Here is a 72,089-nt window from a genome sequence, read left to right as displayed (position 1 = left end):
GGAGTTGTGTCCCAGGTTGCAGCCTAGGAAAAATAAAAGGCCCCCACCTTGACCCTAAAATTCCTAACTAAACCTTTATAATCTCTCAGCTGAGTAAAAAAGCTCCTTCAGCAGTTCTCTAAGATGCCCCAAGAGGTTTTCTGACAATCAATGTGAAATGAATGGAGAAGACTTGAACTCTAAGTTTCTCTTACTGGACTGTGAATTCTGAAGTGACTTTATCCTCTCAATAAACTGGATATCTGAAGGAGAAGGTATGGTGGGAGGGGAGATTATATAATAATTTCCTTGGAATTTAGAAGGGCTTTAAGATTAAGATTTGAATCTAAAAGAGGAGTCATCTAGACTAGAAGTGTCAAATACTCTGAAATACTCCAAGCAAAGATCCAAACGTAAGAATTATTTAACAAAATACCTAAGAATTAAATAAAACATAGATAATGATAATATGTGGTTTTCTAAACCAATATGCTACCCAGAGGGACCCTTAGGTATGGCTTAGGGGTCCCTGCTTCTTTTTGAATTTGGTACCACTGATCTAGACTTCATTTTACAAATAAGAAAACAGACTTAGGCTGCTTAATTTCCCAGAAGTATTCAATAGTAGAGATGAGATTCAAACATGGGTCCTCTTATTTCAACTCCAACTTTCTTATTATCGTATCATGGTTTTACTATTTGATTCTCACTTGCTATTTTCACTTTTTATTAATAATAATTATTTTCCCATTGGAATTGTGGGGTTTTCATAGTCTATGAATAGAGTATTGCACAGTGAGTCTTGCAGAGATGTAGATCATGACTTAATTTATTACTCCAAACTATACAACCTGGATGCTCCTCTCAAACCACTCCCTCTTCTCTCATATGAAATACTCAAAAGTGCTTTCATATTGCCATGGTCCACACTCACAATAACTTGCTCCCAAGCTAGTTTCTTAATCTCCAAGATACACACCTGAGGCTACTTCCACATGTTCTTTTTTTTTTTGGTGGAGAAATGAGTTAAGGGATTTGCCCAATGTCACACAGCTAATAAGTATCAAGTATTTGAGGTCAAATTTGAGCTCCAGGGGCCCATATTCTATCCATTGTACTGCTCCTCCAGATGTTCTTAAACATCCCCACCACCCCAACAGAATTGCAATCACTAGCTTCCCCTTTTCAGCCATCCTTGCAATTAAAGAAAAGGAAAATCTGGGACAGCATCTCCTCTCTCAGCCCAAGATGTCTTAAGCTCCTGACATGGGGAATGGATGTGAAGGGAACAAAAGGTGCACACTCATAGCTACTTTTAATCTAATGTTGTAGTTTTTATGGGTTAATTATGGCCATTAGTCCTAAGGCTTTTTTTTCACACCAACTAGAAAGTCCTCTTCTTTTCAACCCATCAACTAAGCAGCTACCCCCCTCTAGAATAACCTAAAGATCTGGTGCAGGGAGCAACTAGATGGTGTAGTGAACAGAGTACTAGCCTTTGAGTCTGAAAGACCTGAGTTCAAATGTGACCTCAAACACTTAATAATTGCTTAACTGTGAGACCTTGGACAAGTCACTTAACCCCTTTGTCTTAAATAATAACCCCATTGCATTTAAAAAAAAAGACCTGGTGCAGCAAATAGGGACACAAAGTCAAGAATTTCTTCCTCCTGATTTTACCATAATATCTTGATTATAATAGTTTATTGACTGACTGATCACTCTAATTATGTGATCATTGAAGCCATCTAATTCCTTTCCACCTAAATATGTATTTGCAGTATAAGGCAGCTAAAGGGCTCAATGGAAAGAGTGCCAGGCCTGAAGTCAGAAACACTCCCCTCCTGAACAACAAAGATGTATTTTCACTTAAATATATATCCTCCATAGTATCTAACAAATGCCCTTTTCTGCAGTTTATCATTTCCCCTGCATAGGTTGCTATGTGAATTTTCCTGTGGTTCCTTTTCTACAATTTGGTGATTTGCTAGTCCTATTACTTTAAGACAATATCTCTGAGGTTCAGTTGCCTCATCTGAAAAATGGGTACTATCCAACCCACCTCATGTTCTTGCTGTTGTTATTCAACATTTTCCAACTTTCATGTGCCCATTTACTTACTAGATGTGTGACTCTGGGCAAGTTGCTTCACTTCAGTTTCTTATCTAACAAAATGAAGTTTAGGAAATGGCAACCCACTCTAGTATCTTTGCCAAGAAAACCCCAAATGGGATCATAAAGAGTCAGACTCAACTAAATAACAACTTCTGCATTCAAATTCAGTGTTCTTTCCTTTATACTACATGCTTCCTGAGTTTTTTTTCATTGAAACAAAAGTCTATGGCATAGCTGAAGTCTGAATTTCGCCTACTGTGAAAGTGAAAGTGGAGTATAATCTATAATGAAATAATTTCATAGAGATGGAAGGGTTTGAAAAGGCTACCCAAAAAGTAAATTCTGAGAATGCATTTACAATTGAGTAATTGTACTAAACAGATACTAACTGGGCTATCAATGCTGCAAGGCTAAATTCTGAGGAGGTAGTTATTCTTAAAATGTATAGTACCATGGAATGGAAGCAGATAGATGGCACAGTGGATATGCCCTCCAGCCCTGGAGTCTGGAGGACCTGAGGTCAAATCTTATCTCAGACACTTAATAATTACCTAAATGTGTGACTTTGAGCAAGTCACTTAACCCCATCATCCTGACAAAACAATATTAAAAAAAATGTATAATCCCTTCTTTCCACAGAATTTCCTCTTAGTTTTTTTTGGTAAGTATATCTCCCCAATGTCTTTTTTTTAGAGGTGCATAATAAAGATTTAATTGAATTAACTGGAAGCAAAAGTTTGAAAAGCTAGGCTCTCTCCCCCAAGTAGGAGAGGGCTTGGGGGGGCTTTTTCACCCTCACTTCCCCTCACTAGGAGTGAACTGTTCTCCCTGTTGCCTCATAGATTTATTTGAATCAGGAAGACACTGAGGACCACTCACAAAGTGAGGCCTCCCCATGGCAAAGAGTAGCCCTGAGCTTCGCCACAGCCCCATCGCCCAAGTGCTGACCCCTTTAATACAGAAACATGACTGAGCCCAACAAGCCCTAAGGCCACTCTCACAGAGGGCAGCTGCTCTAGTAAACACCAGACTTGAGGAAGGATGGCTTCCCTTCCTCTAAGGCTTTCTGATCCTCTGTAAGGCTATGCTACACAGGTGAGTTCTGTTCATGTTGGGAACAGGAGAAAAAACTGCCATGATTCTGTACTCAAAGGGAAGCAGCACTGGGGGCAAGGGGCCAAAGATGTCTGGAATGCAGAGTGTAAGGGTGACCTATCCCAGGGAAAAACCTGAGGAGGGGAAGGTGTCATGGTACCCAGTCCCTGTTCTACATCCTATTCTGCACCACAAAAACCAACCCCTTTGTTCCTTTGTTTAATACCACTCTCCTCAACCTTCCTTCCTTCCTTCCACACCCACTAGGCACCTACTAGGCGGTGGATGGAAGTAGCAAGGTTGGCCAGAAAACGGACCCCCTACTACTTCACCCATCCCTAAAGTTGTTTTGTTTTTTTCCAGGGCTGGGGAAGGGAGAGAGCTAGTGGAGGAAGCCAGCTTCCACAGGCTCAGTACAGTTGAGCCTACGGTAGCCAGCCCCTTCAATATCATCCAAGCTCCCCCGGCGTAGACTCCGCAGTCCTTTTGTAGCTGTTCTAGGACTCTGCGGGTATCAGTGGTGCTGAAGGGCCGGGCCAAGGTCTGAGACACCAGCAACCGGGTGGGGAGTGGCCGAGACTGGGCCTGTGGCTTTGAGGGCGAGTGTGGAGAGGCTCCCTCGGCAGGAAGCTCGATCACTAGGTTGATCTTGGATAGTCTGAAAGGCGAAGCTCATCTGCCAAGGCCTTGCCCTTGAACAGCAGGCGCTGCCGGCCCACGGGCACGGTGCGCTTCTCCGCTAGCAGGCGCTTCTGGGAGCCCACGCTCGGCCTCCGGCACCCGCGGGCTGCATTCCCGGCCCCGGAGCGCCTTCAGGTCAGCGGCTCTAAGAGCTGCCAGCGGACCGGCCGCACCCCCCGCGGCCGCCGCCGCAACTTCTGGCCCGGCCAGAACCCAGAGCCAAGCCGGGGCTGGGCGGGCCCTGGCGGGCCGGGCCGCATGTGAGGCCCCCAACGGCTTTCTTTTGCCCGATTCATATTTAGTATTCAGTGAAAAAGCTTTCTACTCACTTACTTTAGTTATTAACCTCTACCATTCCTGCTCCATTGCTGCCTCTAGACTATTTGAAAACAAAAGCAAAATTCACATTCCAGCACCAACCCCCATCCTGATAAGGACTTTGAGTCAAAGCCAAATCCTCAGGGATACACTTCTAAGATAAACTGCTCCATTGTTTTAGAGTGTTTTCTAGAGTAAGGATATACTTGAAAGATAACCCGAAGGAATCATCTGCTATGTTTATTTAAAGATGGATGTGGAGCTGTTTTTCTTAGACCTATTTTGTGAGGGTCTTGGCTTTGACTTAATATAGTTTTTGGCAACTAACTTCTATGTGCTGGTACATCATCATTTATTTCCAGATTTCTCTGGGGTCCCAGAATCTGATCAATCCCAGAGCTCTGAAATCTGCCCAATATAGTGCTGGTTAGTTAAATATATAGATAAAAATAATCAAAGGGCAGCCAGGTGGCTGGGTGGATAGAGTGCCAGATCTGGAATCAGGAAAACTCCTCTTCCTGAATTCATCTGGCCTTAGATACTTTACTAGCTGAGTAACTCTGAACAAAAGTCTGTTTCCTCATCTATAAAATGATCTGGAGAAGGAAATGGGAAGATAACCCCATATAGAATCACACAGAGTTGAACACAACTGAAATCACTGAACAAAATATAGTCAATAAGCAATTCAATACCAAAAGCATTTCTTACTCTATGCATATTTATATATTCTATACAAGGCAAAATTCCTTAGTGAAATATTTCAAAATCAAAAGATAAGCTTTTGGGATAATTGAAGAAGCTGTTAGTCTCTATAATATTTGGTCTTTATAACTGCATAGCTTTCTTTATAAAATACATGAGTGCTATTTCCTTTCTTAACCACTCTATCAAAGTGCTATTTTTCCCAAGTGCCATTTTTTCTAAATATGTCTCTAAGTATCATACCATTAAAATGGCTTTATTTTGTTTATAACTGTGATTTCTTCAGTGTTGAAATAACTTCCATCAGTGAAGATTACCAATTCATCTGTACTTTATAATTGAATGACTCAGCTATAAGTGAGAGGCAGAACTAGAAAGCAGATCTTGATGGCAAGGCCAGGCCTTCATCCCACTTGCCATGATAACTCCTGAGAAAAACATAATTACTTTAAAATAATTTTATCTTTTTTATATATCACCAAAGTTTTCCCCACTGTCATTCTTCATCCTCCCTCCCAGAGTCATTCCATATAATATTTTTGTTCTGAGTGCTGAGTAATCAATACTGAGTAAAAAAAAAAAGAAATCTGAAAATATTTGCAATGCACCACAGAGTGGTATCTTCCATCTCTGCAAAAGAGCTGTGTGACAAATATACTTAGGAAAACAGTAATTGGTTCAGTATTTCTCCATGACTATCCCAGAGATACTGGCGTCTTATTCATGAGGATCTAGTATAACTCTTATTGGAAAATATGCCCTTGGTGGATTCCATAAAATCAAATATATCAATATTGATTTTTCTTACTAGGAAGTGTTGGTTAGCATGTCTTGAAATTCTGGAGACAAGGGGCGGCTAGGTGGCGCAGTGGATAAAGCACCAGCCTTGGAGTCAGTAGTACCTGGGTTCAAATCTGGTCTCAGACACTTAATTATGTAGCTGTGTGGCATTGGGCAAACCACTTAACCCCATTTGCCTTAAAACCTAAAAAAAAAAATTCTGGAGATATTGCCCCCCCCCCATTACCTCATTTTCCAAAATTGTTAAATCCTGATGACCATCTTGGAACCTTTTCAAGCTCATTCCCCAGATTGTTTCTGTCACTGATTTTCACCCTCTTTTTCTTTGCCATATCAGTGAATACACTGTCTGTATTACCACCCTGTATATAATGATCATCCAGCTGAAGTTGGGAGTAGATGAAGTTTACATATTTTTGTTATGTGTCAAAATGTCTGCATCTTTGTTTCTGTGCTCAGAAAATCACAAATGTATTGTGTTCCAAAGTTCATTTGCAAGTCAATTGCTTGCAACTAGGAACACATCTTCCCACAGAAATAATTTTTTAAGTTATGTTTAAATATCAAGGTTATTTAAAGTCACAAAATATCAGAACTGGAAAGGACATTACTAATTATCTAGTCCAGGCTTTGTCATTTTAAGATAAAAATACTGAGACCCAAAGAGGAACAGTAATTTGCTTAAAAGTTATGCAGCTCTTAAGTGACAAAACTGTGATTTGAAACTCTGGTATTGACTCAAATTCCACTTTCTGGCTATGTATGTTGCACTGCAACTTCACAAAAGTCTATTTAATTAATAGTTGAAATAGTAAAGATTTTCAATAAAGAAATCATAATTTTCAACATTATTAATTAGAACAGAAAAACAACAGATTGAATAAGAAATACGTTTTTTAATTGATCTTGAATCAATTGAAGAAATTCTTTTTTCTTGTACTTGTTTCTTGTTCTTGTTTCTGGTTATTGAAGAAATGCTGATGTAATTCAAAGGATAGAGATAGCCTACTATAGGGATTCTGGAAGTAATTTCTTTTTTTTTTTTTACTTGATATTTTATCTATTTTCCATTTATATGTTTTGAAAGTTTTTGAACACTCATCCACTTGCATAACTATGTTACATAATTTTTTTCCACCCTCCCTTCCCATCCTCCCTCAGTAACAAAGTTTAGTGAACATTGCACATGTATCTACATTTGTGTTTAACATGTTTATATTAGTCATTTTGTGTATGAGGAATTAGGACTGAGGGAAAAGAAAGAAAACCATGGGATAGGAAGGAAAAGCATGAGAAAAATTTTTAAAGTGAACAAAGTGTTTATTGAGATTCTATGGGTTTTTTTTTGGTTTAACAGTTTTTTCATCTGGATGTGGATGGCATTGGCTATAACAGGTCTCTCAGGATTGTTCCAGCTCTCTGAACTGCTGGGAGGAGTTTCTTCCATCAAGGATGATCATCTTATAATGTTGTTGTTAATATATACAATGTTCTCTTGGTTCTGCTCCCTTCACTCAGCATCAGTTTGTGTAATTCTCTGAAAATTTCTAAGCATTTTCAAAGGTTTTACAGATTAATAGCACTAGTATTTCATTATGCCTATGTCTATGAATATATATATATATATGTACATATATATATATATATATAGCAATAAAACTCAGGACAATTTAATGAACAACCTTAAATTTTTAATTACTAACTTGAAAGTATACATTCTTTCTGTTACTGTTTGTTGTTCTGAATGAGAGCCAAAGACATCTGGAAGGTGAGGTCTTAATTTGCAAGTAAAGTGGATTTAAGTAAGGCATATATGCACAACAAAGTCATCAAGTCATCAGCCTTACTCTCTCCTCCAGAGTCAATGGAGTCCAGTGGCAAGATACAGGTCAAGTCCACATCATTTCTGTTAACAAATGGTAAACCATAAACATGGAAATAAACTTATTATCAGTCATAATCTCTTTATTAGTTGCTATTTACTAACTTTATTTTTTGTTTCTGGGGAAGATTTAGGAAGTGGTGGGTGCACCAAAACACAATATATATCAATAGAAAAAAAGTTATTAATTGGGATAGAAATCTAGGATCAGAGGAAGGATACCTTAAACCCTCATTCCTCTCACCCACTGAATCACAAAAGTCAGCAAGAAGGAAGTAATGGCTCAGTCTGACCTTGAGCTGCTGCCTTAATGGTTCTAGACTGAACATTAATGCTATGACTCAGTTGGGAAGAAGGTTCCCTTCTTCACCAGAGAAAAGAGTGAGTGTATGTGCTTATTACTAGGTTCCTTTCCCTGTTACCAGTCAAGGATTATGATTCTATAGACCACATATTGACTCAATATTTTGCTCAACATTTCCCAATTGCAGTTTTTACCAGCTTCAGTATTGTAGCCTCCTAAATGTTTGACACTTCTGGTCTTAGACAACCTCTGAGATCTTTTCTAGCTCTAAATTTATGATCCTATTATCTCCTACCTGCAAATTTTATTTATTTTTTTATTTAGGAATTTTGCAAGTCAAATGGGGTTAAGTGGCTTGCCCAAGGCCAAACAGCTAGGTAATTATTAAGTGTCTGAGACAGGATTTGAACCCAGGTACTACTGACTCCAGGGCCGGTGCTTTATCCACTACGCCACCTAGCCGCCCCTAAAATTTATTTTTTAATTTTTTATTTTATTTTTTTTTATTCAAGATTTTATTTGGGTTTTACAATTTTTCCTCCAATCTTACTTCCCTCCCCCCACCCCCATGGAAAGCAATCTGTCAGTCTTTACTTTGTTTCCATGTTGTACATTGATCCAAATTGAGTGTGATGAGAGAGAAATCATATCCTTAAGGAGGAAACAAAAAGTCTTAGAGATATCAAGATCAGACAATAAGATAGCTGGTGTTTTTTTTTCCCTAAATTAAAGGCAATAGTCCTTGAAATTTGTTCAAACTCCATGGCTCTTTCTCTGGATACAGATGGTATTCTCCATTGCAGACAGCCCCAAATTGTCCCTGATTGTTGCACTGATGAAATGAGCGAGTCCATCAAAGCTGAACATCACCCCCCATGTTGCTGTTAGGGTGTACAGTGTTTTTCTGGTTCTGCTCATCTCACTCAGCATCAGTTCATGTAAATCCCTCCAGGCTTCCCTGAAATCCCATCCCTCCTGGTTTCTAATAGAACAATAGTGTTCCATGACATATGTATACCACAGTTTGCTAAGCCATTCCCCAATTCCTTTGACATTTACTTGATTTCCAATTCTTTGCCACCACAAACAGGGCTGCTATGAATATTTTTGTACAAGTGATTTTTTTTTACCCTTTTTCATCGTCTCTTCATGGTATAGACCCAGTAGTGGTATAGCTGGGCCAAAGGGTATGTTCATTTTTGTTGCCCTTTGGGCAAAGTTCCAAATTTCTCTGCAGAAAGGTTGGATGACTTCACAGCTCCACCAACAATGTATTAGTGTCCCAGATTTCCCACAACCCTTCCAACAATGATCGTTATCCTTTCTGGTCATATTGGCCAGTCTGAGAGGTGTGAGGTGGTACCTCAGAGAAGCTTTAATTTGCATTTCTCTAATAATTAATGATTTAGAGCAAGTTTTCATATGGCTATAGATTACTTTGATCTCCTCATCTGTAAATTGCCTTTGCATATCCTTTGATCATTTGTCAATTGGGGAATGGCTTTTTGTTTTACAAGTATGACTCAGTTCTCTATATATTTTAGAAATGAGTCTTTTGTCAGAATCATTAGCTGTAAAGATTGTTTCCCAATTTACTACATTTCTTTTGATATTCTACCTGCAAAATTTAAGTAGACTTTCCCCATACCCTAATCCCCCCAACCCCACAAGCCTATATTACACTCCCTTCTCAAATGTTTTTCAGATCCCTTATTTTCCTCCAAATCTCACTTGCAGAGCAATTTTTTTAATATAGCTTTCTTAGATCCTTCCAGTTAATTCTCTTGCTCAAAAATTCCTAAAGCTCTTTGTATTCTCTTTTATCCTACTTTACTCTCTACCCTATATTATATTCAGGCAGCTAGGAGGTACAGGGAATAGTGTCAAGCCTGGAGTCAGAGTTCAATTCTGGTCTCAGATGAATACAAGCTGGGTGACCCTATGTAAGTCACTTACCCTATATTTACCTTAGTTTCTTATCTGTAAAAGGAAGATAATAATACTACCATCCTCTGAGATTTGTGGTGAGAATCAAATGAGACAATTGTTGCTAAAGACTAGGCAATAGTATCTGACACATAGTAAGAGCTATATAAATGTCAGCTATTTTCATCATTATTATCAGTTATAATCATCTGAGTAAATATCATCTCCATGTAGAACTCTAAGTTTCTTGAGAGAATATATTTCATTTATCTTTGTCCCCAGTATATAGGGGATTTTTTTGCAAGGCTACTGGGGTTAAGTGGCTTGCCCAAGGCCACACAGCTAGGTAATTATTAAGTGTCTGAGGCTGGATTTGAACTCAGGTATTCCTGACTCCAGGGCCGGTGTTCTATCTACTGTGCCACCTAGCCACCCCTGTCCCCAGTAAATAGCATAATACTTGTACATAGTAAATGTTTGCTGAACTGAAGAAATAGAAATGGGGAGTGATTTTCTAGAGGTTACTGGGCAAGAGTTAGAAGAAATAGTAAAGAAGAGTCTAAAATGGATTATCTAACATAGAATTAAGATCATAGACCTTAAGAACTAAGAGGCATCTTAGGAATTATTTAGTCAAACTTCTGCATTTACAAATGCAGAAACTGGGTCCCAGAAAGGTTAAGCAACTTGACCAAGATCACAAAGTTTGGTAGTAGCAGAACCAGGATTAAAACTGAGGGCTGTGATTCCAATACTACTCCCCTGAACTAAGTGACATTTTTTTTTTTAGATTTTTGCAAGGCAATGGGGTTAAGTGGCTTGCCCAAGGCCACACAGCTGGGTAATTATTAAGTGTCTGAAGGCAGATTTGAACTCAAGTACTCCTGACTCCAGGGCTGGTGCTCTATCCACTTCACCACCTAGCTGCCCCTGTGACATGATTAAGGAAAAATAACCAAGGTCCTTTGTTCAAGGGGATGGAAAGAGATGGTGAAGAAACACCTCACTGTGACCATTAGTTAGCATAGCCAGTCCAGATGTGCTTAGTTGTTGACTGATGAAAAAGCTGGGGTAAGGGGTAGGATGTGGGGGAATGGGTAGGTTCAATGATGAAAAGATTAACTAACATGGTCAGTTGGTCAATAAACATTTATTAAGCACACACTATGAATCCGGGCAGTTAAGTGGTGCAGTGGATAGAATACGAGCTCTGGAAGCAGGAGGATCTGAGTTCTAATGCAGTCTCAGACACTTGACACTTATTGTGTAACCTTGGGCAAGTCACTTAACCCTGATTGCCTCCTATACAAGGTCACCTCCAATCACCTTGATTCATATCTGACCACTGGACCCAGATGGCTTTGGAAGAGAAAGTGAGATTCGTGATTTAGCACAGCTTCCCCTCACTCAAATCCATTTCATGTACCTATACCTGTCATGACATCACCTCTCTGATGGCATGTGTCATGGCCTTCTTTGAGAATGAAGGACAAACAATATCTATTAAGTAGAAATTGTGCTAAGCACTAGAAAAAGGATCTGTCTGGCTCAGTTCCCCCACCCAAGGCAATGGAGTCAAGAGACTTGCCCAAGATGTCTGGGGTTGAATTTGAACTCAGGTCCTCCTGACTCCAGTAGGTGCTCTATCCACTGTGCCACCTAGCTGCCCTCTGGCCTAATTCATTTATAGCAGAAGTGTGAAGTTATTTATCTATTGGTTATGCTGAAGTGAACTCAGGGGAGTAAATTCTAGGTAACAAGTGTGTTTCTAAATTCTCTTCAGAGATTGAGGTAGTAGGGAGGTGAGCATGCCTCCAAGTATTGGAGAGAAAAGTTTATATTACTGGTCTAATTATAACTTCAAAGAAGTTTTTTAAGTTTTTTAAAACTTGATTGTTGCTAATTGGTTAAAGGAAATAGGATGCTAATCACTGATGAAACATGCTAGAATGGAAGCTCCTGATAATTTTTTTATTCAATCATGTCCAACTCTTTATGACCATGTTTCAGGTTTTTTTGACAAAGAAAATGTAATAGTTTGTTATTTCTTTCTCCTGTGGTTTAAAACAAACAAGCATACAGGGACACATAAGCTGTTAAGTGTCTGAAGCCAGATTTAAACTCAGGTCTTCCTGACTACAGGCCTGCTGTTCTACCTTCTGCACCACCAACCTGCCTTAGAAACAAAATGAGTGTGTATTATTTGGGAAATGTATGAAAAAATTGTGGTATATGTGTGTAAAAAAGAATTATGAAGAATTCAGAGAAACATGGGAACAATGCAGAGAATTATGGACATAGAAGATGTGATTAGAAACAAATTTTGTGGAAAGAAAAATATCATGGGTGCCTATCTGGGGAACTCTGTTGTTCAAAGTAACTCCATTGTTAAAATGTGAATACATCAAGATGGAAGCAGCCTTAGTTCATTCCCCTTCTTCCAGCGTCCTGTTTCCAGTCTACCTGACCTTAGCCCAATATTGATGGGTCAAGTTTGTGCTGGTATGACAGAAAAGAACATGTTGGACTTAAATGTCACGCACCTTGGAACAGGAAGGACCAGTGGGCAGCTTGCCTATTAGGGAATACCTGGAGCCGGTGCTAGACCACTCCCTAAGCACCACCCTTGTGTCCAACCCACTACATCATCCTTTTCTCTCCTTCACCCTATCTTTCTCTTGCAAGACTAGCTATCTCTGTCTTTCTTTCTAAATTAGGCCATGTGCTCCAGCCTAGGCCCATTGGAGAACCATGGGCCCCTATTCCATTGTGGGTGGACTAAGATGGCCCTTGTGGCTGTCTATTCTCTCTCTCTCTCTCTCTCTCTCTCTCTAATCTTGCCTAGGTCTGTCCTCAAAGTACTTGCTGCTTCTCCAGAAGGAGAAAAGCTTATAATCTGTACACTTTGTGGATTTGAATAATAAATCCTGAGCAGTTTTATAATCTCAGGGCTATTTGTGAATTCTTTCACCATTCAAGGCCTCACAATCTTCAATTGGCAACATCAACCTCTGGCAACAGGAAGATTAGTAAGAATGGATGTAAAATAAAAAAAAGTATAACTAAGAGAACATATGACTACAACGATAATTAAGTGCAAATTAAAAGGAATTTGAATTTAAAGTAATGAAAATACAACTGATATTCCATAGAAAAGATAATAAAATATATTTCCTTTTTTTCCATGGCTGGAGAAGTGAGGAACAATTCAATAGATGGTCTTTTTGTTCTTCTTTATCATTAGACTGAATTCAATGGAAGGGGGGCAGTACATAATGTAAAGACAAAAAAGCATTAATAAATTGTATTTTATATAAAAACCCACATCTTCCAAGCATACAGATTCCACCATGAGCCTCTGATTGAAAGGACTTCATATTTAAATAACGTAAGCTCCATAGTTTATATATGGATTATTATGAACGAAATTATTAGACAAGAACAAGCAAAGACCTGGCTATTGGGTAGTTCTGCATATTCTTATAGATAGAGAAATGCTGCCAGCTATAACCAAACAGGTTTTTCTTTTGAGTATTTATGAATCATTTCCATTCCAGGAGTAGCTGTTGTATTCCTTATCACTGGCTCTAGGTCTTTGCTGATCAAAGACCTGATCACTGAGTCATTGTTTGAGTTCAGGTAAAAGTACCTCCACTCTTTTTTGCAGGTATGAACTTCTGGTGTTTAGCCCTCACTTCCACTCTTTTCATTCAATAATAATAAAAACTTATTAATAATATATTTCTCAACAGATTTTTTTTGTGTTGATCAGTTTTACTGCCTTTTTTCTTTTTTTTTAAATCTTTATTCTAAAGAGTGATTCTCTGGGAAGAAAGATGACAGAGATATCAATGGAAATCTAGGTGATTTTAAAACAAAAGACATGCCTGATCATGCCATTCCCTTGCTAAAACATCTTCAGGAATAATTTATATTCTGTGGTTTAGAAAATAAATTCAAAAATCGTTGCCCAACATTTAATGGCCTGTTTAATCTAGTATCGCCTAGTCCAGTTTATTTTAAATTATTCCTCTTCATGTACTCTCTCTATAGTCAAAATCAGTTTCTTCCTCTGACCTCAAACACTATCTTTAATATCCTGCCCTTTAATAATAAGGGTTGTCCTTCATTTTTGAAGAAGACCATGACATTAGGGAGGTGATGCCATGACAAGCACATAAATTAGATTTGAGTGAGGGGGGCTGTGCTCCTCCAGAGCCATCTGGGTCCAGTGGCCAGATATGAATCAGGGCTATGGAGATGACCCTGGGTATGAAGCAATCATGGCTAAGTGACTTGTCCAAGGTCACATAACTAGTAACTGTCAAATGTCTGAGGCCAGATTTCAACTCCTATCCTCCAGTCTGCAAGATCAGTGCTGTATCCACTGGGCCATCTAGCCACCCTCATGCCCTTTGATAATACTCTCACTATCCATGTGTTGTCTTCATTTTCCCTCATCATTTGCTAAATGGCATCTTTCAAAGTTCAACAAAAAGATTCCACAAAATTCCATTGGCATCACATTTCTACCTTAGACTTCAAGAACTTTGTTTTGCATTTCTCTCATGTACTTATGCATGATTGCATATTTTCATTATGTTTATAATGTGGTTTAATAGCTCCAGGAAGGAAGAGACCATCTTTTACCTAAACTTTATTTCCTCCACTGCACCATAAAATGCTTTATACAATAATCAGGGGAACTTCCTTTGATCATTTCTGGCAAGAGTACAACCCATGAAGTATTTCTGCAGCTAGGTTTCTTCTCTAGTGTTTTATATAACATTCTTTCTCTGAAACTTCTGGTGAGGGATAGGCATTCTCAACAGAATTATGGAATTCTCTTACCTTTGATCTACTGACAATAGTTCCTTGCCATTCAGTGAATAAGACATCCACTCTTGGTTTTGGACATTTTTCTCTAGTTGTCCCCCCATGCCTGGAATGCGATTCCTCTGCATCCCTGCCTCTTGACTTCACGGGTTTCCTTTAAGTCACAACTAAAAATTTCACTTTCTACAAAAAGTTTTTTCCAATTCTTTTTAATTCTAGTGCTTTCTGTTAATTATATCCTGTATATAGTTTGTTTATATTTGTTTGCATATTGTCCATTAGACTGTGAGTTCCTCATAGGCAGTGGCATACAATACTTACTTAATAAATGCTTATTGATTATCTGACTGACCTGGCCACTAGAACAACAAAGCTCATTTAGATAAACTAAAATTACCATATCAGGCTTCTGGTTGCTGCTTCTGTTTTATTTCTTTCCTCAAGTAAAAGTGCCTAAATAGCTATAGTCAAAGAGAGGCTTTTAAAGAATTGATACCTTAGGTCTTCAAGATACTCCTCATAGCTTGATATTCAGTTTCAGTCATGTCCAATCCTTCATGACCTTATTTAGGGTTTTCTTGGCAAAGATACTGGAGAGGGTGGCTAGGTGACACAGTGAATAGAGCATTTGGTCCTGGAGTCAGGAGTACCTGAGTTCAAATCCAGCCTCACACTTAATAATTACCTAGCTGTATGGCCTTGAGCAAGCCACTTAACCCCATTGCCTTGCAAAAACTTTTTAAAAAAAGATACTGGAAAGATTTGCCATTCCATTCTCCAGCTTATTTTACAGATGAGGAAACTGAAACAAACAGGGTTAAATGATTTGCCCAGACATATAACTATAAAGCATCTGAAGCCAGATTTGAACTCTAGAAGATGAATCTTCCTGACTTCCCTGCAGCTATTAAAGTGCTTTTAAGAGAACTTAAAAGAATGAAATACAACCTCTGACCTATCTTGCCAGATGTCAATGTACCTTGAGAGAGATGTTCAAATAGTATTGAACTGAAGTGAAGGACTTGATTCTTCAAGCTTTAAGTCTCATAGTAGTAGTTAAAAGTACTTGTTTCATGTTTAGGTCTTGTCAATACATACTTATGAATCTTTTATATTTTAGGCATTTCTTTTATGCAAAGGAAATAAATAACAGCCCTAGATCTGATCTACATTGTATATTGAATATCTTTCTAGTTCCCTTTGGGGGAGATTCGAGTTATGAGTCAAACTCAAGTTTTAAGTAACTCTTCTTGGGACTCATGGATGGAGGGTGGGATGTAAAGAACCAGGAAGTACAAGAAAAAAGATCTTTACCCACTAGTATGCTGGAGTCAGTGCATACTGGTTAGAGAGATGACTTGAATTTTTAATGAGGGCATCTATCCTTCAGAAACCTGCAAATGCCACAAATCAAAAGTGATTTATTGTTTTGTTAATTATATAGGATTAATAAAATTATAGAGAAAATGTTAATAATTGAAATTAAACTTTAAAGTTTATCATGTACACATTTTCTCCCAGAGAGTCAACTGTTAAACATATTGCAGCACACTCCTGTAATATTTCTCTTTGGAGAGAATCAAATATTTGTAAAGCACTTAGCAATGTCTGACACATTGTAAAAGCTTAATAAATGTGAGTCTTTTACATTTTAAGTATTTCTTTTGTGTGAAGGAAACAAATAATTGCTTTAGATTTGATCTGCATTGCACATTGATTACCTTTCTAGTCCCTTTTGGGTTTGAGTCAAACTCAAGTTTTAAGTAATTTTTCCTCTTTCCCTCCCTTCAGAGACCAACATCCATAACCAAACATGGTCCTTGATTGTGGGTAGATTGTAGAAAGAGCAAGCACTCCGTCCCACCTCCAAGCTTAGTAGCTACTGCATTCAGTAACATGGACATCTTGGTAATGTGAGAAGAGTCTCAATCTGGGGAAAAAAAAAAGACCTGGATTAAATTCCAGCTCTTTTTACTTACTATTTATGTGTTTTAAAGCAATCTCTTAATGTCCCTGAGTCTTTGATCTCATCTATAAAATGAGACTGTTTGGATAGATGATTAATTTTGTCTCCCTTACAACTCCATCTACTAAGACTCTATTTCAAAGTAATATCTATCTATTAGCTCCTATCCTAGATCAGGGGGTTAATCTTCTCCCATTTAAAAATCACCCAACTGGTCTCTCAGTTTCTAGTCCCTCCTCCCTCCAATCTATCTTCTCCATAGCTTCCAAATTAAAATTCCTGAAATAGGTATCTGACCATGATCAAAAATTTTCAGTGGCCTCAAGGATAATGTACACACTCCTTAGCCTGGAATTTAAAACTCTCCAGAAACTGACTCTCACTTATCTTTCCAGGCTTATTATTTCCTTTAAAACACAATCTATATTTCAGCCATACTGATATAATAATTGTTTCTTGTCCTCCATAAACTTTCTATATTTTCATCCAGGTTGTATTCCATGTGTGGAATATACTTCCTCCATATCTTTGCTCCTTAAAATCTGGAGCTTTTCCCCAATGTTTCCCTTCTATTTGAAACCTTACTAGAAGTTCCTTTCCAAGTGTAGATTTATTTCTCTACGGGAGGAGAAGATGAAGAAATTTAACAAGAATTTGCAACCTAAGGTTCATGAATAGACTTCAGGGTATAATGAATTTAGAATAAGATTTATATTTTTATTTTCACTCATCTCAAACTGAAATTTAGTATTTCCTTCAATTATGAATACAGACAATAACATATTCTGAGAGTGGGTCCATAACTTTCATCAAACTATAAAAGATATCACTGACACACAAAATGTTATGAAGCCCTGGACAAGAAAAATGATTCTCCATAGTCAGATTGTTAAGGATAATGAAGTCATCCTGAAAGAAATGGCAATGAGGCCTTCAAATAGAAAAGTGAATCTAAGGTAGAAGAGAATATGATTTGGCACTTGTTAGAAGACTGGAGAATGGAAGAATGTCACACAGAGCGACAAAATCCCAAAAAGGAGACAGTAGTAAAAAATACATTAACTTAAATTTTAATGTACCAAGTTTATGCAATAAACCACAGGAATTGGAGGAGCTAATGAAAGGAGACAAATATGACCTAAGAAATATCAGTGAGACTTGGAAGGATGAAACATACCTGTAACACAACCTAGGTTGTGTTATCTTTTCCTAAATCAATGGAGTAAGTAAAAGGGGGAAGGAGAAGAGGTGACATATAGTGAGAAAATATACTTAAGAGAGAAAGCTGGAAAAGGATGGAGAATAATGGTGAAGAGAATTTGGATAAAGATCAGTGGAAGGAAAAATAAAAGAAATTATGTCATTGCAGTATATTGATGAAAATTTAGTAAAGCAAAATAGATAAATGGTATAGGAAACAGATTATAATCATGGCCAGAGGTATGAAATCAGACTGAGACTTGAATTGTCCCAATATCTGCCAGACCTTTCCCTAAAATCAAAGAAAAAAATAGGTGAAACAATCCCAATTTGTAGGAAAAATGTGACTTAGACTGGTATGAATTCACTAAACCATTTAGACCTTAAAAAATACACATATAAAAGGTGAAAACAATGGCTTCCATGAAAAGGATATGGATAAAGATAATGTCATATCTCGATAAAAAGAAACCACAGCAACAGTATAAATTTGATTCAGTTCTCTGTATATTTGAGAAAAGAGGCCTTTATCAGAAACACCAGCTATAAAATTTATTTACCAGATTTCTATTTTTCTTCTAATCTTGGTTGCATTGGTTTTGTTTGTGCAAAACCTTTCTAATTTAAATGTAATCGAAATTACCCATTTTGTATATCATAATATTCTCTATCTCTTGTCTGGTCATAAATTCTTCTCCTCACTATAGATCTAACAGATAAAATATTCCTTTCTCTCTTAATTGGCTCATGATATCATCCTTTATATCTAAACTACGTACCCATTTCAACCTTATTATGGTATAGGATATGAGATGTGTTCTATGTCTAATTTATACCAAACTGTTTTCCAGTTTTTCCCAGCAATTTTTGTCAATAGTGAGTTATCCTAAAAGCTGTGGTCTTTGGATTTAATAAGTGGATTATTATAATTATTTACTACTGTATCTTGTGTACTTAACCTATTCTACTGATCTACCACACTATTTCTTAGCCAGTATCAAATAGTTTTGATGACTGCTGCTTTATAATATAGTCTTAGATCTGGTAGAGCACACCACCTTTCTTTGAATTTTTTTCATTAATTTCCTTGATTTTCTTGATCATTCATTCTTCCAGTTAAATTTTGTCATTATCCAGATAATTTGTCATTATCTTCTGTAAAATGATTTTTTTGGTAATTTGATTGGTATAAGTAGATTAATTTAGGAAGAATTGTCATTTTTGTTATATTATCTCAGATTACCCATGTACAACTGATATTTTTGCCAGTTGTTTAGATCTGATCTAGAGTTCCTAAGTTTATCTTAGTAGGTAAACTTCCAAATATTTTATATATTCTACATTTATTTTAAATTAATTTCTTTCTCTTGCTTCTGGGCTTTATTGGCAATATATAGAAATGCTGATGATTTATGTGGGTTTATTTTATATTCTGCAACTTTGCTCAAGTTGTTAATTAGCTTAAGTAGTTTTTAGTCAATTCTCTAGGATTCTTTATCAATTTCATATTATCTGCAAAAAGAGTTTTGTTTCTTCATTCCTTATTCTAATTCCCATCATTTATTTTTCTTCTAATCACTAAAGCTAACATTTCTAGTATAATTATTGAATAGTGGTGATAAATTTTCACCCCAGATTTTTATTAGGAATGCTTCTAGTTTATCCTATTACATATAGTGCTTGCTGATACATATTTTGCTTGATACTGCTTATCATTTAGGTTTTTTTTTTTTTGCAAGGCAAACGGAGTAAAGTGGCTTGCCCAAGGCCACACAGCTAGGTAATTATTAAGTGTCTGAGGTAGGATTTGAACTCAGGTACTCCTGACTCCAGGGCCAGTGCTCTATCCACTGCGCCACCTAGCTGCCCTGATACTGCTTATCATTTAAAGGAAAACTTCATATATTACTGACTCCAGTATTTTTAACAGGAATGGGTGCTGTATTTTATCAAAAGCTTTTTCATCATCTATTGAAAATTTTGTTAGTTTTTGTTATTGATTTGGGTCAATTATGCTGATAGTTTTCCTAACATTAAATTATTGCTGCAATCCTGGTATAAATCCCACCTAGTCATTGTTTATTATCCTGGTGACAAATTACTGCAATCTCTTTAATAATTTTTCATTTAAAATTTTTGTATCAATATTTACTAGATAAATTGGTCTATAATTTTCTTTTTCGGTTTTGGCTCATCCTGATTTAAGTATCAGCACTGCATTTGAGTCATAAAAGGAATTTTGTAGGACTCCTTCTTTACCTATTTTCCCAAATAGTTTAAATAGGATTGGAGTTAATTTTTACCTTAAATGTTTGATAGAATTCACTTGTAAATCCATCTGATCGGGAGATTTTTTCTTTGATGGTTGATTATATTCATAAAAATGGCTTTATTTAAGAATTTTATTTCCTCTTCTGTTAATCTGGCCAATTTTTTAAAATGTTATTTTATTTTTTTCCCAATTACATGAAAAGATTGTTTTCAACTATCTTTTTTTATAAGCTTTAGATTTGGTAGGGCAGGCCACCTTCCTTTGCATTTTTTGTAAGCTTTCAAGTTCCACATTTTTCTACCTTCCTCCTTTCACTTACCCACTCCCCAAAACAAGTAATCTGATATGGAGTATACATGGACAATCATGTTTAACATATTCCCGCATTAGTCATGATATGAAAAAATAGAAATAAAAAAAAGAAAAATAAAAAAACAAGTTTTAAAAAGTGAAAATAGTGTGCTTTGGACTCCAAAGTTTTTTTTCCTTTGGATGTGGATGGAATTTTCCATCACAAGTCATTTAGAATTGTCCTTGATCACTGAACTACTGAGAGGAGTTAGGTCCATCATAGTTGATCATCAAACAATTTTGCTGTTAATATATACAAAGTTCTCCTGGTTCTGTTCACTTCACTCAGAATCAGTTCGTGCAAGTCTTTCCAGGCTTTTCTGAAGTCTACCTGCTCATAATTTCTTATAGAACAATACTGTTCTATCACATTTGTATACAATAATTTGTTCAGTCATTTCCAACTGATGGTATGCCCTCAATTTCCAATTTTTTGCCACCACAAAAACTGCTGCTATAAATATTTTTGTACATGAGTCTTTTTTCCTTTTTTATGACCTCTTTGGGATATATACCTAGTAATGACACTGCTGGATCAAAGAGTATGCCCTATGGGCATAGTTCCAAATTGTTCTCCAAAATGGTTGGATCAGTTCACAACCCCACCAATAATGCATTAGTGTTTAGTATTCCCACATTCCATCCAACATTAATCATATTTTTTTTTGTCATTTTTAGTCAATTAGAGGTCTGAAGTGGGACCTCAGTTATTTTAATTTTCATTTCTCTAATCAATAACAATTCTGTGTATTTTTTCATATGGCTATAGATAGTTTTAATTTTTTCATCTGAAATCTGCCTGTCCATATTCTTTTACCATTTCTCTATTAAGAAATGAGTTGTAGGGCAGAGCCAAGATGGTGGCATGAAGGTAGCATTTCCCAGGAACTCCTTCCCCCCTAAACTCCAAAAATCAATAAATTATGACTCTAGCCAAAATTTAGAGGGTCAGAACCCACAGAAAAACTGAGTCATACATTTTCCCAGTCCAAGATAACTTAGAAGTTCCACAGGAAAGGTGTGTTTCATCAGGACTCAGAGTTGGAAAAAGCCCTGGTCTCAGAACAGCCCTGGAACAGCTTGAAGGGGCAGGGAGAGAATTCTGCTACACCAGAATGAGTGTGGAGTAAGGGAACACTGGCCACAGAAACCTAAAGAGAGAAGATATTGATAACTCATATGAACTTTTGCATTTATAAGAGCTGTTAGAAGGAGCATATAAAGACAGGACACAGGAAGGAGCAGAATATAATGGTACAATATAGTAAAAAGATGGAGTCAGTGATGATAAAGGAAAGTACTGGGAGGAAGGGAAAGGAGATGAAGAAGCTAAGAAACCACTTAAGAGTCAAGAAAAAACTTTTTCAATGGAGTGGAATGGGGGAAGGCAAGGGGGAATGAGTAAGCATTCTCATCAGAAATGGCTCAGAGGGGAAATAACATACACACTTAATAGAGTGAAGAAATCTATCTTACCCTAAAGAAAAATGAGAAGAAAGGATGGGATAAGGGAGAATGGGGGGAGGGAAGGGGGAAATAGGTGATAGAAGAGAAGTCTGAGGGAGAGAGTACTCAGATAAACTTTTGGACAGGGCCAGGATAAAAAGAGAGAGAAAAAATAGAATAAATGAGAGTGGGGAGGAATAGAGTGGAGGTACAGCTAGTAATAACAACTGTGGGAAAAATATTGAAGCAACTTCTCTGGTGGACTTATGATAAAGAAAGCAACTCACCCCAAGACAGAGCCAATGGAATCTGGACACAGACTGAAGTACATTTTTTTTCCCCTCTCACTATTCTTGAGGTTTCTCATTGTCTGGGGGCAGGGTTATGTTTACTCTTATAACAAAATTATTGTAATAATAAAGTTCACTTGCAAAAAAAAGTAATGAGTTGTATTCTTATAAATGTCATTTTATGTTTGTGTCAATATTCAACCATTTCGCTTGGGTTATCAGATTTATTGACATACAGTTGAGCAAATTAGCTCTGAATTATTGCTTTAATTTCTTCTGCATTGGTGGTAAATTCATCCTTTTCATTGTTGATATTGGTAATTTGGTTTTTTCTTTTTTTAATTGAAATTACTAAAGATTTATCTATTTTATGGTTTTTTATAAAACAACTCAGTTTTTATTTATTAATATATTTTCTTACTTTCAATTTTATTAATCTCTCCTTTGATTTTCAGAATTTCTAATTTGATATTTCTTTTTCTTTTTTTTTTTAGGTTTTTGCAAGGCAAATGGGGTTAAGTGGCTTGCCCAAGGCCACACAGTTAAGCAATTATTAAGTGTCTGAGGCCGGATTTGAACTCAGGTACTCCTGACTCCAGGACCAGTGTTCTATCTACTGTGCCACCTAGCCACACCCTCCAATTTGATATTTCATTAGAGATTTTTAATTTGTTCTTTTTCTAGCTTTTTAAATTTCATAACCAATTTATTAACTCTTTATTATATTCATGGAAGCATTTAGAGATTGAAAATTTCCCCTAAGGACTTCTTTGCTGCATCACTTAAGTTTTGGTATGTTGCCTCATTACTATTCTCTATGATAACATTTTGATTGTTTCTTTGATTTGTTGTTTGGCTCACTCATTCTTTAGGATTAAGTTATTTAGTTTCTAATTAATATTTAGTTCATCTTTCTATGGCTCTTTACTACACATAATTTTTATTCTATCATGATCTGAAAGGGATACATTTAATATGCCTGCCTTTCTGCATTTGATTGTGAGGTTTTATGCCCTAATACATAGTCAATTTTTGTGTAGGTGTCATGTGACCACCAAGAGAAAGAAGTATTCATTTATTTGTTTCTTTTTATTTATTTTCTTTGTTGTTTATTCTTATTTTTGTACAAATGATTTTTTATACATTACTAAAATATTCTTGTTTAAGAGTAAAAATAATCCCCTCCCCCAAAAAATATAGACTCACATGAGCGATAAAGTAAAGGAAAGAGAAAAAATTAAAAATAAATTATTATCATTAATAATAATAATAATAGGTGCAGCCAGGTGGCGCAGTGGACAGAGAGCCAGCCCCGGAGACAGAAGCACCTGAGCCCAAATCTGGCCCAAGACACCTGACAATCACCCATCTGTGTGATCCCAGGCAAGCCATCCTAACGCCATTGCCCTGAACCCCCCCCAAAAGACCCAAAATAAAATAAATGATAATAATAGTAGAGGCGACCAGGTGGTGCAGTGGATAGAGCACTGGCCCTGGAGCCAGGAGCATCCAGGTCCAAATCCTGCCTCAGACATAACAATCAATGTGCTGCAGTCTGTGTTCCAACACCTTCAGCTCTGTCATGGGTAGATCACATTCTTTGTGATAAATCCATCACAAAAGCTACTTCCATATTTTCCCACCACTGCCATTGCTGATCACAACTCCCTCCATTCGTACATCCCCACTACCATATTACTATATTTTATTTCTCCTTTCATTCTGTCTCTTTTCTTAAATGTGCTGTGGGGTAGCTGAGTGGTGCAGCAGACAGATCCCCGGCCCTGGGGCCAAGAGGCCCTGAGCCCACATACCACCCCTTAGGCCCAGCATCCACCCAGCCCTATGGTCCCAGACAGGCCATCCAATCCCAGCCCACTGCAAGAAGTGAAAAAAAGAAAATGTGCTATATCTGACCACTCTCCCACCACAGTCCATCCTCTTCTCCATTACTCACACCCTCCTGTCCCCCTTCTCTCCTTCTTACTCTAGATGCCTACACCCCATTGAGTATATATATATATATATATATATATATATATATATATATTGTTTCCTCTCCTAGCCACCTCTGATGAGAGTAAAGATTCCCTCATTCCCCCTCACCTTCCCCCCCTTCCATATCATTGCAATAGCTCATTGTAATAAAAAAATCTTATTATATGAAATATCTTAGCCTAGTCTACCTCTCCTTTTTCTTTCTCCCATTACATTTCCCTTTTAGCCATTGACTTCATTTTTGCACTATATTATAGCTTCAAATTCAGCTTTCTCCTGTGCTTCATCTATAAAAGCTCCTTCTACCTGCTCTATTAACTGAGAAGGTTCATATGAGTATTATCAGTATCATTTTTCTATGCAGGAATATATTCATCATCAAGTCCCTCATATTTTCACCCTCTCTTCCACTCTCTATGCTTCACCCGAGTCTTGTATTTGAAGATCAAACATTCTGTTCAGCTCTGGCCATTCCAATATGAACATTTAGAATTTCCCTGGTTCATTGAAAGTCCATCTTTTTCCCTGGAAGAGGACGTTCAGTTTTGCTGCGTAGTTGATTCTCGGTTGCATTCCGAGCTCTTTTGCCTGCCGGAATATTATGTTCCAAGCCCTATGAGCTTTTAATGTAGTTGCTGCTAAGTCCTGTGTGATCCTCACTGCAGCTCCACGATATCTGAATTGAGTCCTTCTGGCTGCTTGTAATATTTTCTCTTTGACTTGGGAGTTCTGAAACTTGGCTGTAATATTCCTAAGGGTTTTTTTTTGGGGGGGGGGGATCTCTTTCTCAGGGAGATTGGTGGATTTTCTCAATTTCTATTTTGCCTTCTGCTTCTACGATATCAGGGCAATTTTCCTATAGTAATTCTTTGAAAATGATGTCAAGGCTCTTTGCCTGATCATGACTTTCAGGTATTCCAATCATTTTAATTATCTTTCTTGAATCTGTTTTCCATATCTGTTGTTTTTTAAATGAGATGTTTCACCTTTTCTTCTAATTTTTTCATTCTTTTGGTTTTCAAGTATTGTGTCCTGATTTCTCGTAAAATCAGCAGCCTCCCTCAGTTCCATTCTACACCTGAAGAATTTGTTTTCCTCAGAGAGCTTTCTTATGTCTTTTTTCCATCTGGCCAATTCTGCTTTTCAATAACTTTTTGAACTGTTTTATCCATTTGACCTATGCTGGTTTTTAACATGTTATTTTCTTCAGCATTTTTTTTTGGATCTCCTTGACTAAGTTGCTGACTTCTTTTTTCATGTTTTTCCTGCACCTCTCTCATTTCTTTTCCCAATTTTTCTTCTATCTCCCTCACTTGATTTTCAAAGTCTTTTTTGAGCTCTATCATAGTCTGAGCCCAATTTCTGTTTTTCTTGGAGTCTTTAGATGCAGGAGCTTTTACTTCCTCATCTTCAGATTGAGTGCTTTGATCCTTCTTGGGATCATAGGCAAAGTATTTCTCAATGGTTTTCCTCTTTTTTTAACTATTTACTCATGTTCCCAGCCTGTGCCTCATTTTTGGGGTGCTTCCTGAGCTTTTGAGTATTATTGGGACCCTCCCCCCACAAAGATCTGCGTGTGTGAGGCTCTGGCTTCCCTCCTGATCTGTCAATGACCACAAGTGCACCCCTCTGCCACAGAGCTGAGATGGGGGGGTGCCCTGCTGTTCTATGGGGGGGCCTAGACTGTGATCAGGATGTGAATGTGGTCAGAGCTCCAGAGTCCTGTTCCAGGAATAGAGGACAGAGCTCAGCAGTCTCTCTCTACTCCTGTCCCTAGGCTCAGCACTGGGCCAGGGAGCTCTTGCTTACTGCCCCTGCCTGCTTCCAGTTCCTGGATCTGGGTTGCCCTGGCTGCCCACACTGCTCGCTGAGTGCCCTGAGGGCTGGGCTTCACCCACTCGCTCTGGCAGAGGTCCCCCTGCTGATCCCCCAAGTTGTGCCTGGTGCTCCCTGGGGTATAGGTCAAGCAACTGGCCCCACTGCCATGAGCTGCGGCTCCCAGTGCCCTGGGGCTACCTCCAGGAGGCTTAAGTTCCTTTGCTCTGGCAGGTTGCCCCCTAACCCTGTGGAGCAGAGCTTTTCTGCTCTTTTCCAGATTACCTTGGGTTGGAGAACTGCCTCACTGGATTCCTCTGTGGATTCTGTCTCTCGAACATTTAGTTAGAGTCCTTAGTTTATAAGTTTGGAAATACTGGAGAGAGAGAGAGAGAGAGAGAGCACCTAAGAGAAGAACCTCTCCAGCTCCATCCCCAGGAATATTCCTTTCAATCTCCAATCAATGTTATCTAGATATCTATCATATCTAACTTTTCTAAAATTCTATTCACCTTATTTCCTTTTTCTTTTGAAGTTAGGTTCACTTAATTCTGAGAAAAGGAGATTGAGATCCCCTATTAATAGAGTTTTGCTGTCAATTTCTTCCTGTAACTCACTTAACTTCTCAAGAATTTGAATGTGATACTACTTGGTGCATATGTTTAGTACTGATATTACTTCACTGTCTCTGGTACCTTTCAGCAAAATATTGTTTCCTTACTTATCCCTTTTAATTAGATCTATTTTTGTTTTTGCTTTTTGTGAGATCAGGAATGCTACCCTTGCTTTTTTTTTAACTTCAGATAAAACAAATAGATTCTGTTCCAGGCTTTAACCTTTACCCTGTGTGTATCTCTCTCTGTTTTAAATATGTTTCTTGTAAACAACAAATTGTAGGATTCTGGTTTTTAATCCACTCTATCTGTTTCTGTTTTATGAGAGTGCATTCCATTCACATTCAGTTATGATTACAAACTCTGTATTAACCACCATCCTATTTTCACACATGTTCTCTTCCCACCTCTCATCAGTGTTTCAATTTTGAACATGACTTCCATCAATCTGCCCTCCTTTCTATCAGTCTACTCCATTTTTCTTTCTTCTTTCCTCATCTACTCCTGTCCTCCCTTCTATCAGTCATTCTCCCCTTCCCCCCCTTCCCCTCCTACTTTCTTGTAGTATGAGATAAATTTTGGTTTTGTTTTGTTTTTTTCTTTGTTAACTGACTTGCCCAAGATCACACAGCTAAGTAATTATTAAGTGTCTGAATTCAGATTTGAACTCAGGTCTTCCTGACTTCAGGGTCAGTTGCTCTATCCACTTTGCCACCTAGTTCCCCCAGGATAAATTTTTAAATTCATCTGAGAGTGTGTTATGCCTCTTTGAACCAAATTCAATTACAGTAAAATTCAATGTTCAACCCCCACCTCCCTTATTTCCCTTTACTATAATAAGTCCTTTGCACTTCTTCATGTGATATAATTTACCTGATTCTGCCTCTCCCTTTCTTCTTTCTCCAAAATAATTCTTTTAATATTATGACATCAAAAGTAACTTATACCAACATCCTCTAAGTATAATCTTTCTAATTGTCCTAATATAGTTATAGTTATATAGTTATATATATAGTTATAAGTATAATCTTCCCATGTAGGGATGCAAACAGTTTGATCTATTAACATTTTTTCTTTATTGTTTACCTTTTTTATACATCTCTTGAGACTTGTATTTAAAAAATGAATTTCTGTTTATCTCTCTGACCTTTTTATCAGGAAAGCTTGAAAGTTTCCCTATTTTATTGAATCTTTTCACCTGAAAGAGTATGCTCAATTTGCTGGGTAGTTAATTTTTGGTTGTAATCCAAGCTCCTTTGCCTTCCTGAATATCATACTCCAGACCCTCTAATCCTCTATGATTGAAGCTATAAATCCTGTGTAATCCAAACTGTGGCTCCCTGGTATTTGAAATGTTTCTTTCTAGCAGTCTACAGTATTTTTTTCTTGAGCTGGTAATTCTGGTATTTGACTACAATTTTACTTGGGAGTTTTCATTTGTTGGGAGGTGATCAATGGATTCTTTCAATAATTATTTTACTCTTTCATTCTAGGATATTAGGGCAGTTTTCTTTGATAATTTCTTGAAAGATAATGTCCAAGTTCTTTTTTTATTATGGCTTTCAAGTAGTTCAGAACACTGAAGCCCAGGGGATACAGAAGACTAGGCCTGGATATTTAATCTAGAAGCCATCTATACTGATGGAGATGATAGAGATAGAGATAATAATTATATCCATGGTAAGAGACAGTAGTCATAGAAGGAAAATTCCAAGGGACTTTGATAAAGTGTATCAGTAACTACAAAAAAAGGGTTCAGGAGGTTAAGATTAGAGAAAAGACCATTTGGTGACTTAAATGTTAATGATAAACTTTGAAAGATTCCAAGATATTAAAAAGTAGAAATATAAAATAATCTTTTGAACATCTGAGCTATGAAAGAAAAGTATTCAGAAAAGTAGCAAAATAAAGTCTTACCACTGGCATCTTGCCTTGTCTTAGAAAACACAGTTAAGAGGCAGCTGGGTGGTGCAGTGGAGAGCCCTGGCCCTGGAGTCAGGAGGACCTGAGTTCAAATCCAGCCTGACACTTATAATTACCTAGCTGTGTGATCCTGGGCAAGTCACTTAACCCCATTGCCTTGTAAAAACAAAAACAATAAAAAGCTAGACTGTTAAACAATATTAAAAAAAGAAAAGGCAGTTAATTTCTCTAAGTCTGAGTTTTCTCATCTATAAAACAGGAATTCAAATTAATGTAATGCAGCAAGCATTTATTAGCATGTTTCAGATACTGGTGCTCTCCTAGGTACTGGGGATAACTAAAGGGGAGAGGGAAGAAGAGAGAAGAAACAATCTCTGCCCTTAGGGAATAACTTGTGACAAAGAGGCCTGATATCCTTCCCACAAGCCCCAATTGCCAACTAGTTAATTACTTTTAAAAAGAAGCTAAACCTGAGAGCCTGGGAAATGCAGTGCTACCAGCCCTGAAATTAGTTTGGCTCCCAGAGTCATCATCCAGGTATGTCATGGAGATGATCCTCTTATAAGCAACTGCCTTTGAGATTGCTGACTCACTGCAAAAGACTAAGAAAAGGAAATTCCTCACCACACAAGTTCCTGCCCTGACAAATACTTCAACAACAAAAAAGAGCAGGGTTTTATTATTGAAAATGACACTGTGCAGGATGTATTTTCATCTCCTAGTCATTGAGTTTTTCCATCTGTCTCATATTTGTACTTTTCTATGGACTTTCTCCCCTCAGCATGTCTAAGTTCCTTGAGTTCAGACTCTTATTTTTCTATTTGTAGCAGTTCATTGAATGTAATGTTTTTTCATTTATTCATTAACTCTCAGAATTTACATTCTACTGAGAAGAGCTCAAATGATTGTGAAATCAAATTACTTATCTGACAGTAATAAAATGCTTTAAAGTTCAAAAAATATCAATTGATCCTTACAACTTTGGAAACTATTATAAATATTATAAAGATTACCCCCATTTTAAAGATGATCCTCGGGGAGTAGCAAGTTACTTGTCCTGAGTCCTAAAAAGCAAAACCTTCCAATGATTCAAGGTTCCATGATTCCAAGCTGAGCATTCTTTTTATTATGCTAAGTTGATATTAGATACATGAAAAGTATAACAATCTTGCTCACTCTTGGGACACTTCATGTTTATTCCTGTCAGTTTTATCACATGGGCAGTGACGATTATTTTGATTTAAAGTGACTCCAGGGGGTGGTACATCGGATAAAGCACCGGCCCTGGAGTCAGGAGTGCCCGAGTTCAAATCGGTCCCGGATAATTAATCATTACCTAGCTGCGTGGCCTTGGGCAAGCCACTTAACCCCATTTGCCTTGCAAAAACCTAAAAAAATAAAAAAATAAAGTGACTTCTGGATTCACAAATACTGAAATTCAAGCCTGTAATCATTCTGATTCTTGGAATCACTGCAAACTGTAGGAACATGAGAAATCACTCTGTCCAAAATAGTATTATCTGGCCCTAAGGATGGGCATCCTGAGAAGGGGTACGGCATGGGGGTGGGCAGTCAGGCAGAACTGGGCCCCAGACCTATCTCCGACGACCTTCTAGCAAAGTCCCCGGCCACTGAGACGTCGGGGCCAGGTGTGGCTCGGTAGCATGACTGAAATCACAAGGCCGGGGAGTAGCTAGAAGCTGAACCTGCACCTGCATACTTCGGGCGGAGCCCACAGCCTCGTGCCTGCTCTTCTCCACGGGTCAGGGCCGTGACACAACAACAAGCACCCGGAGTATCTCAAGGGTCATAAAAATAACAGGCGCTTCTGAGGAACGAGCCCACGGACTAATGGAAGTCCGATGCGAAGTCTCATAATTCTGCCTCTTAAAACCTACTAAGCGCAAACAAATGTGCATTTATTAAATACCTATTGAGTACAGGGAAGGGTATGCGAGACACTCGCCTGGAAAAGGGGAAGGAAGAGGCAACCTCAGTCCAGCTTCCCGCGCCGGCTCCACCCCGCCCGTCCGTCATCCGAGCGCGCCTGCGCTCTGGCTCCCTCTCGCCGGCCTCGGCCCGGCCCCGCCTCCGGAGTCTCGTCAGCCATTCCCGGGCCGGACTGGGCTGTGACGTCACGACGCGCCGCGGGTGACGCAGCAGGAAGTGCCTCCGGAACGAGGGCGGGACAGTCGCTTCATGGGGGGGCTGGGTTTGAGGAAGTAGTGCGGAAGGCGGGCGGGGAGGGGTCCCGGGGGACCCTCAGAAGCGGCCGGAGAAGGACCGGAAGAGAGCCCGTCTTCCCGGGCGCCGACAGGCACCGTCCGTCCGCACCCGACGCGGGGGAGTCTCGCCCGCCGCCCGCCGCCCGTGGCCTCCTCCGGTCGCCATGGCATCTGCCAATCTCCAGGTACTCGGCCCACCTCCGCGGCCGCGCCGGGTCACCGGCGGGTGGGGGAGGGGCGGCGGGAGCGGCTGTCAGTGCCCCGACTCCCCCCCGGGGCCGCCCCGTGCCCGCGTGCCAGCTGCCCGTCTGGTGGTGGGCTCGCGGGAGGCGGGCCCGGCTCGGGCCCGGCGGCAAGTGTGGACAGGTGGAGGCCCGCACCTGGCTGAGCTTCAGTCTGGGGGCTGATTTGGGGGAGGCGGGCTCCCCCAGCTTTTGGCCGCAGCTTCCTTAGGACTTTTTGGATCAGGACTGGCATTGGGTTTCTTTTGAACACATGTGACATAACCTTGTTTACTGTAACGTGTGTTTGTTTATATAGCTCTAACTGGACAAGACCCAAACAGATCTTTTAGAGGAGAGGACCATTTTGGTCATTACTTCTTCATTCTCTGCAATTCTATTGGCCTTACATAAATGCAAATAATGTATAGATAATTGTTTTATTAAGTCTTACTGGCACAGAACCCTTATCTTGCCTATATTTATCTTATTCCCAAATGAGAAAAATACAATATTCATCATAAGCACAAGGAAGTTTACGTAAGTTTGACTAAGGGTGAACTTGCATTTTTTTTTCCTTTAGATTACTCGGCTCAGTGCTGCTTGATTTTAAATTGTTCTTTTAAAACCAGTTTTGACAGCATTATATACTTTGTGTCTAATGATTAGCCTAAAAAATCTTTTCAATTTCACATAAATATGAGTCTCTATAAAGTTATAATCTACTTCAATTTTCCCTTTTCTATTAATAGCTACAGACCCTAGGTGTATAGAGAGCCCTGGAGTCAGGAAGATGTGGTTCACATCTCACCTCTGACACTGTTCGATGAAGCAATTCTCATTTCTCTAAATTTAGAGAAAATTTTTATATTGCTTGTTCTGTCTTGGTGTTCTGTTTTGGTAAAGGGAATCCATGACCTGACAACACAGATTGTTGCTTTATTGATAAACATATTAAATGGTATTTGTTCAATCAGTTTTCCCCCAATTTTTAATTGGATTCATTTTTTGAAATGAAGGAAATAAATTCTTACATTAACTTTGCCTACAAGGTAAAAAAAAGTCTTGAAGTGGATTTATGGAGACCTGGATCCAAGTCTTTCCTATGCCATCCCCAACAAATAAGTTCACATGTCTAGGTCTAGGTATATATGAAACAAAAGGATTAGAGAAGAAATCCATAAGGTCTTGTTTACCACTGAAATTCTCCAATTCTGTTATAATGTATTGTCTATAAAGTTTGGGGTTTTGGGGGCAGTTACATGGCACGGTGCCCTATGCACCAGCCCTGGAGTCAGGAGTACCTGAGTTCAAATCCAACCTCAGACACTTAATAATTACTATCCATGTGGCCTTGGGCAAGCCACTTAACCCCATTGCCTTGCAAAAAAAAAAAGTCTATAGTTTGGATATTTTTTTTTTTGGATACCTTTAAGGAATCATGAAAATTAATGGTACTTCAGATCTCAAAAAAGTTGTCAGATCTTTTCATTTCATAGATACTCAGACATCACCAAAGAGGTAATATCACTTCAAACTATTAATTAGTCAGTTAATTTGAGCATTTACAGTTATTGAAGGAATAAGATCTAGTTTAGATAACAATGAAGAAAATAAAGTAGGAGGAAAATTACCCAATGATGGATGGTAGTTCTTGTAATGGACACATTTAATTTTTTTTAACAGTAGATATAAAATTATTTTATTTGTCTAACTTACCTTTTTCCTTTATCTTGCAATATTTGAATTCTTAATTTTTTTCTTTTCTTAATTTTTTATGGAGCTTGCTTTTAGTACTTCAAATTGAAAACTTAATTCTTGTCTTCTATACTTTAATTGAACAGTATTTGATTTTTGTATTTTTCCAGAACTATTCTTTTTCTGTCAAATTTTAAAATATCAGATGCTTGGTTTTTTTGAATTAAATATATATATAAATCTTCATAATACGTATAAGTATATTTAGATGGTAATTGTGGGAATTTAATTTGTTTCAAATTTTGTTTCACTGAATTAAAACATTTTAGAAAACATGAATGGAATTTTTTTTTGTTTCTAAGATTATTTGACTTTTATGGAAGGTTTGCAAAGTATTTTGACTTTGTATTGTTTACATTATAATCATCCTACTTTGTTTTTCATTACATTGTTGTATGTGTCTTCTTTCAGAAAGCAATAGACCTTGCTAGCAAAGCAGCCCAAGAAGATAAAGCAGGGAACTATGAAGAAGCACTCCATCTATATCAAAATGCTGTACAGTATTTTATCCATGTAGTTAAATGTAAGATTTCATCAGTTAATCATTTTTCTTCTTTAAATTTTCTTAAAAACAAAAGAAAGATACTATAATACTTCAGGGATCTTCAGCTTTATCATTGTGGATACTCTCTCCATTAATGCATTTCACAGTCCCTCTGTGCTTTTGCAGATGGTCTTCAGGAGTTGCCATAATGAAATTTATACATATTTTGTACTCCTTTTACTCAAAAATCTTCACTAACCTTTGCCTATTAAGTAAAGTTTAGAGTTTAAACTTCTCAGCCTGGTATCATCAGTCTTCCATTCTGGCATCATCCTACTTTTCTAGACTTATCTCATACTGTTCTCCTCTCTGGCCAAAATGACTAATCATTGCCTTTTCCCTGAATAATATTAATTTTAGCTAATATAAAGCACAAAGTTGGCAGAGAAGCTCTTTGGCCTAAATTATCTTGCTTTATTTTTATAGCAGTTTTGTAAATAGGTACACTTTAGGTAGTATTTTCTTTATTTTACAGAAAGGAAACTGAGACTCCTAGAGATAACTAACGTGCCCATAATTATCTGGCTCTAATTGATAGAATTGCTCTTTGGACCCCAGGTCTTTCCCTGGCTCCAATACTTAACACTCTTTGCTATACCCTACCGCCTTCAGCCTACCCTATTACCTTGTTTCCATGCCCACCATATCTCATGCCTGGATTCTCTCCTATCTTGTCCCCATTTCTTGTTTTGTTCTTAACCATGTGTTAAAACTCAATTCAAATACTGTCTTTTCCATGAAATCATACTTTATTCTCCCATCAAAAATACTCTTCTCCCCCCTTAGAGATTACAAATAATATTTTTATCTTTTTACTGTATGTAATTATATAATAGTTACTTCTGTATTGAAGTATGAGTACATTCTTATATCCCTTTTTCATTAGGCTGGGATTGAGCTTAGTTTATGTTCTGCATGGTTTTTAATTGAATTGAAAATTTGTATCATCCATTGAGCCAGTAGCTAACAAATACATTTACCATTATAGTATCTGATGTGTGAATGTAAATTTAATGATATTGGTGTTTATATTTTTTGAAAATTAGCCTGCTAACTCAGATGAGTTTTATTATATGAACTTTTAAAAATTTTTCTAAGAATATTTAGAAATATAACACCTATGTAATAAGAAGGAATTTCCTTCAAAAATAGATGAAATGAGAACTTTGTGAATTAGGAATTGTTGGTAAATGCTTGTTATTTGTAAATCTAACAAATGAGCATTTGTATTTTGTGAACTTTTAATCTGCAGTTTGAGTTCAAAGCTAAATTGTGAGAATTAATTTTAATGTGTACTATTTTTTTCAGGAAGTTTTTATGTCTGGCCAGTTTCATGTATTTAAAAATTATACTGATACTTTGTTGTAAGGGTGATAGATTTAATATTTATCTTTTATGCTTATGAAGTAATTAATTGTTATCAGTAAGGATCGTGGATATAAGAAAAATGGTTGCTATCTTATAATTTTCATTTTTCTTTTTTCATAAATGGTTTTATTGGAACAGGGAGCTCTTGATTATCTGTCCTGAATGAAGAAAAAAAGTATATATTATAGAGACACCAGATAATTAAATTATAGTCTTGATTTTTATATATTTATACACAAACTTAGTCATCAAATACTACATTGGTATCTTGAGCTCATCATTGACTGAGGTAAAGACAAGCTCTCTCAGATCCCCAAAAATGCTACTTTTAGAATTTAAAAAACATAGTTGAATGGGCTGCCTGGATACAACATTGTTTTCTCCAAGTAAAAGGTCTATGTCACATTGAGCAGCTCCTTATAGGAAAATTATGAACAAAAAACACAAAATAAAAAAAAATATTTACAAGGATTGAGATCTAGATCGTGGAGAGTGTACTCCACCTTTGAATCCTGGATTCTTCAAAATATCAGAGCAGAAAACAAAGATAAATTTTCACTTAATCCGCAACTTAAATCATTAATGAAGAATCTCTCTCTTTTTAATTAGATGAAGCACAAGGTGATAAAGCAAAACAAAGTATCAGGGTAAAGTGTACAGAATATCTTGATAGAGCCGAGAAACTAAAAGAATACTTGAAAAAGAAGGAGAAAGCTCCACAGAAGCCAGTGAAAGAGGGAAAATCCAGCCCAACTGATGAAAAGGGGTATGTCTCATACATAGCTTTATTTTCCTTTTATTTTCCAGATTCAGTACTCAAGATAAAAATTATTTGTTTTAAAACCATTAAAATCGTAGGTAGTGACAAAACAAGAATCTTCCAAAAATAACTGGAGGAAAAGAGTGATAGCAGGTACAAATGGATCCATATTTTCTAGTAGTTGTCCTGGAACCAGTTTCCTCTGCTGTCATCACTAGTATACTTTATTAATTTTTTTTTTAGGTTTTTGCAAGGCAAATGGGGTTAAGTGGCTTGGAAGGCCACACAGCTAGGTAATTAAGTGTCTGAGGTTAGATTTGAACTCAGGTACTCCTGACTCCAGGGCCTGTGCTCTATCCACTGGGCCACCTAGCCTCCCCACTAGTGTACTTTAAAAATCATTTAAGTTCACTGTGAGAAAATAATCTCTGGTTTTAATCTTTTATTTGTTAAAGTTCTAGTTTAAAAGATCAGTATTAATACCTATTACCCATATTTCATTTTATTAGTTTGATCATTACATATCACTTGCACTTGATATTGCTATGCAGAATGGTGTTTAATAAATTGTTCATATCTGAGTTCTTAATCAGCAAATAAATAAATTGTTACTTGTCCCATCCTCATAGTTTACAGGAGGGGGAAAATCATAGAAAATCTCCTCATGTATTTACTAATTTTTTTATCTGGTTTATAATTATTTATGCACAAGCTTAATAGATTTTAAGCTCCAGATTGTAATCTCTTGAGGAAAGAAACTTATCTAACATTTTTCTTTTTTTTCTTTTATTTATTTTATTCTTAAAGGAAAAAAATAAAGCATTTCCAGTGATTGCACATGAAACTGCAAAGTTATTATGTACAACTTAATACTCCTTATAAATAATCAAAATATCATGTAACTTTCTTTTTTTTTCTTTTTTTCCCTTTTCTCCCTAAGGATGATTACCATTGAGGGTGGGGGTTGGGCACGCGCACGCGATCTGTGTGTGTGTGTGTGTGTAAATCATTCTATGGGGGCAGCTAGGTGGCACAGTGGATGGAGCACTGGCCTGGAGTCAGGAGTACCTGAGTTCAAATCGAGCCTCAGACACTAAATAATTAAGCTGTGTGGCCTTGGGCAAGCCACTTAACTCCATTGCCTTGCCAAAAAAATAAAAAATAAAAAAAACCCTAAAAAAATTTTTTTAGAAATTGTTCTATATAATTTCTTTTTATCAGTTCTTTCTCTGGATGCAGAGTATTGTTTTTCATCATTATTTTAATCCTCTGAACATATTATGCCATATTCAATTGGAGCTTAATATTTTAATTGAATTTTTAAAAATAACTGATTTTTCCTATTAGCTTCAGATTTTACATTATACAAATGTAGAACGCCTCTGATCATTTTATATAAAATGATTTATGGCATATTTAAATTTCTTGTTTTAAAAGTTAAAAGTCTTCAAAATTAAGTAAATTGAGATTAGTGTACAACTGCAGAAAAACACAAAAAGAAGCAAAATATCTTCTAGTTCTTTTATCCTGTTAAATAAAAAAACTAGAAAAATAAGCATCTTTTATGAAATAAGAATTACAGTTATTCTTTATATTTAAAGAGGGGCCAGACAACATAATATTTTAAAAACCCAAGAAATTCTTACATATTTTCAGAGAAAAAATTACGTTCCTAATATTTTCCAAATGTAAAATAAAGCATAAGTTTTAATTTGTTTTGATAATTTTGTAAAAACCATAATTATGTTATAGGTCAATTTGTTAAGGTAAAATAAGCACAACAAAGTTTGTTGTCTAATAAGTCATATTATGTGAAAGACAGTTAACTAGAATTTGGAGCCCTGATTCATGGTTTCTTAAGTTTTTTTTTTCCCATTCAAGACTCATCATTTGATATATGTAATAGATTTGATATTTTGTTATGTTATTTTATTTTATTTTAATTCGTTAACCCAAAATGGCAAATTACTACCAACATTTAATGAATATATACATATTTTAAAATTTCCCTCCAAAATTCTAAAAATCTAAAGTTTGAGCTATCCCCTTATTCATATCTGTTTTATTTTATATCCTATCAGTGAATGATCATTTGAATATATTTAATTCTTTTTATTAGGAATGACAGTGATGGGGATGGAGAATCAGATGATCCAGAAAAAAAGAAACTACAGAATCAACTTCAAGGTTGTTTTAGAATTCCCCCCCTTAAATTCGTTACCTTGTGAAAATAAATTCATAACTTGTGGCAGATTTAAATGATATATTTGAAGAGATACAAGAGCTAAAATTCCTTAAGTATTGATCATGATATTGATGTTTTGATTTAGAACATTTAAAAAGGAGTCTTCACGTCTGATAATTATTGATAGGGCTTGTCACATGATAGCAATTGCCTTTTTTTCCCCATCAAATGATAGACTTCCAGTTATTTTCGTATTTATATTCCTTCTTGACTCTACTAGTAAAGCTGAAAATAAGTCAGATATCCCTAACTCTTATGTGGACATTGATAATACAAGACTCAGTGAATTGGAAGTATTTACCTTAACGTTACTGCTTCAAGACAGTATATGTATTGATTATAAATGAAAATTATGAGTCTTATTGTTTTAGCAGACTATTAAAAGGAATAGATAAAAACCTCTTAAGTGCTTTTTAATGTGCAAAATACTGTGCTAAGCTCTGGGGTTACAGATAACAAAGCAAAATGGGAAAGACTCAGGGACTTTCATTCTAATAGAAGTCATCACGGTTTCAGCCTTAAGTTAGGTGTGAAGTAGCAGAACAAATTAGAAAAAACTTTATTTTGATTATTGCCATAGCTTCTTTTGTTGTAGCCTTACTCCTCTTAATCCATATTTGCTTGCTTTCACAATTAATTTACTAATAGTAAAGTACCCACAAATATTTTTTGCCTGAACTCCTTTTCATCTTACCTTCTATTAGAAAAATCTTTTGTCTTCTTAAATACGTGATTTAGTCTTGACTGTCACTATCTGTAGGATCTGCAAGACTTAGAAACCTTTATGGCTTATCTTTTTAAAGTGAAGACTGTTTTCTATATCCCAATGATGTTTTGAGTAATATAAATGAGAATTGGACTAGATAGCTCAGTGGTTAGAATGCCAGACCAGAAGTCAAGAAGACTTTACTTGCTGAGTTCAAATTTAGCCTTAGACAATTGCTATCTTTGTAACTCTGGACAAGAATCACTTAACCCTATTTGCCTCTGATTCCTCATTTTGAAATGAGCTGGAAAAGGAAATGGCAACCCACTCCACTTGTCTTTGCCAAAAAAACCCCACAATTGGGGGGTCACAAACAATTGGATATGACTGAAAATGACTCAACAACAAAATGGTACTTGGAAGCAAGTCACTCTTGTAGTGATAATGCATTTTCCTAAATATGAACAGTCAGTAATTTGTGACTTAGAATTTAATTATCCTATAATGTTAGAGATTGAAAGGCTCTGAAAACTCATCTATTTCAAACCCCTTTATTTTACATTTGGTGAATCTTCTCAGAAAAATTAAGTGGTTCATGGAGAGTAACACAACTAGGTAGTGAAAAACCAGGGCTCAAACTTGATTCTCTAATGCTCTCCTGTGCCTTTATTTCAGTGATTAAAAAAAAAATTTCCATTTCTTTGCCTTATGATATTATTTCTCATGAAGTAGACTGTTACATAAACTGATGTCTTTTCTTCTGGAAGAAATGGAAACTACATTTTCTTTTTTTTCATGCCTTAACCAATTTATGTGTGTGTGTGTTATATAATTTTAACCTGATTTAATAAATAAAAAACATTGGCATGTAAGTGAAAAATTTGAAAAATAGATTAAAAATTTCACTGATAAATTCTGTTTTCCATCTTTTATTCAGTCTATATATTTAACTTTTATAACAATGCCTCTCTTTAAAAAGAATTTTTCTCTTTATCTCTGTTCCTTAAACAAAGCAATACTTTAAATAACTTTGTCCTAGAGATGATATGGTAATTTTCTGTGTTTAAGGATATCCTTTGTGTTCTAGACAACTTGTCTAAGATTATAAATTGATTTGAGTACAGTTGCTAGTTTGCTCATACAGAGAAGTTCTTAGAAGAATGGTCAAATAGATAGAAAGTATCTCCTTAGGCATCATGTGATTTAGAAAACCACAAATTAAGATTATCTGCCTTTTATTGTATTTTTTTTATTTGCTTAGATATTGTCCATTTATATTTTACTGGGCAGCACTGGGACACCTCTGCTTTATACCAATGCCTGTCCTGGACCAAAAAAAACTAAACAAAATCAAATAAAAATTGTAGGTTATACGGCTTCTCTGCCAAATACTTTGTAATCTTTAAAGCACTGTACAATTACAAGTTATTATTATATTATTATACTGTCAAACTTTTGAAGAACCTGAGACATAGGGAGATTAACTGACTTTCCCATTTTCACAGCCAGTGGTTATCAAGTCAAGAAAAACTCAAGTCTTTTGACTCATAAGTCCAGTCTTTCTACTACATCATGTTATTTTTCAAATACTATTTCTAAGCTTTCTAGATAGTTTAATAATACAATCTTCAGTATTTCCATTTCACACTTTATTATCTTAGAGATCTGTGATTTTGCTTTGTGGATATTTCTCTTCGTTGATGCAGGTTGCAATTCCTGTAACTTAAATAGTTTTAAAGATATTTTTGTGGCCAAAAATCACCCTGAAGATAAACTGATGGTATGCCTCTCTGGACTTAAATTGGCTACTTCTCATCTGGCATTCCATCAAATAATTCATATGCCAAGCCTTCCCTCCCTTGGTAAATATATTAGAGTTTATACTTAGTTTGTATTTCGAGAGCCTGTTTACCTCTACACTAACAATGGGACTTCAGAATAGTACTTTAGTGAAGGGTCTCAGGTTCATCAACTTTTCAATTAAACAAGATCATAGTCTTTCTTAATTTGGTTTATAACATAATTCCTATTTTAGGTGCCATTGTTATAGAACGACCAAATGTAAAATGGAGTGATGTTGCTGGTCTTGAGGGAGCCAAAGAAGCTCTTAAAGAAGCTGTGATATTGCCCATTAAGTTTCCACATCTCTTTACAGGTGAGCTCACTGACTCAATTTGTGTGAGTCAAATAAATGGTAGAGAGTTATCCATTGAGGAAAAACCTAATGAATCTTTGTGCTACAAAACTATATCTGAGAATGTCTGGTTTGGCTTAAGAAATTCACTTTAGCTTCAGCTTCTTAGGAGGAGAACATTTCATCAGTAATAGTGATATAATCTTTCTAGGATGAGGAACTGAAGGATATTTTAGTAGTTTCTAATTAATAAAACTCTTAGTAATTGACTTTTTTCCTAGTCATAATGATGGGTTTGTGAAGAACTATATATTGATCCTTGCTCCATTCCATTAATGATCAAAAACATAAATTTGCAAGTCTAGCTGTGAAACTGAGTTTTCCTGTGTGCTGAGCTAATTATTTTGAATATGGATCAAATCCATGACTCTGGCAACATTATAACTGACTGAACTTTAAAAAAGGCTTAGATGGTGCTTTACCATGTAGAAAATGAGCATTCATTTGATGCTGTTATTAATGGGAAGACCATGTGCCAGCATGACATTGATTTTCTTCTTTCATTGCTGCTTGTAAGAATATTTAATGTTTTATAAAGTATCAGGAAACTCTTCTCATAGAAATGCTAGACAAAAATATTTGTTGTGGGAAAAAATTAAGGTTACATGAGCCTTGTGTTAGAATAGTGTTAATACTTTCAGATGCTATGCAAACTAATGGCTAAAAAAATGTTGTTAAGGAGCTCCACCAAGTCTATTTTAGTAAATAGAAATAATTAAAAATTTTCAGATTTATGCTTTGAATTTTTGGAAGAGATAATACTTAGTAATATGTCTATATTAAATATAGACAGGTCTATCAAATAGGTAGGCCCTTCCTTTTATTATTTTATTTTGCTTAGCAAATTCTTTTGCTTTTTTCTTTTTAAATTAAAAACTTAGAAAACTTTAAAGAAATTCTAATAAAATGTGGAGATTTCCAGTTGCAACCCTAAAATTCAATAATTATTCAGTTCTATACCTAGATGAGAAAAACAATTAATCATTTTAACAAAATAAAAGAATATCAATATATGTTTACTTTGAAATCATAGGATTTAGAAGTGGAAGAGATTGTAAAAGGTCATCTTTTCCAGCCTTCTCTTTTTATAGCTAAAGAAAAACTTAGGTCTTCTGACTTCCAATTTAACATTCTTTCTACTGTTCTTCATTCTTTTCTGGAAATTTATTAAGTTCTCTTTTGTTGGTTGATTTAGAAAAAGTTATTCATAATTGCCGTGCATCAGCTTATACAAGGCTTTCCATGTCTTTGTAGTTGTCATTTTTTACAGCATGATATTATGCCTTCAATATGTTATAATTTAACCATTCTTTGGTCATTGAGAATGTTTTCCAGTTTTTTAAAGTACTGAAGATCAAACAATAATAAAATTTTTTGTGCAGATTATTCTTTTTTCCTTTTTTTTAACAAATTTAGCTTATAGTTCCAGAAATCACTTTGTCAAAAGGTATGATCAGTGTTATAATTCACTGCATATTTCCAGATTGTTTTCTAAAAGTTTGCCAATCCCAACAACAGTATAAAAATATTTGTCCTTCCTTGCCAAAAATTAATTTTATCATTTAAAAAAAAATTTTGCTTCTTGATAGAATATCTTGAAAGGATATCTCTTGACTCCTTGGTAAAATGCATTGCACTTGATATTTGTCAGAGAGTGAGTCACTAAACAATCTAAAGTAAGAATATCTATCTGTAAAATAGTGATGAAAGGAATAAAAAAGTATCCACCAAAAGATCTCCTGTAAAGAAAAATAAAAAAAGTAAAATAGTTCAAAGTTGAATCCATATTAGACTTAGTTTGACTCAGTGTTTTTACTCTGTGGCACTTCAGGGTCTCTATGTCCCCCTGATCAAAAATAGTTTTTGGTTTGTTTGGGATTTTTTTTTTTGGTATGGAAAATGCATCCCAGAGCATTGTTTACTGCCAGAGTTTATGTTTTGAGTAATCATCTGACTGTAATCCTTTATCAAAATTAGTAGTCTTGAAATTCCTATTTTAAACTTTTTTTTTTTTAACTCTAAACTTTAGGTAAAAGAACCCCGTGGAGGGGCATCCTTCTTTTTGGGCCTCCTGGAACAGGGAAATCCTACTTGGCCAAAGCAGTTGCTACAGAAGCCAACAATTCAACATTCTTTTCAATATCTTCCTCTGACCTTGTCTCTAAGTGGCTAGGTGAAAGTGAAAAGTAAGTCATCAATTGGAGTTTATTAAGGCATATTCTTTCACAATTCTCAAAATTTATTTGGTAGCAATTACTGTTATAAAATACCATTCCTACAAGAGTTCAAAAATTAGTCATGTTTTTGCAAATTGCTTTTTGGAATATTCATTTGTATTATGTTTATTGTTAGATAATTAGTACTGAGGTGTTGTTGAAACGCACCACCTTTAAAGGGGAGACCATTTAGATTATAAGTTTATTTCTTTTGTTTAAGTTCCATGCTCTCACTTAATAAGGATTTATCTGCAGAAAAAGTAAAACTTTTACGGTAGGACTCAGTGTCAGGTGGTTCTTCAAAACTCTAACTTCCTGGCAGAAAACAAGCTAGGAGAATATTGTTTGGTTCTATGATAATTATTCTTATTTATCAGTGAAAGCACTTGGAAATAATAGTGTTTGGAGAAAGACGCATACAGGCATCTCTTATATTATTTTACCTTGATTAACGTAATTTTCCAATAATTCTGTTAATCCACTAGAGGTACGATGCCATTGGAATGGTACAAAATCCACTACCAAATGATTCATTTGTTCAGCTATTGATAACTTTGTTCTTATAAACATGCCTTCTATAATGCTTCCACCAACATCATGTTTTAGTGAAACCAGTTAACAATATCAGCTAGGCTTTAGATGGACATGGCTTGAGCAACTTTTCAGTCTTTTCCAGACTGTGGAGTGAAAAGTGACCTCTTTGTGAAGGCTATCCAACCTGTTAACCTTTCTCCACTAGCATCAGGAGCACTACCTGATCACAGTTTTGAAGAGCCTGGAGTTGATATCAAATGAGAATTAGTTGAAAGAGCTGGGCATGTTTAGCCCAGATGGCTTGAGGAAGACAGTGTTCCTACAGGGCCTGGCACATACTTGCCATGATAGCCAATAAGTGCTTATTTACTTAATATGGTGGTGGTCTCCAAGTATTCAATGAACAATCATGCTCCCTAGCAGGAAGAATCAGGACCAATGGATGGAAATGTCTAGGATTGCAAAGTAGACTAGATAAGTGAGCCAGACAAACACATGGGTTTGTTTTCTGTGTGGGTTGAACTAGGTGTTCACAACTGTCCGTTCCAAGACTCAGATTATGTGATATTAAGTGGATATATTACTAGAGAAACTGAATGAGATCTTAACATGGTATGGATAGATAGAACAAGCATTTATTAAGTGCTTACAGTATTATGCCAAGCTTGATGCTAGGTACTACAAGCAAGCAAGATAGTCTCTGCCCTGAAGGAGCAGGCTGATGTTAAGGAGGAAGAAAAGAAGTCAGGAGAGTGGAATCAGGATTGCAGGAGAGTATTGCTGGGGCCTACCTGAGATAGTAGTCCAGAGAAATGGTCGCTGCAAAGTAGAACCTCAAGATACAGATTTTTTTTTTCCCAAGGTGGCAAAAGGGCTAGCAACGAGAAGGAAAAGAAGATTTGGGGTGTAGAGGTCAGGAGTGAAACCAGAATGAAGGCAAAAGACAAAAGGAAGTTGCAGCTACATGGTTCATAGATTCTTCTTGGAAAGTTAATGAAATGAATTCATTTTATCCTATGTCCAAAGCCAGTGCTCTTTATATCATACTCCATATCTGTACTCTACCTTGCTGCTTCTTCCACATGACAGCCCTTCAAAAGAAGACCCCTAAAGTGAAATAGCTACTGAGTCACATGTTGAACCATCCATATTGAAATAGAAACAAGAGGGAAAAAAGCAGAACAGGAATTGAAACAGAACCAAAACAAATTTCAGGAAAAAACAGTGAAAACTCACAAAGCAAAAAGAGCCAAAGAACTACAAGAAGGAAAAGAGGAAGTTAGTTCCCTGATACCAGTGTGATCCTGATCTTTTTTCTTTGATACTATTTATTTTTATCCTAAATAAAATATCCTCTTTCTTACCTGAGAATTCCATAAAACAGTGAAGTAGACTCTAAATGTACTTTCAGACCTGTGCAAAGGAGTACCTCATCCCATCACTACCCCTGAAACAGATACTGTAATAAGAGAAAGTCCTAGATAGCAGACCTAGGACCAAAGAGACCCTTTCTTCCATATGATAAATCATCCTTCAAATACTTGTTAGTTATCACATGCTCTTTAAGTCTTTGCTGCAGGCAAAGTTCTTTCGCTAGCTTTTTAATCTTCTAGCTTCAATTTTCAGTCTTCTACCCATGTTTAGTCTTCTCCATATTTATTGCTCTGCTCTGGGCACTTTTCTGATCTATTGAGCTAAATAAAATGTAATGCCCAGAGCCAAACACATGTTCTAGATATAATCTAATCAAAGCAAAATACAGTTCTGAACCTTTTGCCCCTGTTAACGAAGCTCAAATTGCAGTGGTTCACTTGGCTGCCATGTCACACTAATAATTGAACTTAGTTCATTAAACCCCTAGAAAATAGATGTATATTCTGTATGTTCTCTAGCCCACCTTCCTGTTCTTATCCTTGTCATATTGAACTTTAGTTTCCATATATAAAACTTTACATTAATCCTTTTGAAGTTCATCCTACTAAATCCAACCCAAGGTTCTAGTCCGAAAATATTTTTAGATTCCATAATCTGTCATGTTATCAGTTGTATCTAGCTTGGTGTCATCTGCTGACTTGATAAGTTTGTCATCTATACCTTTGTCCAAGTCATTGATAAAAAATATTAAATAGTATAGTACCAGGGACAGATCCACTAGAGTACTCTTTCTAGGCTAAAATTGATTCATTAACAGCTATTAAAAGGGTAATGTCATGAATCCAAACCTCAAGACAGATCTATTAATATAATAGCAAATTATTCCAAATACAGTGTTCTCTTATCAGTATTTATAATGATATTGTTGAGGCACTGTATATCTTCAAGTGTTTTCTGAATAATCTAAAATTAAATTATTTTTAATATTAAAAATACTATTTTTTTAATTATCAGTTTATGTATGCAGCATATATCACAGAATCCCACAGAGGGGACTTTAGAAAGTTGTCTAGAATTCATACTAAGAGAGGTGAGAAGCATCCCACTAAATCTGCTTCTAATAAAGTAGTCTTTCTTCAGGGGCTCTTTGCAGTGAGATCTGATCTGTGAGTGCCAGCTGCTCTTGGAACTTTGAAAGAAAATAGGGATCTAGTTTCCCCAAAACAAAAACAAATAAAACCCATGACATTTTTGTATTTGTGCATAGCCTTAGTTTGGGATAGACTTAAAAAAAAATTACTCTCTATCTTTCCATTTGGTACTAAATTAAGAATATCCAGTATGAAAATGACATTAGATTTGCTTAGTCAAGTCAGCAAGTATTTATTAAATGTTGACAATATGCCAGGCACTGTTCTAAGCACTGGAAAATACATACATATATGGAAAATGGGGATATGGGCTTGGTAGAGAAAGTCCTATAGAGGTAAGTCTTCAGCATAACATGGAGAGAAATGAAGACAAAAAGTACTTGCAGTGCCACAGTCCTTTAAAAATCCTTAGACAAATTTTCTGGTCAGACACACAAACCCAAATATCAGACATTTAATGCTCGAATGTGAGCCAAATCTATTGACTTCCATAGATTCTAAGAGGTCACGGTGAGAGAAGACCTTAGACTATTAAGCATAAGCAATGCAGGTATCTCTCATAAAATACTGCATTCAAAAAAAAATCTGAAATTGTAAAACAGAAACTAATTTGTAAAATTGGGAATAATTCAGGATTTCTTATGAATCATATGCTGTTTATTAGAGGCAGTAGGGTAGAAAAACAACACTAAATTAAACACTTAAGTATTTTTCAACTCAAAATTCAGTGGACAGTGAAGTTTCTTTGTTATTCCTATATAAATATTGGAAAATTGTGATTTGGTTTACACAAAATTTTCCGAGAAAATATTGTGAAAAGTAAGGTAGATTATATGCATATCAGTATACTCAAATACCACAATCCAAATCTTTTCTTTATTATGTCTAATAAGATTAATGAGGTGGTATAAGAAAAGAGCTATTCATCTCCTTCCCTTTTATCCCTAGGTCCTAACTCCCCTCAATTAAAAAAACAAGACTTTCAGCATAGAGGTCTTGCCCGAGATAATTTTCATAACTTTTACAAACAATACAGTCTTATGTTTTAAAAACATCTTGTAGTAAATGAGTTACCCTTTAGCCTACCATAAAAACTCAATAACTTTTGTTTGTAGAAAATTAGCTTAATTTTTTTCTCTTAAGGGATCTTCCTGAAGCTTAGGTAAAGTTCAGCCATCATCTCCATGGTAAGCAGTTGTCAGAAATATAGATGAAAGTAGTTCCTTCTTTACAGAGGTCAGGAAACATTGTATATACTATCATACTTGGCTGATACCTGATGTGTTAATTTTCCTGAACTCTATTATTCTTTCTATATTTAAAAGATGGTTTGCTGGTGATATATTCAGAAAATAAAGTTATATAAAATCAGATGATATCAACATTGACTAGCAAATTACTCTGACTTATTTTAGGTTTTAAAATGCAAATTGTAAGTGAATCCAATCGTTTAACAGATATGCCAAAACTTACACATACAAATATAAGAGTATTGTCTTCATCACAATATTTGAGAATATGGGCTTAATCTAAACATCCTACTGTGAATATTTTTGAAAATCCTTTTGTAATTTTCTTCAGAATTTTTGAATTTCTTTTGAATGAACTCAGAGGTAGCAAAGACTGTCTTTGATTCCTGAAAAGGAGAAGTCTGTCATATCCAAGTATGGAGCATAAAGATAGGTAATCAGACTGATAATGAAGTTTGGGAAGGCAAAATCAAAGCCCCATTTAAAGTAAGGATTAGACTGATTTTTCCTATTAATTTACGACTGATTCTGAAAATAACTCCCAAAATAGCTGGAAAAATGACAGTATATCTAACTATTTTGACATAGATGTTCACTCATTTATATTGCATTTTTTCAAATAAAATATTCGTTTTAAAAGTAGTATTATAATAGTCATAACATACATTATAGCATAGTTCTTCCTAGAGAATGACAGAATAAGAGAAACTAAAGTATTTGTATGCGAAGTGTAATTGTAAGAAAAACAATTTAAACAAATTTGATGAAAAAAACTTTTTCTTTTTTAGTGGAGTTATCTGACTAAGTCTCCTAAAGATTAGCAGATTTTTTAAAGAAAAATATTCTTCAAAATCATGAAGATTTTTAACTTTTATTCCAGAGATGTTGGCAGGGCTTAGGGAGAAGAATTATAGAGATTTGGATTTTTCTAAGATTGTTTTTGTCTCTAAGATTTGTTTTTATTAAGTGACACATCTACATCAAAAAGGAATACTTGATTTGGAATACATGACCTGATTTAAAATGCCAGCTCTACCACCTTCAACGACATAGGGCATATCATTTTACTTCTGGATTTGTTTCTTCGTTTGTAAAGAGAAGAGATTGAACTAGAGTACATTCCTTCCAAAAATTCATAATGCTGTGAACATTGTGAGAATGTCAGTACTTTTTTCCTTTTAAAGACAAGTTGCAAACAAAAACTCTTTGTAGCATATTGTTATAAACTAAAAATAATTTCTCTTTAAAATAAGGAATTGTTTCCCACATTATTTTAATTTTTTTCTATTAATACTTTTGAAATAAAATTGAATTGAATTTCTTTTTTAAATTTTCAGGCTAGTTAAGAATTTATTTCAGCTCGCAAGAGAGAACAAACCTTCCATTATCTTTATTGATGAAATTGATTCTCTGTGTGGCTCTAGAAGTGAAAATGAAAGTGAAGCTGCTCGCCGAATTAAAACAGAATTCCTAGTTCAAATGCAAGGTAGGATTACTTAAATAACACAGTAGATATTCACTTTTTTAAAAATTATTTTATGCTTTTTCTTTCTATCCCATGTCTTTCTTTTCCCTTAGTCCTAATTCCTCATGCAGAAAATGACCAATATATAAGCATGTTAAACACAAATGTTACATGTAAAATGTTCACCAGTCTGTTTGCCGCTAAGAGGAAGTGGGTGGAAGAAAATTCTGTAACTTATAACTGCTTGTGGATGAATGTTGAAAAACTTTCATCACATATAATTGGAAAAATAAAATAAAATATCAAGTAAGGAAAAAAATAGCTCAGTAGTAAAATGATTAAAAGATTTGTGACATACTGTGAACGTGGTAAGAGATGAAATCTTTCACAATGTGTTTGTATTTTGTTGTAAAGAATATTTTATAAATGTTAAATAACTTCATCTTCAGCAATTCAACTAATCAGGGAATAGTTTCTTTTCTTTTTTTTAATAAAACAAAGATTTTATTTATTTTGAATTTTACAATTTTTCCTCTAATTTTGCTTCCCCCCCACAGAAGGCAGTCTGTTAGTCTTTACATTGTTTCCATGGTATGCATTGTTGAATGTTATGAGAGAGAAATCATATCCTTAAGGAAGAAAAATAAAGTATAAGAGATAAGCAAAATTACATAATAAGATAAGTCTTTTTTTTTTAATTAAAGGTAATAGTTGGGGAGGCTAAGTGGCACAGTGGATAGAGCACCAGCCCTGGAGTCAGGAGTACCTGAGTTCAAATCCAGTCTCAGACACTTAATAATCACCTAGCTGTGTGGTCTTGGGCAAGCCACTTAACCCTGTTTGCCTTGCAAAAACTTAAAAAAAATTAAAAAAAAAGAAAGTTGACATAAGAGCTACATAAATTTTACAAAGTACTGTTTTTAAGTGTATCATTTGCAGATATATAATTTAGAGGAGCACCAAGATAAATAATTTAATAATCTTTATTTTGGTGCAGGGGTTGGTGTGGACAATGATGGAATTTTGGTGCTGGGAGCAACAAATATACCCTGGGTTCTGGATTCAGCTATCAGACGAAGGTACTGTAATCATCCTATTTTTCACCTAAGATGCAGTCACTAAATAATAATAACCCTTTCTTTGTAAGGAGAGACAAAATATTAAATTAATCTATTTGAAAGGACTATAGTTCTTGTGTGCTCTTTTGAGTTTTCATGTCTTAGAAGTTTTCATTGCTTAATGTTCACCAGGTAATAATATTAATTAGTTTATAAATGTGTTTTTGCTTTTCTTTGACTCTCTAGTTCTTAACACTGTGTCTGAAATGGAGTAAGTGCTTTATAAAGCTGTTGACTGACTGCCCAGGCACACATTCCATAGAGTTTTACAAATGTTCCTTAATTGGTATTTTGTTTCTGTTGGGTCCTGTTCTAGAATTGTCTTTTCATACACATTCATACATATATGTATATATATGTGTGTATGTATTTCTTTTTTTTTTTTAACCAAGGTCAGTAGAAGATGACCTGTGTTAGTTTCCAAAAGGGGAAAAAAGGTTATTTCTCTAACTTTTACATTGAATTATGAATCTTCAGTTGTGGGAGAAATTAATATAATTTGTCACCTTGTTCACTCAGTAATATTCCTGACTGTTCATTCTACATTGGCTAATATAAACCTATAATTTCTTTGCATTCATCTAATTCATTCATCAGCAAGCCTGGCAAGAGTGGGTAAATATAGACTGAACTTGAAAAGCACAATCTTAATTCTTTTTTATTTTTATTTTAAGGCATTGGGGTTAAGTGACTTGCCCAAGACAGCTAGGCCATTATTAAGTGTCTGAGGTTGGATTTAAACTCAGGTCCCCCTGACTCCAGGGCCGGTGCTCTATTCACTGTCCCACAATCTTAATTTTGAATGAACATTTAAGATAAGTGAATGATTTGAATTTCACAACTTTGAAAAAATAATCCTGAACCACCAAATCATCCCCCAAACTCTTCTCAATTATAAATAGTCAAGAAGCAGCAATGAATAGGAGTGCTGGAGTCAGGAGGACCTGAGTTCAAATCCAACCTCAGATATTTGACATTTACTAGCTTTGTGACCCTGGGCAAGTCACTTAACCCCAATTGCCTCCCCCCACCTCCCCTTCTACCCACCAAAAAATTAAAAATCGCAATTAAGGCATAGCTTTATTTACATGGTACTTAAAAGTTTACCAATTTTTTTGCAGCTGGCATTAATGCTAGATTAATTTCATAAACATATAGTGACTTTTATTTGTGCTGTATCCCTGCAAATTTCCACTCTCTTACATGCTGCTTGTGTGATTCTATCTATAATAGATCTGTATAGTATCTCCATATCCATCTGTTAATGTTTGGAAATGTATTTTTACTATTTTGAATGGTAGTTTGACTTTATTTTTGTGACATAAAGTGTGATTTATTTGTTGATATGTACATGACCAAGAAGGCAATTCCTAATTATAATATTATTCAAAGGAGAAAAGGTGAGCTGTTTTATGACATTTCATGGTGAAAACTGGGGACTTTTCAAACATCAGATGATTAACTTGATATCCTTTTAAAAAGTTGTTTCACGGACACTTTCTGCAAAGAAAAACGAAACATTCAAATGTAAGACCTAACTGCCAGATTTAGCATATTCAAAACTTTATTTAATCAAACTTTGAATATGTAATTAAGATTACCACTATCTAGTTCTTTATTTTCCAGTTTTTTAATAAGTATATTTTATATTCTTTCTCATATTTTTCAGATTTGAGAAACGTATTTATATTCCTTTACCTGAAGATCATGCTAGAACAGCAATGTTTAAATTACATATGGGGACAACACACAACAGCCTATCAGAGGCCGACTTCCGAGAACTAGGGAAGAAAACAGATGGTTATTCAGGGGCTGACATCAGTATCATTGTAAGAGATGCATTGATGCAGCCTGTGCGGAAAGTTCAGTCAGCTACTCATTTCAAAAGAGTAAGTCAATTAGAGTACTGTAGTTGTGACAATATGGTTTCTTTTTTTTTTTAATGTTATGTTTTAAATTCCAAACTGTCTTCCTCTACACCTCATACTAGAGAAGACCACTATTTCTCTCTCTCTCTCTCTAAAACACACAAACACATACACACACACACACACACACACACACACACACACACACACAGATGTTCTTTCTCTAAAAGCGAAAGAATCTTCCTTTGTAGTTGATTTAAATTTTTGTAATACTGAGGATAGTTTGTTCATTCACAGTTACTCTTCAAAAATTATTTCTGTTTCTTTATATAGCATTCTTTTGGTTCTACTCATTATTTCATAGCAGTATTTCCATGTTTTTCTAAAATCAACATGCTTATCATTTTTTACAGCACAGTAATATTTCATCACAATCTCATACCACAGCTTATTCAGCCATTCTCCAGTTGGTGGGTATCCCCTCATTTTCTAGTTCTTTATCACCACAAAGAGAGCTGCTATAATTACATTGGAACCTTTAAACTTCTTTTTTCCTGACACCTTGGGTCAAAGGGTGTTCAGTTTTATAATTCTCTCAGCATAATTTCAGATTGTTCTCCAAAATGACTGGATTGGTTCATAGTTCCATTAGCAGTGTATTAGTGTCCAAGTTTTTCCACATTCTCCAACCCCCCATTAGTCATTTTCCCTTTCTATTGTTTTAGTTTATCTGATAGGATTGAGCATACCTCAGAGTTGTTTTAATTTGCATTTCTCTAATCAATAATGGTTTAGAGCATTTTTTTATGACTATAGTTTTTGATTCCTTCATCCAGAAACTGCCTGTTCATTTTTTTTGTCTGTTCAATTGGGGAATGACTCATTCTTATAAATTTGACAAAGTTCTCTCTGTATTTGAGATATGAAACCTATTTCTGAGAAACTGTCTAACATTTTTTCCTAGTTTTTACTTTCCTTCTAAGTTTGGCTACATTGGTTTTATTTGTGCATTTGTTACTAGCATACCTACCATGTGCCAGGCACTATTGCTTCAGGCTTAGGGATACAAAGAAAGGTAACAGCCAGTCTGCTCTCATGGAGCTTAGGGAGACAATATGCAAAAGAATATATACAAACAAGTTATATAAAGTGTAAACTGGAAATAACAGGCACTATAAGTAACGGGAATTAGGAAAACTTCCTGTAGAAGGGAAGTTAGGAAACAGAAATGAAGAAGCATTGGAAACTACTAGTGAAAATCTCCAGAGTCAGAAGATGGAAGGCCTTGTTTAAAGAAAAGCCAAAGAGGCCAATGTTATTGAATAGTAGAGTTTGTGGAAGGTTGTAAATATAAGAAAGAATGGAAAGGCATGGGGGGTAGCAGGAGCCAGGTTATGAAGGACTTTGGATACCAAACATAGAGATATAGAGAACCACTGGAGTTTACTGAGTAGGGGACATGGCATGGTCAGACTTGTATTTTATTTAAGACCATTCTTTTTTGCTGTTGTTGTTAAGATTTTTTTTTCAAGGCAATGGGGTTAAGTGGCTTGCCCAAGGCCACACAGCTAGGTAATTATTAAGTGTCTGAGGTCGGATCTGAATCCAGGTACTCCTAACTCCAAGGCCAGTGCTCTATTCACTGCACCACCTAGCCACCCCTTAAAACCATTCTTGATAGGAGTTTTATTTAGAAATATTTTTTAAATGGCAAAATATTTCTAAAAATTATTTTAATTCTCCAAGAAATTTATTTTTAAATAACTATAGTGTTGTTTATAATTAACACTGATAACATTTGTTCTAAGGTGAAGACCTTAGTAAACTTAGTAAAATCTTATCTGCGTAAATGAAGTACAGAAAATATTAATGTTTCTAATTTGAATTATCAGGTATTTTGGGGGCTAATAATTTCTTTTAGACAACAACATAGGATTAAAACTGTTGCTAGTTTTTTGTTTAGTCTCTAGTTAAAACAATAACAAGACCAAACTCAAGGCCTCTTTGGGCACTGGGCTAAGCTAGGATTTAATCTTGCTTTCACTGGCACTATAGACAAATTCTGGGACTCAGAAAACTTTCTTGGTTATCAAGGTCATCCTCTGCACAAGGAAATCAGCAAGAGTAACAGGTGAACATTTTGAGTGTTGCCCTGACCCTCTCAGTACTCCTAGGGCCAGAGGAAGAATTGACATACATTGGATAGGGCTTCCTTGGAAGATTTGTTGGGATAACTTGGACAAGAATCACTGAGGATGAGAAGATATCGATGTGTTGTCATCTGCACTATTGATGCAAAAATCATAGCATTAATAAACAATCTAGGAGGCAAATGACTTAATGATTAATAATGATGGATTTTACTTTTTTTACGAACAAAAAAGGATTTTATTCATTCTTAGTTTTTATAACTATAATCTGAATTTTTTTTTATTTTTCCTTTAACTAAAAGAATCCATATTGTTATCTTTTCAAGGTTAAAGGTCCTTCACCCACTAATCCAAATATCATAGTAGAAGATTTACTTACTCCATGTTCTCCGGGTGATCCTGGTGCCATTGAAATGACATGGATGGAGGTCTCTGGGGATAAACTTTTGGAGCCAGCTGTTTCCATGGTTTGAATTTTTTTGTATTTTAAAAACTTTTAGCTGTCACATGTTCATAAATTTGGGGACTGTAACATGGTGTCATGAATTGGGAGTCAGAAAGATAGCTGAGTTCACCTCCCACTTCTAATTATACTGATTGAGAGTCCTCTATTTGGAATCATGGAACCTGGATTTGGAACAAAACTCTACTACTTCTTCCCTGTGTTGACCAAGGCATTTTATGCTTCTCAACTTTTGCTCATCTTTTAATAAAGGAAGGTTAGAGTTAGAATCAGTGACATCCAAAGTGTCCTCTAGCTCTAAATATACAATTTTGTCATAACCTTGTGATTGATAAAGGAATCTCTATGAAATTAACAAAGTCCTTTATGTAGTTGTTGGAAATTGTATTTCTTAATTTGCTTAAGTACTAATATTTATTGAGAAGTAATATTCCAGGGGCAGCTAGGTGGTGTAGTAGATAAAGCACTGGCCTTGGAGTCAGGAGTACCTGGGTTCAAATCCGGTCTCAGACACTTAATAATTACCTAGCTGTGTGGCCTTGAGCAAGCCACTTAACCCCGTTTGCCTTGCAAAAAAAAACTAAAAAAAAAGTAATATTCCAAATATAAACTACACATGATCATTCTTGTGTTTATGGAGAGATACATCTGTTTCTATCTGCATATGATTAGATAAAGCATTAAAGGGCACTTGTATTGGGGGGAAAAGTTATTTTTTTTTTTTGATTTTGAGTTCTAAATTCTCCTGCTCCCTATCTTCTCCCCCCCCCAGTGATTTGATAATAGATTTTACATATGTAATCATGCAAAACATTTTCCCATTAACCAAGTTGCAAAAGAAAACACAGACCTAATAATCCAAGAATAAAGTTTTAATAATATGCTTTGATATGCATTCATACTTTATCAGTGTTTTCTCTGGATATGGATGGTATTTTTCTTCTTGAGTACTTTGGAATTGTCTCATATCATTATATTGCTCAGAACTCCTAAGTCATTCACAGTTGGTCATTGGACAGTATTGCTATTTCTGTGTATATTGTTCTCCTGGTTCTACTCACTTCATTTATTTTCCCAGGTTTTTTTTTTTTGAACCATCCTCTCATCATTTCATTCCATCACAAACCTATATCACAATTTGTTCAGATGGTGAGCTTTTGTACCAAAATCTTGGGTCTTTGGGTTTGTCAAACATGGTCATTCACTATTGTGTATGGTGTGACTGATCTGTTCCACTGATCCATCACTACTTCTTAGCCAATACCAAATTGTTTTTGATGATGATCACTTTGTAATAGTTTGAGATCTGGTACTGCTAAGCTACCTTCCTCCACTTTTTTTTTCATGGATCCCCTTGATATTCTTGTCCTTTTGTTCTTCTAAATGAATTTTGTTGTTATGAGAAGTAACTATTAATTAGAATGAAATAAACCTTATGCTTTTATTATTTTACTTCGTATGTTCAAACTTAGATTTTCATAATTTATAACAATCATAAAGCAATTTTTTCTTAAGGAAAAAATGAGATTAAATTCCATAGTTTAATTTTATAAGACTTCTTAAAAATGACTGATACATGAACACATAGAAATGAGGTGACTCTTTTTGAGCTAAGGCCAAATTTGCAAAAATTGCAAATTCTGTACCCACCCAACTATAGTTAGAAGTCAGAGAACAATCTTCATGAAATGAATTGATAACTTTCTTGAAATTAAGACACAATTTTAGATAAAACTAAGAATGTTCTGACCAACAGGACTGTGGAGGCTATAGCATGGGTAAAAGTTACTATGATGCTGGTTTCATTACAACATATGAGAAAATGCACTAAGAAAAGACTTACTTTAAAGTCTAATTGAATCTGTGGCAAAAAAGTAATAGAGTAATAAGACTTTCTTTGTGAGTGATAGAATGGAATTTTGTTAGGTTGACTATGGCTAAATTTTTGTATAATTAAATATAGTTTTTAAAATATAACACATTTATTTTGAGTCACTTTTTGAGCCAAAGTTCATGTTCAATGTCAGTTAACTGTCAGGTAATGATGTCAAACTCAAATAGAAACTGATAAACCATGTATAAAATACATATACACATATATATATACACATATATATATATATTCCTATGGGCCACATATTGACTTATAAATCCACATATTAATATTATCCATGTTTTATTCTATTTTTATTTATTTTGTTCAGTAATCCTTAGTTACATTTTAACATGGTTTGGCTCACTTGGAAGTGTTCTGGGCTACATATGGCCTATGGATCATATGCTTGATGCCTTTAATGTGCTAAGAGGAATTTTTGTTTTTGAACATATTACTGCCCCTAATATCTTTTAATCCATATTGCTTGCTCTACTAGATTGTAAGCACCAACAGGGTATTGGCCAGTTCTTAGCTACACACTTATAGTGGTCCCTTTCTGCCCCCACTTTTACAGCCCACCAGAGTGGAAATAGAGCTTGCCTTGGGATTAAGCCCTGCGTTTAAGTCATAATTAATTGACCATGGACAGGTTACTGCAAGTTAACAAATGAGTTGGATTTCAGATCAGCAGAAATTAGGGTGACTATAGACAGGGATGAAATCACAGATCTGAACCCTCCCCCCCCCAAAAAAAGAAGTTAAATAATATCTACTTCATATTTCTCAATAAACCTTTTTTGGGGGGGGGGGGATTTTTCTTAACCATACCCATTATTTTTATTGGTACAGGCAGTTCATGGTGAGATTCTTCCTCTATCAGTACAAATGAGCACCATTTCTAAAGTTTTAGTCTTTGAGTATTATTTGAGATACTGAGAGGTGCAATTACTTGTCTAGGGCCAAAACCAGAATGCAGCAGAGCCTTCCTGGCTTCAACAGCAGCCTTCTTCTGTCCAGTATATCATCATGCTGTCTCTCGGGATTTTATTTTAATTCATTATAATGGATAACCCTTAAGAATTGACATATTATCAGGGCTTTAGTAAATGAACTTTATTATAACTGCTCCTTGTTTAATAGTTAATAAATTATCCATTGGTGGATATATTGTGTATTTGAAAATGTGGTGGATTTTTTTTTCTTCCTTTTTTAAAAGAGAGAAGAAACTTTCAAGGACCTCTGTCCTAGTTATGGATATTAGCTAATTTGACATTAGTTACTTATTATATATTCATAGAAAAGAGGCATTGTGCCCTTTAAGTTGAGAGCAAGTATTGCTCTGCTGTGACAACAAAACTTTTATCACTAAGAGTATCATATTCTGATAAAATTACATCTATGGAGTTATCCACACATGTGGGTATAACTACATTTGTGATACTTTTGTTCAGGGGAAAGAATTACTTTGTTTAAAGTGCCTGCTATGTTATACGGGGTGCTGTGGGAGATAAAAAGATGAATTACACATGGTTCTTGACCTCAAGGAAATTAGGAAATCTCTTTGAGTGACAGTAATTTAGGTTGTCATTATGAACTTTATTTCTTAGTGTAGATTTGTCTCAAATATAAGGTTAATAACAACTGCAGATAATGCTCTAGGAGAGTTTTTTAATTAAAATTTGTGATGTTATTTTACTATTTAATATTTTCTTATCAAAGGGAAGTACATTGAAAAATGTATTGACCTTTTCAGTATATCAGTTTTTTCATTCACCTACATTGGTAGGTGAGCTATAATTTTGACTCTTAAATTTTTAGTTAATTATTTAGTCAGTAAAAAAAATCATGGTTCATTATGTACAGCTCAATGATGCTTTTTTTTTCTTTTTTCTCTTTTTTCTCTCAACAGTCTGATATGTTATGGTCATTAGCTAGCACAAAACCAACTGTTAATGAACATGACTTGCTGAAATTGAAGAAGTTTACAGAAGATTTTGGTCAAGAAGGTTAAACCAAAGACAACCAGGAAACAATTGGCCAAACTCTTCCTTTCTTAGGCACTCCTGTCTCTTTGGGGATGGCATTCAAATGTTTGCAGACTTTTAAAAAAAAATTTTTTCCTTCTCCACAGAGGATTGAAGATCTCTTTCGAAAGTTCCTTTAGCTTTGTTATTTTTCTTCCAATTTGTATTAAATACTTGCAGTTTAACAGGATAAAAAATGATATGGTGTATGGGAGAAATAAGTGATATGTTGAGTGGTAAATATTAGAGCTTTTATATGAAAAGCAATGATGAATATTACTTTTTTTCTTTACCTGGCATAAAATACTGTCATGTAGATTTAAAGTAAAATGAACTGTGGTATGCTCTTTGGAGAAGAGATCTTAAACATCATTTTTGTTGTCTAAGTCAATTGATTTTCCTACAAAAATTACTTTAAAAAATTAAAATTTGGTGGAGAGGTCACTGTAAAATACAAGGAACACTGTGATTGGGTTTAGAAGATTTTTTAATTATATGATGGCCAGTACTCATATTGAACACTGACGGGTTTTGTACTGGTTTTTTTTTTCTCTGTGTATTTAAATATTGCCTTAAAAAAGCAGTAAGCTTTTGTTTTTAACTTTACTAGTTGATAGGAACCTTTCACTGTGCAATCTTGGAGCACTTAGAGACCTGTCATCATCTTTATCCTGGAGAAGAAACTTCTCCGTCCCAGTATCCTTTTTTATCGCAAGAATTGACCAAAACAGATTTTAAATATATTTGTAATTTTGAAGTACTATGTCATGTTATAGGAAGAGTTAAAGTAATAAAGTAATAAGACTTTCTTTGTGAGTGATAACATCATTAAATATACATACACTAAATACATATATACATGTGTGTTGTGTTTATGTATACACACATAAAAATTATACATACATGTATGTATAATTTTCCTTCCAGTGATATTTGTGTGGTAGCTCGCTGGTCACTTAGGCTTATAAATAATTTACCCTAGCCATACTCCCATTTTATACATATCAGTGTGATATTTTATCAAAACCTTAAAAGTGGGCTGATGTTACCAAATTATTAAACATAAAAGTAACATTTGGATATTTCCCATAACCATCTAAGTATGAATTTTAAAGACTATAAGATATAATACTACCATCAGCATTGTGTGCCTTGTAAGTTTCTTTGGCTTTTAAAAAGATCATTGAATTATGTAGTATGCAGTACATTCCATAATTATTACAAAGTTCTACCTTAGAAATGCTTTGGAACAACTTTTAAATATTTGCACATTTCATATATTATGCATTATGGTTGTCTTTGGGGTTTTTCTTTTATGTACAGGTTTTTGTGTACTTTTTAGAAATCATAGGTTTGATGAGACATGCATTGATGAAATAACATTCTTTAACATAAAGTCAAATGATAATACACTATCATTGGTCTCTGAGAACTTCCAAGAAAATGAACCCAAATCCTTTATATAAGGAAATCTGTAAAATGTTCATTAAAATGATGTACATGTAAGCGTTCTTTTTATTTTTCAAAATTTTGCTTTCGTACTGTGATTGGGATTTGCTTTAGCACATAATCAAAAACTGGGGGGGGTGGGAATTGTGCATAAGATATTATATACTTTTAATGTTCATGGTCTCAAATTATGGCATATTACTGCAGTTACATAATTAACAGAAAATTTACAAATTTATACGGTACTGTTCAGTGTTAGAATTTGTGATAAAGCTACATATCATGTAAGTGTACTGGCTTAAATAAGTATTGGACTTCTAATATTCTTACCTCCAAGTCTGATCCTAATTCATTACAAAGATTTATGAGCCTAAAATTTTTCCTAGACAGCAACGCTTCCATAAGTTTTTTTATTACTTTTTTGGGGGGTTTTTTTTTTTGCAAGGTAATGGCGTTAAGTGGCTTCCCCAAGGCCACACAGCTAGGTAATTATTAAGTGGCTGAGGCTGGATTTGAACTCAGGTACTCCTGACTCCAGGGCTGGTGCTCTATTCACTACCCCTCTCTATAACAGTTTTTAAAGGGATATGATTTCATGAACAGCCTGAATGAATGCTGACAAGTTGGAATTCAGTCCCGACTTGCTGTGGAGAAACCACAGAGAAAGGCCATATTTCAGTAATAAACCATGCTGGCCTAAGAGTCAGATGGACTTGGGTTATAATCTCTGCTGACACAAATCTGAGCCTTTTTCCACTTCTAAAAAATGGAGGGGGTAGATTAAGAGATTGCTAAAGTCCCTTCCAGCTCAAAGTGTTTAAATCTGAGATCTGGTTGTCATTTAATTATCTTCAGTGATACTTTGTGATTTGGTCAAGTTGGGGGGCGGGTCTCACTTTCCCCACAAAATAAAGGAGAACTAGGTTTTTTATTCCTTCTTTAATGGTGTTTTCAGAATCATTTGCTCTTTAAGGATGTCACTTTACCCTATACCTTAGTAATGAGACTTCTCAAATGGCAAATGTGAAGAAACAGAACTGATTTTATCACTTAGCAAGAATGGATAGAGGGTTAGGCTTGAAATCCAGAAGACAGCTCCCTGAATTCACATCTGACTTCAAACACTAGGTGGGTGACCCTGGGCAAGTCACTTAATTTTGTTTGCCTCAGTTTCCTATCTAAAATGAATTGGAGAAGGAAATGGCAAACCAAACCAATTTAGTATCTTTGTCAACAAAACCCCAAAAAGGATCGCAAGGCATCAGACACAACTGAAACAAGTTAAGAATGATTAAAGATGGGAAACTACCAAGTTTCAAGTTTCACATCAGTGGCTTGGATTCTTTGTCTCCCCACTCACCATTTGGTTGTGTCTGCCTTATTCCACATAAATCTTAGGGTGCCTTACATTCTTGTTTGCCGCGTGATTTGTGTTGTTTGCAATAGGTTTAAAAATTCCTACTTGGGGCAAGTGGAAAAGGAATACAGAAGCAAGAAGAAAGTACGATAGTTTCACAGGGATCAATAAGTACTCCCTAAGGACCGATAAGTGCAATAATTTTTTAATTCCCCATGACCTCTCAAACCTCTTCAAAACAGAAATTATTCACCAAAGATAAAGAAACTTCAGCTGTCTCCATGTTCTAGAGAACACTCAAAATACAAAAGGGTTAAAAAAATTTTTTAAAAGCAAACCAATGGGACAGCTAGGTGTCGCAGTGGAAAAAGCACCGGCCTTGGAGTTAGGAGTACCTGGGTTCAAATCCGACCTCAGACACTTAATAATTACCTAGCTGTGTGGCCTTGGGCAAGCCACTTAATCCCATTTGCCTTGCAAAAACCTTAAAAAAAAAAAAGGAAACCAACCATGAACTGGTGCTCACAGACCCTGAGCCCACTCAGTAGCTCTTTTCTATCTCCTATACTACTGGCAGCAAGGATATATTAACAGAACAAAGATGTGACACTCCAGGTTCCATTCCATTCTTCCAAGGCCACAGAAGTATGCTCTGTGACAGCCAGTGTCCACAATGTAATACAAGAACCCTTCAGGAGCAGAAGATCCTCAAGGAGCATGACAGCTAGAGCTTCAACTGACCATCTGGAGGCAACAGGGGACACTCCAAAGTTTGGTTCCAGCTTGCTAAGATAGGCAGAGGAAAGGAGAGAGGAGCAGGGACTGTGCTATGCAACACCACACTGACTCTGAAGCAGCAACCAGCTGATGCAATTCAGTCCAGCATTGTCCAGCCAGACGGCTGAATCTGAATTGCCCAGTCTGGGAAGAATTGAGACCCCAAACCCAAAGAATTTCCTATCAGAGGAAATAAAGCTAAGGATAGTTTTAAAAAGGGGAGAGGGGGGCCAAAAAAGTCTGAAATTAAGATTTCAGGAAGAAATTTTGTTGAGTTTTTTTAGGTTTTTGCAAGGCAAATGGGGTTAAGTGGCTTGCCCAAGGCCACACAGCTAGGTAATTATTAAGTGTCTGAGACCAGATTTGAACCCAGGTACTCCTGACTCCAGGGCCGGTGCTTTATCCACTATGCCACCTAGCTGCCCCATTGTTGAGTTTTTATTCAAAAAATCCTTGAACATAAACATAACAGGGAAAGACTAACAGAAGGAAATGTGATCTTTAGATCAATTTCAGGCATCTCTGAATAAATATCCCAAATAATCAAAGGATCCCATAGAATTTGAGGAGACTATGGAACAATAGCATGTTGCACCTCAGTAGTTCAGAAGAGATAAGGGAGGAGCAGCTAGGTGGTGCAGTGGATAGAGCACCAGCCTGGAGTCAGGAGGACCTGGGTTCAAATGTGACCTCAAACACTTAAAAATTAGATAGCTGTGTGGTCTTGGGCAAGCCACTTAACCCCACTGCCTTGCAAAAACCTAAAAAATAGATAAGGGAATTATGAGAGCAGAATTTATGACCTGCACAGCAAAAACAATGAACAGAATAGAAAATTGAATCTGCAATAGCAAGTCTCACCAAAGAAAGAACAATAGATTGAGAATACATGCGATACAGAAGTGAAGGACAATCTAGAAGAAAAGTAAAAATCTGACATTGAAACAAAATTACTATGCAAGCAAAAGATAGTAATCTTAATGACAGGATGACTAGAACAAGCTAAGGATTATTGGTCTGGCAAAGAACATGGCAAAATGAAAAATATGCAAGAAAAGCACAATAAGGGCGGCTAGGTGGCGGAGTGGATAAAGCACCGGCCCTGGAGTCAGGAGTACCTGGGTTCAAATCTGGTCTCAGACACTTAATAATTACCTAGCTGTGTGGCCTTGGGCAAGCCACTTAACCCCATTTGCCTTGCAAAAAAAAAAAAACTAAAAAAAAAACAGTACAATAGTGCAAAGAAAATGACAACTCAAATTCTGAATGCAGAAAATTAAATACTAATTGTAAGAATTCATAAATGCTTCAAACTTCAGGACACAGTGGTGAAATTTGATAATTCATTTCAAAAAGTTAATTTAAGCCTTCAAAAAAAAAACCTTTCAAATACAAAGGAAAGGAAATTGGAATGGCATGACTTCTTCCACCAGAAGCGAATGAAACAATGTGTTTCAAAGAGCCCTGGAGCTCAAGATACTACCCAAAGTGACACCCTGCAAATATGATCTTAATCATGAATGAAAAAAGATGGACATTCGATTTTTTAAAAAAAGTTATTTTTAAAAGCCAGAACTGAAGAGATTATTTGTTTTTCTTGAATACCTCAAGATAACCAAGTGTAGGATAAGTGAATAAGTGCAGCAGCCATGAACAGGATAGTTAACAGAGCAGCAGCAGCAACAGGACAGTAGAAAGACCAGTAAAAGACATTTATATTTAAAGATTTGAAATTATACAGGGAGACTAGAGTGAAGGCCAAAGAGCAGTGGAGATCACAGTGAAGCAATGGATCTTAAGCATTAGGGAACAGAACCTGGAGATACCCTGCTTACAGCCAATCAAAATTTTTTATGGGGTTATAATTCAAAATGGGAGGTTACATAAAAAGGGTGAAAGGGATCAGGGTCATAGAGAAGAATGTATGATGTGATGTACAAGGATAAAAAAACAAGGCTAGTAACAAGAGAACACTGGTCTCAGTAAGAGAAGAGCTTTCAAGGTTGTGAGTGACAAAGTGGAGAAGACCTGAAAAGGTGAGAAGGGAGATCCTTCTTTGGTTGCGGGAGGGAGTTTCACTGATGAAAGCTACTATGGATAAAGAGATGTATTATGAAGGGAAAAGAGAACCTTGCACTAGGTATAGTCTGATATGTTTGAAAAGTCCACTTGTCTTCCCTTAAGTAGGAGGAGTTGGAATTCAGGGTAGAGGTGGGGGGATGGGGGGAATGGGCTCCCCAGAGTGAAAGGGCATGGACCCACAAAGTGATTTTGAAACAAATGGGTAAAGAGGGGGGAAAAGTAAGCTGGAGAGAGTATTATTAGTGGTAGGCTGCATAATTAGGAATATGAGTAGGTGAGGAGCAATCATGAGGTGGTTCTATAATTGACATTGTTCTGGGAATAAGGAGCAATGGAAAGGAGGAATCCACTGCCCAGATTCTACAAGGAAAGGGCAGAAACTGCTTAGAAAGGAGAGCCTAGAATGAATACTTTGGAGGTTTTGGTTGCATGAGGAATTCAGAGGAGAAAGACTAGATAATTGTAGAGTCGTGAATCTGGAGAATGAGGGTCTAGAGCAGACAGAAAACATTTTGGAAAGGGGTGTCCAAAAAATGAAATTTAATTAATAGGACTAGTTGAATGGGAGGAGCAGAAAGAAGGAAACCACTTGCTTAAGAGAGAAAAAAAGATGGGGAAGAGCTATATAGTCAAATAAATGGAGAGAAAAAGAAACAAATCCTCAAAAAAAAAATTATGGTAAAGTAAAAAAACATTGTACCATGTTTATAGCAGAAGGTGAAAATAATTTTAAAACTATGAGAGACAGATGAAGGAAAATAAAAATCTAATTCACAATTTTAAAAGTGAATGGATTAAGTCATCAAAATGAAAAAGTGACAGATTGGATAAGAAAACAATCCTACAATGCTTTGAAGAAATATAAATAACAAAGATATACAAAAAAAACAAACAAAAATGATAGGAAGATGGAAAAAATTTCCTGTGAACCAAAAAAAAAAGCAGGAGCTGCAATTATGCTATATAACAAAATAAAACAGGCATTCAAAAAATAAAGTGAGACAAACAAACAAGGAAATTGTACTAGAAGGAACCATGGGCAACAAATTAATGTAATATGCTCCAAGTAGCATTTAAATTCATAAAGGGAATAACGGAGCTACACAAAGACATTGACAGTAACACAATAGAGACAGGAAACTTCAATATCTCTCAGTATTGGATAAATCTAAGAGAAAGATAAAAAGGAAACCTTGGAACTGAACAAATTACTGGAAACAAGTAGAAAGACATAGCATTCTCTAAATGGAATGGCAAAAGAACAGACATACACATAGAAATAGATAGATGTAGATATACAATCTTTTTCTCAGGGCCATATGGAACTTTTGTAAAAATTGACTATGCTAGGGCATAGATAAAGCAAATAAATATTAAAAGGCAGAAAGATTTAATACACTCTAAAAGACCATAATGCAACAAAAACAGTAACTGGTTCTGGAATCACAAAAAAAAAAAGCCTCAATGGAGATTTAACTATTAAATCTCAAATAATGAGTGAATCAAAGATCAAATTGAAACAATAACTATGTAAAAGAAAATTATAATGATAAAGAATAAACCAGAATTTCTGGGATGCAACTAAAGCAGTTCTCAGTCCTGTAAATGTTCTTTAGAATTAACAAATTGAATATTCATTCTTTAAAATGAGAAAGCCAACAAATAACCCTAAAACATGTACAAAAGAGAAGATAATAAAATCAAGAAGGGGAATAGATAAATGGAATGAAAACTATGAAAACAATAAAACACTAAAAGCTGATTTTAATCCTGTTAATTAAATTGATAAACTCTTATCTAATCTGATTAAAAGGAAAAAAGTAGAAAATCAAATCAATATAATAGCAAATGAGCAAGATGAAATCATAACAAAAATGTAAGAAATAAAAGAAGAATCATTTTTCATAGTGATGTAAGCTTCCAAAAGCTGAAAAAGGGGAATATATTTAAAACATAAAATACCCAATCAGAAGACTAGATAGAAATTTTTAAAAAGCCAATCTCAGGGGCAACTAGGTGACACAGTGGATAGGGTACTGGCCCTGGAGTCAGGAGGACCTGAGTTCCAATCCAGTTTCAGACAATTAATAATTACCTAACTGTGTGGCCTTGGGCAAGCCACTTAACCCCATCTACCTTACAAAAACCTAAAAAAAAAAATTATTGAGTGTCTGAGACCGGATTTGAACTCAGGTATTCCTGACTCCAGTGCTGGTGCTCTATCCACTGTGCCACCTAGATGCCCATGAATATTTTTTAATATCATAAAAAGCATTGATCTAAAACCAAAAATCATTCAGTGTGAATACACTGAATTATTTCCCAATAAATATGGGCATGAGACAAGGATGCCCACTCCCCACTATTATTTCATATAGAGCTGGAAATGCTAGCAAGAGCAAAACAAGAGAAATAAATCAAAGGTTTCAAAATAGGTAAAAAGAAGAGACATCCCTATTTGCTGATGATATTGATGATATATTTGGAAAAACTAGAGAATCAGCAAATATACTGAGACAGTTAATAGCTTTAGCAAAGTTGAAGGCTAAAAAATAAATCTGCAAAAAGCATTAGTATTTCTTTATTACAAAAGTAAATATGACATAAGTTACTCAATAAAGTTAAAGTTTAACTTTTTATATGAGAAAATGATATTTGTTTCTCTTAAGATTGTTCTCTTTAATAGGGTAAAAGATTATAGAAGGCCTGAATTTGAGTTGATTATGATAAGATGATCCTAAAAAGTAAAATTAAGAGAAAGGCAGAGCCAAGATGGTAAAGGCAGGGACTCACTTCAGTTCTCCCCCCAAAACCCTTCAAATAACTTTGAACAATGACTCTAAACAAAGTCTAAAATGGCAGAACCCACAATAAGATGGAATGGAATGAAGCAATTTTCCAGCCCAAAACAACTTGGCAGGAAAGTTGTTACACCAGGGTGAGTAAGGAACAAAGTCCAGTGCAATTTGAATCTCAACAAAACAGAAGTAGGTCTCAGGGTAACTGAATCAGTGGTAGTAGTAGTGAGTAGTGATTTCTAGACCTCTTAGTCCACAGAGAGAAGGGGATCAGACAATGGGTTAGAAAGAAATTACAAGGGTTCTTTTGCCAACAGCAAGGGCAGGACTCTTACACTGCCTATATGTGAATCTAAGTTGGAGTCCTGGATCTTAGACCTATTGTGAGGAGGAGCACTAGCACAGTAGAGGTTGCTGGGAGGGGAGGATAGTACCCGGTCACAATTCTATAGTTGTAAAGACTGCTTGCACTCATAAAGCAGTGCACAGTGTAGATGAGTAATATCTCTCCCTTGATCCTATCCCTTGGAAGAGTAAAAAAATTTCAGGTCCCCAGAATTACCTCTGCAAAACGTCAGTGCCCCCTTCACTTAGGAAGAAGAGCCCCACTTTAGCAAAGGGTTCAAAGTCAAGAAATAGACTAGAAAATGAGCAAAAACCAGAAAAATGGTGACAAGCTCAAAAAAACACTCAGAAGACATCAAAATCAAAATTTTTGCATCCAGCTCCTCAAATTAAAATATGAGTTGGTCTCAGGCCATGGAAGAGTTCAAAAGAATTTTAAAAAGACAAGTAAGGGATTTGGAGGAAAAATTGGGAAGAAAAATGAGAATGCTGCAAGAAAATCACAGAAAAAGAGTCAACAGCTCCGGAAAGGAGGCACAAAAAATACTGAAGAAAATATCTTTTTTTAAAATACCTTAAAAATTGAAAAAAACACTTATCAGAATAGACCAAATGGAAAAAGAAGCACAAAAATCAACTAAAAAGAATCACACTTTCAAAAGCAAAATTGTTCAAATGGAAAAAAGATACACAAAAATTCAATGACAAAGAAGAACTTCTTAAAAAATTACAATTGGGCAATTCGAGAGGAGGTACAAAAGCTACGATGTACAGAAGAAAATAATTCCTTAAAAGTCAGAATTAGGCAAATGGAAGTTAATGATTTTATGAGACATCAAGAAACAGTCAAAAAGAAAAATCAAAAGAATGAAAAAAATAGAAGAAAATTTGAAATATCTCATTGTAAAAAAAACTGACCTGGAAAATCGTTCCAGGAGAGCAATATTTTTTTAAAAAAGAGTCTAAACCTAATCTTTCAAGAAATTATCAAGGAAAACTGCTGGAATATCCTAGAACCAGGAGAAATGGAAAGTATCTACCAATCCCTCCTGAAAGGGATCCCCAAATTTAAACATTCAAGAATGTTTTAGCCAAATTCCAGACCTCCCAGATCAAGGAGAAAATATTGTAAGCAGTCATAAAGAAATAATTCAACTATCATGCAGCCACAGTGAGCATAACACAAGATTTAGCAGCTTCTAATTAAAGGAACAGAGGCCTTTGAATATGATATTCCAGAGGATAAAAGAGTTAGGATTACAACTGTGAATCACCACCCCAATAAAACTGAATATAAACCTCCAGGGAAAAAATGGAAACTCGATGAAATAGAGAACTATCAAACATTTCTGATGAAAAGACCAGAACTGAATACAAAGTTTGACTTTCAAATACAAGAAACAAAAGGAACATCAAAAAGGTAAACAGGAAAGAGAAATCATAAGGGAATTGATAAGGACTACATGTTTATATTATGGGGAAGTGATATTTATAACTTCTTAAAGCTTTCTAATTATTAGGGCAGTTAGAAGGAGTATATACATAGAAAGAAGCAGTGTAAGTTGAATGTGATGGTATGATTATCAAAAAAAATAAAATTAAGGGGTGAGAAAGAAGAATACAGTGGGAGAATGGAAAAGGAAGAATTAGAACAGGATCAATTATCTGACATAAAAGAGGCCTGAAAGAGATTTTACAGAAGAGAAAAAAATGGGAGAAGGAGTAAGGGAACAAGCACATGAACCTTACTCTCATCAGGCTTGACTCAAAGAGGGAATAATATACATGCTCAGTTGTTTGTGAAAATCTATCTTACCATCCAGGAAAGTGGAAGGAAAGGGGATAAGAGGTTGGGGGGGCGGGGAGTTGATAACAGGGAAATTTGGAGTAGGTAAAAGTCAGAAACAAAACACCTTTGAGAAAGGATAGGGTAAAAGAGGAGAGAGAGAGAGAGAGAGAGAGAGAGAGAGAGAGAGAGAGAGAGAGAGAGAGAGAGAGAGAGAGAGAGAGATAAACAGGTGCAACAGAGGGAAATGCATAGTTGATTATACCAGGAAAAAAATTCACAGTGATTTTATAGACTTACTTTCTCAAACATAGAAAACTAAGTCAAATTTATAGGAATAAGAGCCATATCTCAACTGATAAATGGTGAAAGGAGATGAAAAGGTAATTTTTCAGATAAAATAATCAAAACTATCTATAATAACATTAAAAAAATGCTCTAAATCACTATTGATGAGAGAAATGCAAATTAAAACAACATGCTATAGCATCCAAATTTTTTAAGGAAAAGGTTAATGAATTACAGGTAGAAATAGATTTTAAAACTATAATAGTGGAGGTTTTCAACGTTCTTCTCTCAGAAATGTATAAATATAACAAAAAAAGTCAAGAAGATGAATAGAATCTTCAATATGGTAGACATTCAGAAAGAACTGAATGGGAATAAAAGAGATATATGCCTTTTACTCAATGTTACATGTTTACAAGAACTGATTACATATTAGAGCATAAACACTTTATAGTTAAATGCAGAAAAGCAAAAATATTAAATGTATCCTTTTCATATAATAATATAATAAATATTATATTTAATAAAGGATCATGGAAACATAGATTAAAATGTAATTGGAAACTAAATAACCTAATTTTAAAGAATACATGGGTGAAAGAATATCATAGAAACAATGAATAATTTTACTTAAGAGAGTGATAATTATGAGATAACATATCAAAATTGCTGGAATGAGACAGAAGCAGTAAGCAGAGGAAAATTTATGTCTTTAAATCTTTACATTAATAAAATAGAGAAAGAGAAGATTAATGAATGGGGTATGCAATTAAAAACACTAGAAAAATAAACTATAATTCATAATTTAATACCAAATTTGAAATCTTGGAAAATGAAAAGTGATATCATTAATAAAAACTGACTTTAAGAAAAAGCATCAAATTAATAAAAGTAGAACTTGGTTATATAAAAAACAATGAACTAGATAAATCCTTGGTTAATATGATTTTATTAAGAAAAGAGAATACCAAATCACTAGTATAAAAAATCAAAAGGTGACTATATCACTGATGCAGATGAAATTAATTATTAGGAATTATTTTGCCCAATTATATGCCAATAAATTTAACGATTTAAGTGAAATAAAATAATTACAAAAATATAAACTGATCAGTTTAACAGAAGAGAAAGTAGAATATCTAAATAAACCTATTTTAGAAAAAGAAATTGAACAGGTCAGAAATAAACATCCTAAAAAAAAAGCATCGAGACCAAATGAATTTACAAGTGATTTCTACCAAACATTTATAGTGAACTAATTCTCATATTGAATAAATTATTTGTAATAGTAGTCAAAGGTTGGTAGGACTACCAAAGTTTGGTAGGACTACCAAACTCCTTTTATAAGACCTAAACCAAGAAGAGAAAAAACAGAGGAAAAAATATCGATCACTTTCACTAATGAATATTGATACAAAAATCCTAATTAAATCTACCTAAGAAACTACAAAAATATATTGCAAAGATTATATATTGTGACCAAAGGGGATTTATACCAAGAATGCAAAGTTGGTATATATGGAAAAACTAGTAACGATTATATCAATAAAAGTAAAAACAAAATCAAAACTTTTTACAAAATATAATATTCATTCCTATTAAATACACTTGAAAGCATATATAAATGAAATTTTTCTTAAAATGATAAAAGCATTTAACTAATCAGTATTTTTTCAACAAAGAAGAGGCATAGGAAGAGAGATAGTAAGAGATATTTTATTAAATAACCATGGGGAGGGGCAGCTAGGTAGCACAGTGGATACAGCCCCGGCCCTGGAGTCAGGAGTACCTGAGTTCAAATCTGGCCTCAGACACTTGATAATTACCTAGATGTGTGGCCTTGGGCAAGCCACTTAACCCATTTGCCTTGCAAAAAAACCCTAAAAAAATAAATATATGAAATAAAATAAAATAACCATGGAGGGCAGTTAGGTGGTGCAGTGGGTAGAGCACCTACCCAGGAGTCAGGAAGACCTGAGTTAAAATTCGACCTCAGACACCTAATAATTAGCTAGCTGTGTGACTTTGGGGCAAGTCACTTAACTCCACTGCCTTACCAAAAAAAAAAATAATAATAAAATAACCACAGAAATTACGAACCATCTGGAAATATACCTGCAAAGATAAATACAGGACCTATATGAACATAATTATAAAATACTTTTTATACAAATAAAGTCAAATTTAAATAATTAGAAAAATATAAATTGTTTATGGATGGGTTGAGTCAACGTAATAAAAATAATTTTTCCTAAATTAATTGATTTAATCAATGCCATTCCAATTAAATTACTCCTCAAAATTTTGATGAGCTTAAAAACTAGTTATAAAATTAACTTGGAACAACAAAAAATCAAAAATATCAAAAAAGGAACTAATGGGGAAAATGTAAAGGAAGACGGTTTTACAGTACCAGATTTTAAACTGCATTTTAAGACAATCATTATCAAAACTATGTGGTATTGGCTAAAAAATAAAATGGTGGATCAATGGGAAAGAACAGATATCTACAAAGTAAGTGACTATAGTAACCTTGTTTTTGATTGATGTAAAGATTTAAGCTTTGGGGATAAGAATTAACTATTTGGTAAAAATTTTTGGAAAATTGGAAAGCAGTGTGGCAGAAACTAGGTATAAACCAATATTTTACACCCTTTACCAAGATAAGGTCAAAATGGATGCATGACCTAAACATAAATGAAGATATAATAAGAAAATTAAAAGAACATGGGATATATTACTTATCAGATTTATTTATGCATAGCAGAAGAATTAATGAATAGAAAAGATAGAGAGCATTGTAGAGAGTGATGTAATAGAGTGATAAAATAGAGAGATGTAATAGAGTGATGTAATAAGGTGTGGTGTAAAATGGATAATTCTTGACTAAATTTAAAAGTTTTGTACAAATAAAACCCAATGTATCCTAGGTTATAAGGTAAGTAGAAAATTGGGGGGGGGGGGGGATTTTATAGTTTCTTGGAGAAGAATCTTATATGTCAAATTTTTTTTCAAATTTTTAAAAATACGTCATTCCCCAATTGACAAATGGTGAAAGGATACGAAGAGGCAGTTTTTGGAAGAAGTCAAGTTATATAGAATTATATGGAAAAAAGTGCTCTAAATTATTGCTGATTAGAGAAATGCAGATTAAAACAGTTTTGAGATACTGTCTCACAA

General features: G+C 35.3%; 1 protein-coding gene and 1 pseudogene across 1 annotated transcript; one reads left to right on the top strand and one right to left on the bottom strand.

Moving 5' to 3' along the window:
- Positions 1-2,873: 2,873 nt before the first annotated feature.
- On the bottom strand, positions 2,874-14,770 carry LOC141499165 (ubiquitin-like protein 4A; annotated as a pseudogene).
- Positions 14,771-30,740: 15,970 nt separating this feature from the next.
- LOC141501311 (vacuolar protein sorting-associated protein 4B) lies at positions 30,741-58,836 on the top strand. Its single transcript, XM_074205194.1, has 11 exons — positions 30,741-30,927; positions 33,133-33,244; positions 35,243-35,399; positions 37,513-37,580; positions 40,380-40,499; positions 42,568-42,724; positions 48,401-48,549; positions 49,526-49,607; positions 51,316-51,535; positions 53,991-54,131; positions 57,913-58,836. The coding sequence occupies exons 1-11, from the start codon at positions 30,907-30,909 to the stop codon at positions 58,012-58,014; spliced, it is 1,329 nt and encodes a 442-aa protein (XP_074061295.1). The 5' UTR covers positions 30,741-30,906; the 3' UTR covers positions 58,015-58,836.
- The last annotated feature ends 13,253 nt before the right edge of the window (positions 58,837-72,089 follow it).

This window comes from Macrotis lagotis, chromosome X (genome assembly GCF_037893015.1).
Source record: "Macrotis lagotis isolate mMagLag1 chromosome X, bilby.v1.9.chrom.fasta, whole genome shotgun sequence".
In the NCBI taxonomy this organism is placed as follows: Eukaryota; Metazoa; Chordata; class Mammalia; order Peramelemorphia; family Peramelidae; genus Macrotis; species Macrotis lagotis.
This window is presented reverse-complemented; position numbering and strand designations above follow the sequence as displayed.

Bases quoted from the DNA above. Each gene is read 5' to 3' on its own strand.
- LOC141501311 (XM_074205194.1), top strand. From the start codon at position 30,907: ATGGCATCTGCCAATCTCCAG. The intron at 33,245-35,242 runs GTAAGATTTCAT...CTTTTTAATTAG, and splicing joins TTTTATCCATGTAGTTAAAT to ATGAAGCACAAGGTGATAAA. The intron at 49,608-51,315 runs GTACTGTAATCA...CATATTTTTCAG, and splicing joins GATTCAGCTATCAGACGAAG to ATTTGAGAAACGTATTTATA.